This window comes from Oncorhynchus nerka, linkage group LG20 (assembly GCF_034236695.1).
Source record: "Oncorhynchus nerka isolate Pitt River linkage group LG20, Oner_Uvic_2.0, whole genome shotgun sequence".
NCBI classification, from domain to species: Eukaryota; Metazoa; Chordata; class Actinopteri; order Salmoniformes; family Salmonidae; genus Oncorhynchus; species Oncorhynchus nerka.
The window spans coordinates 80,738,178-80,796,641 of record NC_088415.1 but is presented as its reverse complement, the minus strand read 5'-3'; the positions used below and the strand labels follow the sequence as shown (position 1 = coordinate 80,796,641).

Sequence of the window (58,464 nt, the reverse complement as noted above, 5' to 3'; positions counted from 1 at the left end):
CTGGTAAAATAGTCTCACTAGGCCTAGGATACCTAAAGTAGTGGATTCAATTCACTTTGTACTCTTTATCCAATGATTACTGCGTAGGATAATCCTTTGGAATGGAAATAGGCCATCAGTACATGAGAAGCCTGTGTGTGGCTGGCATGTACTGACAAAATAAAACTGTTGTTGTCATCAAAGACATTTGATGAAGAGGTTATAGAAAATAAAATAGGGATTTGGCTACATGTAAATGTATTCTAATAGGCCTACCCGAAATCGTTTTCTTTATAATCAGTTGCAGAATGATTAGGCACTGGATTTGTCCAGTTCTTTTACGTGTTAATAAAACTAAGTAAAAGGACAATAATTATCTATTACTAAGCACCCAACTTAGTAATAGGCTATCATCACACATGGATGAATTACCTATTTGACTTTGAAAGAATTCCCCTGACATTTCAATTGAACCAAACAGGATAATAACACACTATCACAAATTAATTTAAAAGTGACAGAAAATACATGGTATTAATGACAGGACAAAAAAACATCATGACAAGGTCAATCATTTACCTGGAAAGATCTTGGTGATATCTTATTTAGATGCAATTCACCACAGTTGAAGAAAGAAACTCACCTTCCGTGTCGACTTAAATTGACCAGGCACAACGACCCACAGCTAAACCTGCGCTCTGTGGCACAAACTTGAGTTTAGTGGACTAAAATCCAGTATCAGAAACTTCCTTTCACCATAGAGTGGAGTTTTTATCGGCTAGCTTGAGCGCATCCTCTGACCCGACTGACTAGCTGTCGGAAACATTTGTCATAAAAAGTAAAGTAACTTTCTCCTGTGTTGTTGTTCTCCGTTTTATTCTGTACTGTTATGGTTTGACGGCAGGACGGTGATCTGCTCCCAGTGAGCGAACAGGCGGTCTCTCAATATTCATGATTGGTCCGTTAATCCCTTCAGAAATCAGACGGATTAGACAAACATGGAAATACAAAATGCGTGTTTTCATTTCACCCTGGCTGACTGAAGCTGTCCGTTGCATAAGTGGATGCAATAGCAGGCTGTCACTGTTTGGCTGAGGGGAGAAGCTGGGTAGATGTAGCCTATCAGCTACCACCCTAAAATGAACGGAGCTTTGGATGAAATAACTGACAGGTCCCTGAGATTGTTTAAAAATGTTTTGGTGATGGAGATATGGGGCAACGTGCCATATCCCCAGCAATGTCACAACTGGATGTGACAATGCTGCTCTACCCTTTTCCTGTGCACTGGCATTCTCTCACCAACAGGGGGTGCGCTCGCTCCTTGCTCAACTCCAAAGTTAGCTAACCGTTGCAAAAACGTTGTGCAACGGAAACCTTTTTACCGTGTCCTCTAGGAACCAAACAGAAGCAAACAGAGCAAACGACGAGGGACCTACCTGAATGTGTCCAATTGAAACTCTCGATATAGTTGCAAAACGTTAGGAGAAAATGGTTTCCGTTTGCAACAGACAAAACGTTTTGCAACAGAATCAGAGTAATGCACCCCAGTTAACACCCTCGAACTGGTCTCAAACTTCGGCAGCAGCCAAGCTGCACAGTCGACATGGCTACCGATTTAATAACGCAATATTTTCCTAAAGACAGATAAATCTTCCAAGTGTTTTGGAATGAGTGAGTAACTTGTGCATGTAATCGAAAAATGTTATGAACAGTTAACAAAGGCATATTTAATTAACTAGCTATTTATTTTGGACGCCTAGTTTCTGAGCCAGCCTAGCGTACTAATGCCAGCTAGCATTAGCGTCCCAGACGGTTCGCTAAGTACGTAGCAGTACGTTAGCTGCAATTGATTTGCCTACATTCTGCAACCTGGTTTAGCGATTTGATTGCCACACCATTAGTAGCTAACGTTAGCTAGTTAAATAATTGATGTTAAGTAGACGTCTAAAAAACGAGCTAAATACCAAAACTAAAGAGCTAGTTAGATACATAATATTAGATGTTGCCACATGCAATTCTGGTTGGTTAGCTTGAACGATTCCCTTACAGCTAGTCATTTGTTGTGCTTGTAACTAATGTAGCTAACTAGCTAGTTATATAATTAACTAGCTTTAAGTACATTCGTAAGTTTGATGCATTTGTTGTTTCCATGTCAGTCATGAAACCATCTAACCTTAACTAGCTAACTGCTAACATAACATCCCATCGCTAACGTTGTTTACCTAGTAACTTAGCCAGTTGTCTAACGTTAGCCAGCTAAAGTAACGTTAATTGACGCTCGAATTTAACGCCAGATGTGTAGCTACTTGCCAGGTAACTAGCCGTTATGTGATGATAATGTAACGTTGCGTGTTCAACTAGCTAATTGTTATTTAAAATAAAAAACAATATATATTGATGTAGTTATATCCTGCATGATCAACTTGTTAGCTAAAACCGTTAGCTAGATCATTCTGCGCAGCATAGCTAGCTAACGTTAAGTTACCTCAAGCACAAACAGTAGTAACTAGCTACGCCTCCTCTTTGTCTACTACTTGCCAGGCCATAGGCTAACAACGCCAGTCGTTGTTTTGTTCGGTTATTTGGCCATGGGTTGCCAGCCATTTATTATTTATCTGAAGACAGAATTTCCTGGCTCTTTGAAAACGATTGAACCATCTAGAACATATGTAATCAGATAGTTGGTTAAAGCCGACACTGGATGGTGATCATGCTAACTAACGTTATTCAGCTTGCCGGTGGATTGTCTTTTTAGCTAACCGTTTTGAATTTGTAAGGGCGTTGAACTCATTCGCCTGGTGCAGCTAACCAGCATATCTTATTTACTATAGACGTACATTTTTAAGTTAGCTATCATATTGTGTCTGGTATTATTTTAATAATATAAATATATATATATTAGTAAAGACCCTGGGTTTATAATAGGTCAACGTTACTGTCAGTTAACTAATTGGCTATCGAACGAACATAACACTGACTGGCCAAGGGTTTTTATCTAACGTTATTTTATTGTTGTATCTAAATGTAACATTGCTTGCTTGACCTGTGCCAAGAAGATAAATTAGATCCACTATCAGCTCCTGTAGCTTGGGATGTTTTTATTATGTGGCCTGTAGGTATGTCATTTGTTGCCAGCCATAAATGTAAACAATGTTGGTTTGGGTCATCTGGGGTGTAATCATTAGTCCAAAGTTCAAACAGTTAGAGTTTCTATTGGACAAATTCAGGTGGGTCCCTCCCCGTTTGTTTCTGTTTGCTTCCTAGTGAATACACCCCTGATGTATCAAGGTAATTGGCTCAGCTAATGTCATTGTGCATGAGTCAGTGTGTCAGTATTATCCACAGGCTATTAACCCACTATGATTGTATTCCTTCTCTCTTTCAGCATTTGTCACGTGACATGATGCGCATCCACGATGTGTAACAACATTTGAAGAACAATTAAGTTCGGAAGAAAAATCTTGATTCCAGTGGAATCTTCCATATTTTTTTCTTTGTAAAAAAAACTGTCCAGTGATGCCTGTGCAAGCCCCACAATGGACGGAGTTCCTGCTGTGTCCCATCTGCACGCAGACGTTCGAGGAGACGGTGCGGCGGCCCATCTCGCTGGGCTGTGGCCACACCGTCTGCAAGATGTGCCTGAACAAGCTCCACCGCAAGGCCTGCCCCTTCGACCAGACAGCCATCGCCACCGACATCGAGCAGCTGCCGGTAAACACAGCCCTACTGCAGCTTGTGGGGGGACAGGTGAGTCTTGAGACCCGGTGGAGGGGAGTGGCTCAATCCATTTAGAATATGTTCTTTACCCACCAGTGTTTTGGTTTTAGATAGGGTGTCAGGGTCTCTAGGGTTAGGGATACAGGATGGTGGATAACAACAGAGCACAAATGGGATGCTACCCTTCTAGGCAAAGTTGCAAAGAAAAAGCCATATCTCAGACTGGTCAATAAAAAGAACAGACAGTGGACAGAGGAACTCTGCATAAAAGGCCAGCATCCCGGAGTCGCCCCTTTACTGTTGACGTTGAGACTGGTGTTTTGCGGGTACTATTTAATGTCAGTTGCCAGTTGAGGACTTGTGAGGCAATCTAATGTACTTGTCCTCTTGCTCAGTTGTGCACCGGGGCCTCCAACTCCTCTTTCTATTCTGGTTAGAGCCAGTTTGTGCAGTTCTGTGAAGGGAGTAGTACACAGTGTTATGAGATCTTCAGTTTCTTGGCAATTTCTCGCATGGAATAGCCTTCATTTCTCAGAACAAGAACAGACTGATGAGTTTCAGAAGAAAGTTCTTTGTTTCGGGCCATTTTGAGGCTATAATCGAACCCACAAATGCTGATGCTCCAGCTACTCAACTAGTATAAAGAAGGCCCGTTTTATTGCTTCTTTAAAGAGCACAACCGTTTTCAGCTGTGCTAACATAATTGCAAAAGGGTTTTCTAATGAGCAATTAGCCTTTTAAAATGATAAACTTTGATTAGCTAACACAACGTGCCATCGGAACACAGGAGTGATGGTTGCTGATAATTGGCCTCTGTACACCTATGTACATATTCCATAAAAATCAGCAACAAGTCATTTGCAACATTAACAATGTCTACACTGTATTTCTGATCAATTTGATGTTATTTTAATGGACAAACACTGGGCTTTTCTTTAAAAAACAAGGACATTTCTAAGTGACGCCAAACTTTTGAAAGATATTGTGTGTGTGTGTATATATATATATATATTAGTACCAGTGGGGGACACCTACTCATTTCAGGGTTTTTCTTTATTTTTTACTATTTTCTACAGTGTAGAAAAATAGTGAAGGCTTCAAAACTATGAAATAACGCATGGAATCATGTAGTAACCAAAAAAGTGTTAAACAGTAGCCACCCTTTGCCTCGATGACAGCTTTGCACATTCTGGGCATTCTCTCAACCAGCTTCATGAGGAATACTTTTCCAACAGTTTTGAAGGAGTTCCCACATATGCTGATCACTTGTTGGCTGCTTTTCCTTGGTCTAACTCATCCCCAACCATCTCAATCGGGGTGAGGTCAGGTGATTGTGAAGGCCAGGTCATCTGATGCAGCACTCCACCACTCTCCTTCTTGGTCAAATAGCCCTTACACAGCCTGTAGGTGTGTTGGGTTATTGTCCTGTTATTGTCCTGTTGAAAAACAAATGATAGTCCAACTCAGCGCAAACCAGATGGGGTGGCGTATCGCTGCAGAATGCTGTGGTAGCCGTGCTGGTGAAGTGTGCCTTGAATTCTAAATAAATCACTGACGGTGTCACCAGAAAAGCACACCCACACCACCTCCTCCATGCTTCACGGTGGGAACCACACATCATCCGTTCACCTACTCTGTGTCTCACAAAGACACGGCGGTTTGAACCAAAAATCTCAAAATTGGACTCGTCAGACCAGTCAAATGTCCATTGCTTGTGTTTTTTGGCCCAAACAAGTCCTTTAGTAGTAGTTCCTTTGCAGCAATTCAACTATGAATGCCTGATTCACACATTGATGTTGAGATGTGTCTGTTACTTGAACTCTGAAGCATTTATTTGGGTTGTAATTTCTGAGGCTTTTAACTCGAATGAACTTATCTTCTGCAGCAGAGGTAACTCTGGGTCTTCCTTTCCTGTGGCGTTCTTCATGAAAGCCAGTTTCATCATAGCGCTTGATCGGTCTTGCACCTGCACTTTCAAAGTTATTGAAATTTCCGGATTGACTGACCTTCAGGCCGTTTCTCTTTGCTTTTTTGAGCTGTTCTTGCCACAATATGGACTTGGTCTTTTACCAAATAGGGCTATCTTCTGTATCTCACCCCTACCATGTCACAACACAACTGATTGGCTCAAATGCATTAAGAAGGAAAGAAGATCCACAAATGATCTTATAACAAGGCACACCTGTTAATTGAAATGCATTCCAGGTGACTACCTCATGGAGCTGGTTGAAGAATGCCAAGTGTGCAAAGCTGTCATCAAGGCAAAGGGTGGCTACTTTGGAGAATCTCAAATATAAAATATATTTTGATTTAACACTTTTTTGGTTACTTCATGATTCCGTATGTGTTATTTCATAGTTTTGATGTCTTCACTATTATATTACAATGTAGAAAATAGTTTAAAAAAATAAAGAATAAGCCTTGGAATGAGAGGTGTGTACAAACTTTATAGTGTGTGTGTATACATACATACATACATACATACATACATACATACATACATACATACATACATACATACAGTTGAAGTCGGAAGTTTACATACACCTTAGCCAAATACATTTAAACTCAGTTTTTCACAATTCCAGTTCGGATCACCACTTTATTTTAAGAATGTGAAATGTCAGAATAATAGTAGAGAATGATTTATATCCGCTTTTATTTATTTCATCACATTCCCAGTGGGTCAGAAGTTTACATACCCTCAATTAGTATTTGGTAGCATTGCCTTTAAATGGTTTAACTTGGGTCAAACGTTTTGGGTAGCCTTCCACAAGCTTCCCACAATAAGTTGGGGGAATTTTGGCCCATTCCTCCTGACAGAGCTGGAGTAACTGAGTCAGGTTTCTAGGCCTCCTTGCTCACACACACTTTTTCAGTTCTGCCTACAGATTTTCTTTAGGCCACTCCAATACCATCACTTTGTTGTCCTTGAGCCATTTTGCCACAACTTTGGAAGTATGCTTGGGGTCATTGTCCATTTGGAAGACCCATTTGCGACTAAGCTTTAACTTCCTGACTGATGTCTTGAGATGTTGCTTCAATATATCCACATAATTTTCCTCCCTCATGATGCCATCTATATTATGAAGTGCACCAGTCCGTCCTGTAGCAAAGCACCCCCACAACATGATGCTGCCACCCCCGTTCTTCACGGTTGGGATGGTGTTCTTCGGCTTGTAAGCCTCCCTCTTTTTCCTCCAAACATAAGGATGGTCATTATGGCCAAACAGTTCTATTTTTGTTTCATCAGACCAGAGGACATTTCTCCAAAAAGTACGATCTTTGTCCCCATGTGCAGTTGCAAACCGTAGTCTGGCTTTTTTTATGGCGGTTTTGGAGCAGTGGCTTCTTCCTTGCTGAGGCCTTTCAGGTTATGTTGATATAGGACTCGTTTTACTGTGGATATAGATACTTTTGTATCTGTTTCCTCCAGCATCTTCACAAAGTCCTTTGCTGCTGTTCTGGGATTGATTTGCACTTTTTGCACCATGGTACGTTCATCTCTAGGAGACAGAACGCGTCTCCTTCCTGAGCGGTATGACGGCTGCTTGGTCCCATGGTGTTTATACTTGCGTACTATTGTTTGTACAGATGAACGTGGTACCTTCAGGCGTTTGGAAATTGCTCCCAAGCATGAACCAGACTTGTGGAGATCATCATTTTTTTTCTGAGGTCTTGGTTGATTTTCTTTTGATTTTACCATTATGTCAAGCAAAGAGGCACTGAGTTTGAAGGTAGGCCTTGAAATACATCCACAGGTACACTTCCAATTGACTCAAATGATGTCAATTAGCCAATGAGATGCGTCTAAAGCCGTTACATAATTTTCTGGAATTTTCCAAGCTGTTTAAACATACAGTCAACTTAGTGTATGTAAACTTCTGACCCACTGGAATTGTGATACAGTGAATTATAAGTGAAATAATCTGTCTGTAAACAATAGTTGGAAAAAATGATTGTGTCAAGCACAAAGTAGATGTCCTAACCGACTTGCCAAAACTAAAGATTGTTAACATGCTATGTATTCTTTATTGGATGGGTTTTGTTGGCGTCATCATGACACGGTAGTCAAACAGTAATGGGATCGATAACTTTGTTGTGAGAGGACATTGCCCAGAAAGATTTGGCGTGGAATTTGATGTAACGTTTATTTGTGAAGCTGGCAGGTGCTCTGCTAAGACAGTCTACTGACTTTTTCCCTCTTTAAAAAGTGAGAAGCTGTGATGATGAAATTTGATTAGACTTGACCAGTTTCAACACGTAGCCAGCCAAGTACACTTGGGCGGTGTATGGCATATACCTTGTGCCTGCGGGGGGAATTCTGTGCTACGCCACTGCTTATAACTAAGTTAACTATCTAAAATGTGCCAAATAAATTGTCAGCTCAGGGCTCCAGCTATGCGTTTGGTTTGCTAACTTGCTAGCTAGGGCGCCAGCTTGCAAGATCAAGCTTCTTGGTTACATCAGAGACATGCAATCCCCTCTTGGATCAAGATCCCTGCTCCCTAAATTGTTTTTGTGTGTAAAACAACTTTAAAAAAAATATGTTTGGAATGAAATAGCGCTCCAAGCTGCTGGTAATCCTGTATACCCCGGTATGGTACAGGAACAGTATGAAAATCTGGGTACTACTCAACCCTAGTGTCATAACGGTATTATAGCTGTGAGGTGGGCAAGGTCAAATGTTCTCTGCTCAGTGAGTGTTAGCCTGATGACTCACACCAAGTTATTATTCTTCTGCTCCTCTGTCGTTTGCTACATCATTTAGTCTGAGACTGCCATCATTGAAGTCGTTTGTTGTGACGAGGGCTATTGTACAAAGCAATCAGCGATTTGTATTGTCTCTAAGCAGTCTGAGTATCAAAGCCAATGACAGATATTCAAACCACTGCTTTACCCAAGTGTTCTGGCTCTGGCCCAACCCATCGGCTTCCTGGACCAATCAGATAGCTCCGGATGTGTTCACATTTGGTGAAGGGTCAGGGAGGTACTCGGATCCAGACTCATTTTGGAGAAAAACGTTTGCGGGCGTTGCGTAGCAGTTGGCCGGAGCATGGGGTCTGGTAAGCCAGGCAAAATGTCTGTGCCCATTGAATTACAATTATTCAAATTGGGTTGTGTTCCTTATGCACCCAACAAAATAAAATGAACTGAAACAGGTGGGACTACCTGGACTTGCCTACCCCAGACCATCTTATTCCCATTCAGAGCAATCTATGGGTGGGTGGACTAGTGGCTATATTGGGTGTGCTGTTTGGAATGTTTGTATAATTGATGGTTATCACACCACACCTCAGAATTCTCCACCTTTTTCTAAGTTCTACATATGATGCAACACTTTTATTGAGCAACCATACTGTGTGGGAGGCCTGTGACACTGCTGTGGATGTTAGTGCTATGGCCATTTTAATGCCATGTCACTGCAGATAGTGAATTTAGGGACTGCGCGCTCAACGCTCCAACACATAGCTATTGATTATTAAGTAACCTAATTATATTATAAACTAATAATAAAGTTATTTGTTCAATCATTTTACTGTAAATTAACCCAGTGACACGTTTACCAGCTCATCATGCTATTACAGGTGATGGGTGTTTTAATTTCCTATATTAATATACCATTATGCCTCTGTGTCCTACCTCCAGGTTCCCAAGGTTCAGCCGGTGGCCCTGATCACCAGCCCAGAGGACTCGCAGCACTATGAGGAGGCTAGGCAGTGTGTAGAGGAGCTGGCCCTCTACCTCAAACCCCTCAGCAACAACAGAGGTAACATAAACACCACACAAAAATGAACTAACTCTGACTTTTGACAATGATGACAATGCCACTCTCAATGGTGTGTGTCTGTCTCCCCCCAGGGGTGGGTCTAAGCAGCACAGCCCAGAGCATGCTGAGTCGGCCCATGCAGAGGAAGCTGGTGACCCTGGTCCACTGTCAGCTGGTGGAGGAGGAGGGCCGTGTGCGGGCCATGAGGGCAGCCAGGTCTCTGGGGGAGCGCACGGTCACAGAGCTCATCCTACAACACCAGAATCCCCAGCAATTGTCATCCAATTTGTGGGCCGCCGTCCGGGCCCGGGGATGCCAGTTCTTGGGCCCAGGTAAGATGAGAGGAAGTTACACACACGCACCCGCCCTGACTATACCAGCGTTTCTCAAACCTCTCCTCGGAGAACCCCAACTGTTCCATTTGATCTATTCCATAGCTATCAGACCTGATTCAACTAGTGATCTAATCCTCAAGCCCTTGACTAGTTGAATCACTGCTAGTTCAGATCTACAACAAAATTGTGAGATGTTTGGGGGTCCACAAGGTGAGTTTCGAGAAATGCTGTCTTATACAATGACATTTACTAGTGTAAGTGTTTGTATATGTTGTCTAACTTGCATAACTGTCTGAATTGATGTGTGTATTTGTGGTCTAATAATCCACCTGCTTCCTTCTTCCTCCCAGCCATGCAGGAGGAGGCTCTGAAGCTGGTGCTGCTGGCTCTGGAGGATGGCTTGGCCCTGTCCAGGAAGGTTCTGGTGCTGTTTGTGGTCCAGAGGTTAGAGCCACGCTTCCCCCAGGCCTCCAAGACCAGCATAGGCCACGTGGTGCAGCTCCTCTACAGGGCTTCCTGCTTCAAGGTAGGTCTGACTACCTGCATGACATACAGAAACGCAGACCTGGGTCTGGGTCGTGTTCACTTGGCACCAAACAGGAAACCAGACGGAAACTAGGAGCTACTAACTGAACTTGCCCAACAAGAAATACAAATGTCTGTTTTCCATTGCTCAGCGTTTTTAAATGCTTCGTTGTGCCCCAGGGAACATGACCCAGCAAAGGCCTTGTGGTTCCCAAACATTTTTGTGCCATGACCTCCCAAAATCTTTCTGGACCAGCTGCAACCAACAACCTGATCCTGACCCACCATTTAGAGAAACGGTACCTTAATGTACCCCTCCCTCTCTCCATGGCTGCATAGGTGACCAAGCGCGACGAGGACTCGTCCCTGATGCAGCTGAAAGAGGAGTTCAGGACGTATGAGGCACTGCGGCGCGAACACGACTCCCAGATTGTGCAGATCGCCATGGAGGGTGGCCTCCGCATCGCTCCCGACCAGTGGTCCTCCCTGCTCTATGGGGACCAGTCCCACAAGTCCCACATGCAGTCCATCATCGACAAGGTGTGTGTTACTGGTCCTAGGAGTTGTTGTCATGTACGTCAGGGTTCCCCAATTGGCGTCCCACCGGTCATTTTGCCCCCCAGGTTTTCTGAGCCAAAAAATGAAATATTTTCCTAAGTTTTCCCACAGATAATAGAGAGATATATGTGATCGTATACAAATGTAAGCAATGTTTGAAATGATGATGTTTTAGTCAAATGTTAAATCTGTTTGGGCTTCTTGCGGTCAATTTGCAGTCTACAAATGAGTTTTAATTATGTTCCAGCCCCGTGACCATCCGCTCAAGAAATAAATCTGCCCGCCCTGAATCTAGCTGATGATCCCTGATGTACGTCGTATTGTTAATTACACAGGAGGCTGCTGAGGGGAGAACAGCTCATAATAATGGCTGGATCGGTGCAAATGGAATGGCACCAAACACCTGGAAACCTTGTGTTTGACGTATTTGATACCATTCCACTGATTCCTCTCCAGTCATTACCACGCGCCCGTTCTCCCCAATTAAGGTGTCACCAACCTCCTGTGTGGTTCAGTATCAACAAGGTGTGTGTGTGTCCGTCACTTATTTCGACACACATTCACAAAAATCCCACGTTAACTCATGTATACATCTGCTTATCAGTTTGAATTTGTCTGTATGACACACATGAAACCACATAAGAGACATTGTACTGAGCTTCCACTAAAGGAGCAGCACTCTGATGTCAGGGGGTTAGTCCTTGCTTCACAATCGAAAACATGTTATTTCAACCAATGCTAATAGGATCGAGGAGAACAGAAATGATCACAAAGTGATAGAAGATCCAGGTTCAGGCACTCAGGATTTAAGTTAACCTTTTCACATCCTGTCCCTCCAGTTGCAAACGCCAGCGTCGTTTGCCCAGAGCGTTCAGGAGCTGACCATCGCCTTGCAGAGGACGGGCGACCCCGCCAACCTTAATCAACTCCGACCACATCTGGAACTACTGGCCAACATCGACCCTAGCCCCGGTGAGAGAGACGGACACGCACACTCAACACTTACATTCTTATTCTACCTTCAATAATGAATACAATTGAAAATAGAATTCAGACCAGACATACTGGGGTTGAATTCCATTCCCTCGTGTTGCCACCTCCCTCAACCTCTCTTTTTCTCTTGTCCCCATTATGGAACTGATAGGGCTAAAATGGATGAAAGCAGTACCAGGAACTATTGCTTTCCCCTTTTCAGCCCCATCAGATCAGTGAAGGGCAGGCAATGCAGGCAGAGGGGAGAGGGAGCTTTCTCTAAATTTCTGGAATGAAATGCTGCCCAGTACTTTCCACTAGTTAAGTGGTCAAGAATCAATCAATCAGTGTAGAACAGGTTGGGTGTGTTTGTTATAGCTGCGCTCACGTGGATGTGGTCAAGGAGAAGTTAACAGACTGATTCAAATAGGCATGACTCACTGGTCCTAAAGACTCATCTCACCCATGGATTTTGACCTATATGTCGTTTACAATCTTTCAGTATTGGACCATTTCATTTAAGCACTTTTGTTTAAAGGTTTAATGCGGCCATTTTCAATATCAAATCATTTCTGGGTAACAATTAAGTACCTTACTGTGGTTGTTTTAAATTATAATAGTAAAAAAAATATATATTCTTAGCAAAGATACATTTTTCTAGCAAGAATTTTGCTAGCACTGTCTGGGAGTGGTCTACGTGGGGACGGGAATTGAGAATGACATGTTATTGGCAGAGAGGTTTTGGAACTCTCTTTCTTATTGGTCTATTAAATAATTTACTGCCTGGTGATGTCACTCGGCAGGCCTAGACACCATGCCTCCAAACCACTCTTACACTAAAAGGGCATTATCATTTTTCACAGTGTTATTATTGTGTGTGTGTGTGTGTGTGTGTGTGTGTGTGTGTGTGTGTGTGACACACACACAATAATAACACTGTGTGACACACACACACACACACACAGTACCTGTCAAAAGTTTTGACACACCTACTCATTCAAGGGTTTTGCTTTATTTTTACTATTTTCTACATTGTATAATAACAGTGAAGACATCAAAACTATGAAATAACACACATGGAATCATGTAGTAACCACAAAAAGTGTTAAACAAATCTAAATATATTTTGTATTTGAGATTCTTCAAAGTAGCCACCCTTTGCCTTGATGACAACTTTGCACACGCTTGGCATTCTCTCAACCAGCTTCACCTGGAATGTTTTTCCAAAAGTCTTGAAGGAGTTTCCACATATGCTGAGCACTTGTTGGCTGCTTTTCCGTCACTCTGCGGCCCAACTCATCCCAACCATCTCAATTGGGTTGAGGTTGAGTGATTGTGGAGGCCAGGTCATCTGATACAGCACTCCATCACTCTCCTTCTTGGTCAAATAGCCCGTATGAAGCCTGGAGGTGTTGGGTCATTGTCCTGTTTAAAAACAAATGATAGTCCCACTAAGCCCAAACCAGATGGGATGGTGTATCGCTGCAGGTTGCTGTGGTAGCTATGCTGGTTAAGTGTGCCTTGAATTCTAAATAAATCACAGACCGTGTCACCAGCAAAGCACCTCCTCCTGATTTCCACCGGTCTAATGTCCATTGCTCATGTTTCTTGGCCCAAGCAAGTCTCTTCTTATTGGTGTCCTTTAGTAGTGGTTTCTTTGCAGCAGCTCGACCTCTGAACAGTTGATGTTAAGATTTGTCTGTTACTTGAACTATGTAAAGAATTTATTTGGGCTCTAATTTCTGAGGCTGATAACTCTACTGAACTTATCCTCTGCAACAGGGGTAACTCTGGGTCTTCCTTTCCTGTGGTGGTCCTCATGAGAGCCAGTTTCATCATAGCGCTTGATGGCTTTTGAGATGGCACTTTCAAAGTTCTTAACATTTTCCGTATTGACTGTCTTAAAGTAATGATGGACTGTCATTTCTCTTTGCTTATTTATGCTGTTCTTTCCATAATATGGACTTGGTCTTTTACCAAATAGGGCAATATTCTGTATACCACCCCTACCTTGTCACAACACAACTGATTGGCTAAAACGTATTGAAAAGGAAAGAAATTGACTACCTAATGAAGCTGGTTGAGAGAATGCCAAGAGTGTGTAAAGCTGTCATCAAGGCAAAGGGTGGCTAATATATTTTGATTTGTTTAACCCTTTTTTGGTTACTACATGATTCTGTGTTATTTCATAGTTTTGATGTCTTCACTATTATTCTACAATGTAGAAAATAGTGAAATATTAAGAAAAACCTTGAAATGAGTAGGTGTGTCAACTTTTGACAAGTACTGTATATAACCGTACTGTAAATAAAAGAAAATCCAGTTTTTGACTGGACTGGGCCTTTAAGAGCCCTTTAAGCAATAGCCTATGTATGAAAGAGAGGGACTATTTGTTTGGTTTGGTACTTTGCGTGAAATGTCTTTTCAATCATTTAGATTGTGAAGTTATTGTTATCGCTGACAACAGTCCCAGATGTCCAAGTCATCAGCATCACTATTAGAATGTGTCTTATACTCCTTCATGTCAATTATTTACTCGTATCTCCCCTACCCTCTGGCTCTCTAGACGCCCCCCCTCCCACGTGGGAGCAGCTGGAGAAGGGTCTGGTGGCGGTGAAGACGGTGGTCCATGGCCTGGTGGACTTCATCCAGAACCACAGCAAGAAGGGAGCCGACCCACAACAGGTCCGTCTCTCACTCTGACTCATTGTCACTGATCCAGGCCTGTATTCATACTGCGTCCTATTGTCCATGTAACCGTATTAATTATGATCTAAATAAAAGGCTAAACTGATCCTGGATCAGCACCCCTACTTTGAGACGTTTTATGAATACTGTTCCAGATATTTGGAATGTTGAACTTAAAAAATGCCACTATTATTCTATTGGATCTGTTTTTCTGTCTCTCTAGCCTCCCCAGCACAGTAAATACAAGACGTACATGTGTCGGGACATGAAGCAGAAGGGGGGCTGTCCCCGAGGAGCCAGCTGTACCTTCGCCCACTCTCAGGACGAGCTGGAGAAGTAAGTCCCCCCTCCATCTTCAGAAATATATATTATATATATATATACACTACCGTTCAAAAGTTTGGGGTCACTTAGAAATGTCCTTGTCTTTGAAAGAAAAGCACATTGTTTGTCCATTAAAATAACATAAAATGTATCAGAAATACAGTGTAGACATTGTTAATGTTGCAAATGACTATCGTTGCTGGAAATGGCTGATTCTTATGGAATATCTGCATAGGTGTACAGAGGCCCATTATCAGCAACCATCACTCCTGTGTTCCAATAGTACGTTGTGTTAGCTAATCCAAGTTTATCATTTTAAAGGGCTAATTGCTCATTAGAAAACCCTTTTGCAATTATGTTAGTACAACTGAAAACTGTCGTGCTCATTAAAGAAGCAATCCAACTGGCCTTCTTTAGACTAGTTGAGTATCTGGAGCATCAGCATTTGCGGGTTCGATTACAGGCTCAAAATGGCCAGAAACAAAGAACTTTCTTCTGAAACTCCTCAGTCTATTCTTGTTCTGAGAAATGAAGGCTATTCCATGCGAGAAATTGCCAAGAAACTGAAGATCTCGTACAAACGCTGTGTACTACTCCCTTCACAGAACTGTGCAAACTGGCTCTAACCAGAATAGAAAGAGAAGTGGGAGGCCCCGGTGAATTTTTTTGCAAAAATGTGTTTACATCCTGGCATTTCTCCTTTGCAAAGATAATCCATCCACCTGACAGGTGTGGAATATCAAGAAGCTGATTAAATGGCATGGTCATTACACAGGTGCAACTTGTGCTGGGGACAATAAAAAGCCACTCTAAAATGTGCAGTTCTGTCACACAACATAATGCCACAGATGTCTCAAGTTGAGGGAGCGTGAGATTGGCATGCTGACTGGAGGAATGTTCTACAGAGCTGTTGCTAGAGAATTGAATGTTAATTTCTCTACCATAAGCCACCTCCAACGTTGTTTTAGAGAATTTGGCAAGACATCCAACCAGACCACGGTGTAACCATACCAACCCAGGACCTCCACATCCTGCTTCTTCACCTGCGGGGTCGTCTGAGGAGGTGGAGGGGGGATGCTGAGGAATATTTCTGTCTGTAATAAAGCCCTTTTGTGGGGGAAAACTAATTCTGATTGGCTGGGCCTAGCGCCCCAGTAGGTGGGCCTATGCCCTCCCAGTCATGGGAAATCCATAGATTAGGGCCTAAGTCATTTATTTCAATGACTGATTTCCTTCTATGAAATGTAACTCTAAAATATTTGAAGTTGTTCAATGTTGCATTTATATTTTTGTTCAGTATAAATTATTTTATAATATAAATATCCACATCTCACAACCAGCACTCTTTGAATTGAAATACAGTCTCAGTCATGAACACTCTTACTGACACTTGTGGCTGCTTTGTGTGATGTATTGTTGTCTCTACCTTCTTGCCCTTTGTGCTGTTGTCTGTGCCCAATAATGTTTGTACCATGTTTTGTGCTGGTTCCATGTTGTGTTGTTGCCATCTTAGGTCTCTCTTTATGTAGTGTTGTCTGTCTCTCTTGTTGTCGTGTGTGTTTTGTCCTATTTATATTGTATTTAAAAAATAATTTAACAATAATCCCAGGCCCCCGTTCCCGCAGGGGACCTTTTGCCTTTTGGTAGGCCATCATTGAAAATAAGAATTTGTTCTTAACTGACTTGCCTAGTTAAGTGAAGGTTAAATAAAAAATGGCACAAACTCTGCTCTCTCTCCCATTTGCATCAATGTACCCAAATCGTATTTTGCTCAGATAACCTCGTTCTTAGTTTGTCTCTGAAGTTATTACTTAGTAGGCCACTGTTTTAAAACTTATTCCGTTGGTGTAGATTCAACTATTTTTAATCTACAGTAGGATGACTTTTCTGTTTTTATAGCCACTATATAACTACTGTGTTTTATGTTTATAGCAGGCCACCCAGGTCACAAGGATAACTGTGTTTTATGTTTATAGCAGGCCACCCAGGTCACAAGGATAACTGTGTTTTATGTTTATAGCAGGCCACCCAGGTCACAAGGATAACTGTGTTTTATGTTTATAGCAGGCCACCCAGGTCACAAGGATAACTGTATTTTATGTTTATAGCAGGCCACCCAGGTCACAAGGATAACTGTGTTTTATGTTTATAGCAGGTCACAAGGATAACTGTGTTTTATGTTTATAGCAGGCCACCCAGGTCACAAGGATAACTGTATTTTATGTTTATAGCAGGTCACAAGGATAACTGTATTTTATGTTTATAGCAGGCCACCCAGGTCACAAGGAATACTGTATTTTATGTTTATAGCAGGCCACCCAGTTCACAAGGATAACTGTATTTTATGTTTATAGCAGGCCACCCAGGTCACAAGGATAACTGTATTTTATGTTTATAGCAGGCCACGCAGGTCACAAGGATAACTGTATTTTATGTTTATAGCAGGTCACAAGGATAACTGTATTTTATGTTTATAGCAGGTCACAAGGATAACTGTATTTTATGTTTATAGCAGGCCACAAGGATAACTGTATTTTATGTTTATAGCAGGCCACAAGGATAACTGTATTTTATGTTTATAGCAGGCCACAAGGATAACTGTATTTTATGTTTATAGCAGGCCACAAGGATAACTGTATTTTATGTTTATAGCAGGTCACAAGGATAACTGTATTTTATGTTTATAGCAGGTCACAAGGATAACTGTATTTTATGTTTATAGCAGGTCACAAGGATAACTGTATTTTATGTTTATAGCAGGCCACCCAGGTCACAAGGAATACTGTATTTTATGTTTATAGCAGGCCACCCAGTTCACAAGGATAACTGTATTTTATGTTTATAGCAGGCCACCCAGGTCACAAGGATAACTGTATTTTATGTTTATAGCAGGCCACGCAGGTCACAAGGATAACTGTATTTTATGTTTATAGCAGGTCACAAGGATAACTGTATTTTATGTTTATAGCAGGTCACAAGGATAACTGTATTTTATGTTTATAGCAGGCCACAAGGATAACTGTTTTTTATGTTTATAGCAGGCCACCCAGGTCACAAGGATAACTGTATTTTATGTTTATAGCAGGCCACAAGGATAACTGTATTTTATGTTCGTAGGTACCGTAAGATGAACAAGCGTTTGGCGGCTCGCCTCCCTGGCTCATCCAGCCTGCTGTCGGATGACTGTCTCCCTCTGGACATGGGGGTGACCCGGAAAACCTCGCCCCTTACCAACGGCTCAGCTGTACACCCCATGCCCCAGCTCATCACCCGCGGCACGGACGCCGTGACCTATGACCTGTTGTGCAAGCCCAAGATGGACGGCGGGAGCAGCAGCTCCCCGGGATCGCCCCCTGACTCGTAAGTGGGTTTGTTTTAGCTATAAAATCTGGCACTTTTCTTTTTACATTGATGCAAAAACTTATTGCAGCATTATTCAGAGCTCTGTTTTTCTTCCTTCAGTCTGGATTCAGGGCCCACACAAGGGTTCCTTCACCCTCCCCTTGCCATGAGTCATCCTAGGGGGTCAGGCGACCCCATGCCCAAACAGATGCCCGTAGGTGTGATGCCCCAGGGGCCTCAGATGTACCCCCAGCAGCTGCCTGACATGTACTACTCCGACTCACGCCCACTGCCCTCCGCCTCCCAGTACGAGCCTTCGCAGTACCCCAAGGTGAGGCTGAACGTTGATGAAAACTTTTATGTTGTTCAAATGTTTGTTTGTTTTCTGTAATGCACTTCATTTATTTTATTTGATGGCAAACATTTTCTGTTTTATTATTTCCCAGCAACTGATTTCAGCTCTGTCAATAGAAAATGTGTTTTAATCCTATGATTTTGCTGAATTACCAATATGAACCTAAAACGTGTAAAGAAAATCAACATGTCAATGTGTCCCCCTCTGTCCTCCAGGATACCCCTACCAGCAGTCCCCCCAGTACTCCTCCCAGCGCTACATCCGAAACCTCCCTACCCCCAGCGAGCCCGTTGGACCCCCCTACCAGGACCCCTATCCCGGCTATGGCCCTCCCGAGCGCCCTTACCCAGCTCCCCACTCCGGCACCCCCTACTCCTACCTTCCCCACTATGACACCCGGGGCCGCCACGGCCCTTACCCTGGCCCCCAGCCATACCCCTCGCAGAGGGACGACATGGTCCGGATGAGCCCTGCTCCCCTGGACATGCCCCCTAACCACCACTACCAACAGGAGCAGGCGGCCAGGGAGAGGTACCCCCCAGAGGGGTACTACCCAACTGGGGCCCAGCCTCAATCCATGAGGTCCAATGTCCGGGTGAGTTTGGTTTCTCCACAATCTGTCATATTTCTCTGTGTACGTCCGTGGTCAGCAACCCAGGTATATAGACATTTGGTTCAGGCCAACAGTATAACCCTATTCAACCTGTGTAAAGTCTTGATGAGCAGTTGAATCAGGGTGTGTTAGCACTGGGAAACAGCTAGCGCACCCTGTAACCCTCCAGGGTGGAGGCTGGTGACCGTTGGTGAACATATACACTGACTGACTACTATGTAGTTATTGTCTTGTGAGCTGCAGCTTCCTTGAGATTTACACTTGTCTCTTTAGTTGACCAGAAGTCAGATATATTTAATCGTTTTAATGATAGTATGCATTTTTATATGCGTGGTACTAATCATAAAGATGCAGGTAGTTTAGTGTCATTATGGAAATACTGAGTATTACACCCCTCAACACCCACTACGCCCCATATTCCCCTCAACACGCCTGATAAACTGCGTCCTGTGGTGTGTTATTTAGGAGCAGTACAGACGCTCCTCCCAGCCCAGCCTGGACTACCTGCACCATCGCCGCAAGGAGCTGATGGCCCAACTAGAAGAGCGGAAGGTCATCTCCCCACCACCCTTCGCTGCCTCCCCCACCCTTCCCCATGCCTTTCCTAGTGACTACCCCCCAGAGGTAAGACCAACACACACAACTTGGGTCACTCAGGGTCAACACATTAAAACAGGGGTTCTCAAAGTGGGTTCTCTTTCAGTCGAATCGGTTCGACATCTCACTATGGGACGGTGTTTAAACCAACTAACTTGAGGTAGAACTCACGGCTGGGTTATCTTCTATGGGAGAATGTGAAAGGGGTGGTGCTTCAATGCTGGGTAACACACTGAAGAAACAGCACCGTTCGTGCTAGCCAAACAAACCAAATGGCAGTTTAGCCCAGAGGTTGCTAGCTAAAACACGGTGGGCACTGACAAAAAGCTAGAGACCCTGGGTAGAAGTAGCAAAGATTTGTGGGAACCTGCTATTGTGTGTAGGCCAGGCAACAGGTGTACTGTAGCTAGCTGACGACAAAAGGCACTGCTAACAAACGGAGGTAACTTCACTCGATAAACTATAGCTGATGTTAGCAGAATTCCTGAAAATACTAAATAAGACACTCAATGCTCCATCGTGGGCTGGTAACCCACACCGAGAGGAACAGTGACGTTGAGAAAGCTGCTTAACGGGCTAGTAACCAGACAGTAACCAAATAGACGTATGAAGTGGTTTAGAATGAGGAAACCAGAGCAGTGCAGAGTGTTATATAGACACGCAGGGTGTACACCCACGAACCTCTGATTGGCCTGTTGGGAATGATTTGATTAAGGCTTCAACCAATGACCCACAAAAGAGGACGTCGCACAGTGAGGTGTCTTTATTTCCTTCAGAGAACCGGGGTTACATAACGTAACGCGGCAAGATCTGAAAAATATACTATATCACTAACAACATATTAAGTGACATTTGGCCAAGAAATCCGTGGAATGTGATTAAAGTGTGTAATACAATGTAATATTATGAATCAACAATCTATGTTCCTAACCCTGGGCAACATGGGCCTGGGAGGCTACCAGGGATATTGATATCCACAGTACTCCAACAATTATCACTTTTTCCACTCTAACCTATTTTACCAAAAACTATTTTACATAAATACACTGTAATTTAAGCTTTAAAGTTGCAACAACAAAAAATATCTTAATGAAAACATTTATAGAATTTTTGGAAATGATCTTGAATTGCAACATTTTCTCTGATGCCAAGAGGCCTTTTTAAATGTTCTATCCCAGGCTCTGTCAATAGACTTGGTTTGTCCAGCCATGAACTGCAAACGTCATAGTACAACTCCTTGTAGACTATTTTTATTGTACTCGAGTTGTGTTCTGATTATGAGAGATCCCTGATAAATTTGCTATCACAAAATGGGTCCCCAGCCCAAAAAGTTTGAGAACCCCTACATTAAGGAGTCAGAACTCTGTGTGGTACAGACCAAAAACAAACTGTTACTGTTGACAAGTGTAAGCCTTCCAAACTCCCAACTGGGAGGATTAATGTCATGACATTATCTAATTGGGAAGTGAAACTATAACTTTATAACATTTACAAAACAGGGCTTTTGATGCTGTTTTAGCCATGACACTAATTTATCTAGCGAGGACCCTGTTTCACAAATTATATACTATTTTATATTATTCTGCCCTGTATGACACTTTTCTAAAATGCCTTTTAGCACGTTCAAGTTATGTTTCCAAGTTAGCGTTTCTGTACAGTGTTGTGAGCGTTGCTGTACAGTGTTGTTAGCGTTGCTGTACAGTGTTGTGAGCGTTGCTGTACAGTGTTGTGAGCGTTGCTGTACAGTGTTGTTAGCGTTGCTGTACAGTGTTGTGAGCGTTGCTGTACAGTGTTGTGAGCGTTGCTGTACAGTGTTGTGAGCGTTGCTGTACAGTGTTGTGAGCGTTGCTGTACAGTGTTGTTAGCGTTGCTGTACAGTGTTGTTAGCGTTGCTGTACAGTGTTGTTAGCGTTGCTGTACAGTGTTGTGAGCGTTGCTGTACAGTGTTGTGAGCGTTGCTGTACAGTGTTGTGAGCGTTGCTGTACAGTGTTGTGAGCGTTGCTGTACAGTGTTGTGAGCGTTGCTGTACAGTGTTGTGAGCGTTGCTGTACAGTGTTGTGAGCGTTGCTGTACAGTGTTGTGAGCGTTGCTGTACAGTGTTGTTAGCGTTGCTGTACAGTGTTGTTAGCGTTGCTGCACAGTGTTGTTAGCGTTGCTGCACAGTGTTGTTAGCGTTGCTGTACAGTGTTGTGAGCGTTGCTGCACAGTGTTGTTAGCGTTGCTGCACAGTGTTGTTAGCGTTGCTGTACAGTGTTGTGAGCGTTGCTGTACAGTGTTGTTAGCGTTGCTGTACAGTGTTGTGAGCGTTGCTGTACAGTGTTGTGAGCGTTGCTGTACAGTGTTGTGAGCGTTGCTGTACAGTGTTGTGAGCGTTGCTGTACAGTGTTGTGAGCGTTGCTGTACAGTGTTGTGAGCGTTGCTGTACAGTGTTGTGAGCGTTGCTGTACAGTGTTGTGAGCGTTGCTGTACAGTGTTGTTAGCGTTGCTGTACAGTGTTGTGAGCGTTGCTGTACAGTGTTGTGAGCGTTGCTGTACAGTATTGTGAGAGTTGCTGCACAGTGTTGTTAGCATGAGTAACTTACTAACACACCTGTGTCTGCCTCCATAGTATGGGGAGGAAAGCTCCAAAGCCTTTGGGAAGTGCAGGGAGCCGGACTACGCCGGCCAGTATTCTCCCTGGTCCTGTGACACTATCGGCTCCTATATTGTCACCAAGGACGCCAAGCCCAAAGACATCATGACGCCCGGCGCCATGGAGATGATGGTGAGTGACAGCTGGAATAGTGGCGGTGCGTCTTAGTGAGTTTCTGAAAGTATTACTGGCTCAGTTATCACAGGAACAATGTTGAACATGTGCTTGATTAGGAGGATTTTAGCTTTCATTCGGCCCTTCTACCATCCCTTTTTCTTCTCATTCTTTCTCTCTTCCTGTCATCTCTCTTTTTTCCTCCTTCACCTTCTTCCCACCCCCCCTCTCTCCCCTATTCGTTTTTCTGATTCACTCTGCGTGAGAGCATCTGTTAAATGGCTAGTTGTTCTGTCCATTTTGTCATTATTGTATTTCACTCTGGATGAATGTCTGCTAAATGCCCCCCCCACAATCTCACCCACACATCCATACCTTTTTATTTTTCTCCCCCATCTATCTGTAGAATGACTGTTAAATTATTGTTAAATTGAGGGCATGCTACTCTTACTGACTAAATTAGAGGCCTGCTAAATGACACTTCTAAATTCTGCCCCTCTAGAATGTGGATGGTAAAGGTCTACGGGGGGAGCCCTCCATGGAGGCCCAGGCCAGGCAGGGGGCGGAGGTCAAAGACGACGACCCCATCATCCCCTTCGGCCCCCAGCCCACCGTGTCGCGCTTCGGGGCCATCTCACGCACCTCCAAGACAGGCTACCAGACGACAGGCCCCGTGCAGGCCATGGCCTCCGCCCAGGGACCCAAGCACATGGCCGGTAGGGAGACCAATCAACTTACTTACAACTTTACTTTGATCAATCTGTCACTTTAGTAAATGAGCATATTGGACAAATGAATATGACCAAGTCGAAACCGCGTGTTTAAGACATACGATTTAACTTGTCGTTGTCCGCCCACAGCGGAGTTCTCCTATGGGCACCACGGAGGCTGGGGCGGCGCCTCCTACCCCTCCCACCAGACTGGCTCCTCCTCTCAGGGACACTTCAGTGAAAAGTACGACCAAACACTCATCACTGCATCCATCCATCTATTAATGCATAATGTATCAGTAACTGATGGCTTGGGTCTCTTCTCCTCTCTCCCAGGCTGTATATGCCAGCTCAGGACAGAGAGCATCTGAAGATTGAGCTCCAACAGGTCAACCAGCAGATCACCCAACAGACCCAGACCCACGGCATGGAGGTGGGTTTTCTCACACACACACACAGATATGGGACAAACACAACTTTTTGAATTGAAAACAATTTAGGCAAAAACTTTTTTGGTGTGGGGGCAACCAAGCGTGTGACTAATGGTAGAGAAGGGGTTATTCGTTGGGAAAAGACTGACCTGATTAACCCTGAACTCCCTCTTCCCCATCCTCAGAGGGAGGTCAGTGCCCTGGCGGCCCAGCCCTCCCAACCATGTCAGAACCAGGGCCAGCAGGGGAAGTGGCCCGGTCCAGTGGGGGTTTCCAGCAATGCTGCCTTGGTGTCTAGCGAGCAGCTCAGTATGGAGCTGCACAAGGTTGAGAGGGAGATTGGCAAGAGGACCCGCCGGATGGACATGGTGCGGGAGAGATGGAGGGGAGAACTGTAGTTTGTCTGCCTGTTACAAAGGGAATTATTCTGCTCTGCTCACAGCGCCCTATAGCAGTGGTTCTCAATCCTGGTCCTGGGGAGCCCAAAGGGTGCACATTTTGGTTTTTGCCCCAGCACTACTCACCTGACTCAACTCATCATCTGGCTTTGATTTGAATCAGGTGTGTAGTACTGGCGGGCGGACAGGCGAAGGGCGGGCGGGCACGTACAAACAGGCGTACGGGCGGGAGGGCACGGACAAATGGGCGGGAGGGCACGGACAAACGGGCGGGCGGGCACGGACAAACAGGCGTACGGGCGGGAGGGCACGGACAAATGGGCGGGAGGGCACGGACAAATGGGCGGGAGGGCACGGACAAATGGGCGGGAGGGCACGGACAAATGGGCGGGAGGGCACGGACAAATGGGCGGGAGGGCACGGACAAATGGGCGGGAGGGCACGGACAAATGGGCGGGAGGGCACGGACAAATGGGCGGGAGGGCACGGACAAATGGGCGGGAGGGCACGGACAAATGGGCGGGAGGGCACGGACAAATGGGCGGGAGGGCACGGACAAATGGGCGGGAGGGCACGGACAAATGGGCGGGAGGGCACGGACAAACGGGCGGGAGGGCGGGCGTGGACAAACGGGCGGGCAGGCAGGGCGGGCAGGCGTGCCACTGTGAGCTGACAGTGTATTGATATGGTCTCTACAGGACAGTCAGGTGGCTCATGAAGTCCAGTACAAGATGAAGGCTGCACAGAATGGCCAGCAGGACCACAAGACCCAGCTGGAGGAGATTGCTCTGGCCCTCGGGTGAGTGGACACATGCACACACCTCAGCAGGACAGCACGTCATTGTACATGGAATGATCTTATGATCGTAACCCTCTCTCTGTTGCACTCTCTCCTCGCCCTCGCTCTCTATCTTCTCTCTCTCTCTCCTCGCTCTCTTTTCTCTCTCCTCGCTCTCTTTTCTCTCTCCTCGCTCTCTTTTCTCTCTCCTCGCTCTCTTTTCGCTCTCCTCGCTCTCTTTTCGCTCTCCTCCCTCTCTTTTCGCTCTCCTCGCTCTCTTTTCGCTCTCCTCGCTCTCTTTTCTCTCTCCTCGCTCTCTTTTCGCTCTCCTCGCTCTCTTTTCGCTCTCCTCGCTCTCTTTTCTCTCTCCTCGCTCTCTTTTCTCTCTCCTCGCTCTCTTTTCTCTCTCCTCGCTCTCTTTTCTCTCTCCTCGCTCTTTTCTCTCTCCTCGCTCTCTTTTCTCTCTCCTCGCTCTCTTTTCTCTCTCCTCGCTCTTTTCTCTCTCCTCGCTCTCTTTTCGCTCTCCTCGCTCTCTTTTCGCTCTCCTCGCTCTCTTTTCGCTCTCTTTCCTCGCCCTCTCTCCTCTCTTCCTCGCCCTCTCTTTCCTCGCTTTCGCCCTCTCTTTCCTCGCTCTCTTTCCTCGCTCTCGCTCTCTCTCCGCTTGCTCTCTCTCGGTGTGTGTAGTGAGGTATCTAATGGCTCCAGCGGTCTAGGTCAGGACGGTGGTGTGGGCGGAGCCATGTTGTCACTGACCAATAAAGCATCTTCGCTCAGCCTGTGTTCTGAGCCAGGGCCCGGGGTCTCAGAGCTGCAGAAGAATGGTATGGTCCATTCCTGCTCCTAGACCACACACACCTACTCAGACACTGTGGTGTAAAACATACAGACAGAAGATGAGCAGTATCTGCTGTGATAGGAGTTTTTCTTTCTTTTTTTGTTCTGTGAATGAGCTTTTTTTTTTTTTTACTTTCATTGCCTGGAAACCAGGGCAACATTTATTTTTTTGTTTTTCTTTTCTCTAACTGGGACTATAAAACAAGCCTCTCAAAGTAACGGAAAAGCAGATGATGATGATGATAATTGTTCAGAGGGCTATCCCCCTACATAGACATCACATATCAAGACCCATTGTAGATCGATCGGTGGAGTATTTCTCAATTCTCCCCCTCTGTATCTTTGTTCCCATTACGAGGCACATTAAGGGTAAGCAGCTTGCAGGGACTTTAAGACCCCAAATACTAAATCAACTTATGCTCATATGTACTACATAACGGTATCATAAGTCTTGGTGTTTACGACAGTTATGTCAGCGGTCGTACGCATCACATAAGTATCTGTTATAATCCATTATAGCCTGATATGACAGTTGTTGATAGTTTCCGATACCTTTGACAGCTTACGAAGGCAATTATAACCAACATTTAGTCAGTGTAGTAACTCTTCCGTTCACGTTCAGTAATATAAGTGTTGTAACCGCTAGGGTTCAGGAATACACCACCCCCAGAATCGTAAAACATGGTCGACCAGATGAGGGAGGCCAGGGAAAGGGAGAGTGAAAATGTTAAGCCAACCTTCAGAACCAAACGAGACTAGGCCGCTTCAAGCCACATGAGACCTCATGAGAAGTCTGATTTTATTAGTGCATTTTATGAATACATCATATCTGTTTCATACTTGAAAAGCAGTATATTATTAACCAAAGCATTCTGTTTTAAAGATTGCAAAATGAATCTTTTTGATAATGAGCTTTCCTCATGTTTTCTATAAGGGAACCTACTTTGTGCTTCTCGTGGGATGTGGTGTGACTTGCTGCTGGCCGTGGAAATGTCTGTTGTACTGAGGGGCTGGAATTCAATCAAACCTGCAGTGTGTAAAATGCACTCTCAAGGGAGTAATAAGTGTTAACACAGTTCTAGAAAACATGCATTTTCACATTGTAGGAACATTTTCCTCGGTGCAAGATGAATTGATGTGTGAATGGAATCATATGGGGTGATAGTTCTTATCTTCCTCAGAACTCCTCATCTGGTAATCAGAAGACCTCCCCATTGGGATTATCTTGTCATTGGTTCTCTTTAACTTCTATGAAGTTACTTTCCCTTGTTTTTTTTCTCTCGCTCACATAAATCGCAGTTAAGGGGCTGTAACCTACCTGAACGCTGGTCCGTTATTGGAGGGGAAGTGAGAAATTGATTAATATGCAAAAAATAATTCTCATCTTTCTCTTAATACATGTAGAAAGTGGCTGTAGTCTGCCAAACAATAATTTCAATGGTTTGTGCGTCTCAATCATCAATGAAAGAAAAGCAAATTGTCTTTAAAAAAAAATAATTTTGTAATCTTACGAGCTTACTTTAAAAAATTCCTTCTATTCCATTGGTTTTAACCACATACTATTACTTCATTTTAGAACAAGTCAGGATCGAGACACATATTATTCAGTGTATTAGTGGATTCAAGACCAGAATCTTGGGCGAGGTTTAAAGCAAGCAGCCAGATAGCCTTGCCCCTCAAAAGCCTCTGCCCAAAGTCTTCCTAACCTTCAACCTTGAAAACTTTTAGTGCAAACTTTCATGATATTCTTCACAATATAGTTTTTTAGTATTATTATCATCATTATCATTACGTTATTTTTGCTTTCCCTGTCATGGAAATTGTTGGTGCCTGTTAAGGAGCGCTCTGCCTTTTGTAAACAATCCTCATGATTGGCCATCGAACACTCAAATGGTTAAGGATAGAGGTGACGATCAGGGTTCATAGTTTGGGGGGAGGTTCAGCATTTTGTCTGGGTTTAAGGTGTGTGGGGGGGGGGGCAATAGAAATGAAGGTTGGGGAAAGGATTTTTGTTTTTCTCCAACCACACTTCAAGCATCAGGCTGCTCTTTAATACATTTTATTGTTTAGGTTAACAACTCACTTCTACATATGAGTATGTATACATACATTAATATACTAAGCACTATTAACGTGCCACCTCTTATTCTACTCGCTCAGCATTTATATGAAATGATCTCTACTTAGAATCAGCTAAATGTTATTTTTTCCCTGTCCACTGGTTGCCAACACAGACTTTATCCTTACCCAGTTGAAGGACTTCTGTGCGCATTGATGTGTATTTACTTAATCTTTTTGTGTTCAAACAAATAAGTTCTATATTGAAATATGCTTCCAAAAGAAGACTCATTTTAATGATGAAAATTGAAGTTTTTTGTTGTGTGTGCTAGGTTGTATTGTAGAAAAGGTACACTATGGATTTTTTTCAAAGTGAAGTGTGCTGTACTGGGTGACCGTGTGGAAATATTAGAAATGTGATGTTGTTTTTTTAAGAGGTGAGCCGGGTAAGCCTTTAATTTATTCAAAGGCTTGCTTCTCAAGGAATACTCCTCGTCCATCCACGCCAACAGTAAGATCATTCGGAAGCACACTAATCAAATGAAAAGAGATTTGAATTGGCATGCATGTTTTTTCTCTTCACCTGTCAGTCACCTTTTGTCATATTTATAACAAAACTTGTTTCTGCTGGGAAAATGTCTTTGACTAGTTGGGTTTGTAGTTGTTTTTGTTCCTGTCGTTGTCGAGTGAAAAATCACTGACTTCCAAGTCTTACGGTGATCTACGTATCGCCTCACAAGGCAAAGCATCATGTTGTCCAGGGAAACTGTCAAATGCAGCATCGCTCTCATCCACACACAGTTTGTCTTTGCTTCAGAATAGTCATGAAAATTAGCTTGCCCACATTTGTTATTTCTGCTTAAGGAAATACTATCAAGGTCCCTCCAGCCAAGACCATTAAAGAGTGAGTTCACTCCAAATTTTGTCCAATGTTTTGTCCAATGTTTTCAGATCTCAACAGTGGTCTAATGTTGACATGAGGCTAGCCTCTTTTTGAATTCAAGAGTGAAATACTTAAACACTCGTCTCTAACATGTAGGCTCAGCATGCCCAAACAGTCCCATTACAAGTCAGAATATTGAACAAACTCCATTTCAACTTACTTTACTTGTTGTCTGTTGATTTTGTCCCTATGTTGGACACAATCTGATGCAAAATATCCACAGGGAAGTGTTATCAGCCCGACCTTCAGTACACAGGTCTGTATATCTGTTTGTATTGCTGGTTTTATTTTCCAATACTGATGCAATTCGCACGTTAGACACTTGCACAATATGGCCAAACCGAACAGACAGAACGACAAATACTTCCAGCCGATTGCACGTTCGGTCGACTTAGGCTATTGTTTTACATATTGTGTATCACATGCAATGCGTCAAGAAATTGACAATACAAGCGTCAGAATGTACCAGCGCCGCAAAAGGGCAGGTAAACAACACTTTCCTGTGGATACCGTATCTCCACCACCTACCACCAAAAGGACCAAACAGGGAAGTAAATATAATTTTCTTATGGACTATTGCGTCTCTTTTAGGGGGGCTTGGTCAAACTGAAAATCCATCGAGTAACCATGGCAACAGTTTAACATTTAGGCAAACATGAGCTCACATAACATGCCATCTGTTGTGTAGATCCAGCCCTAAGCCTCAATCCCAAAACCAATGGCAAAGATGGGCATTCTAATTCAGTGCCTATTGTTTTCTACTCATTGGGTTTAGGCATATAGCTGAATAAACACTAGATGGGGTGGGATGTAAACTCAAATCAACATTAAACTACTTGAGGTCTAAAATGTGCAACAAACTTTGATTTGAGTGAGCTGTCCCTTTAAATTCCATACCCGAGGAGAAGTAACAAGGATGTGGTTTCTGGGAAGAGCAATGATCATGTTCATGTCAGTCGCCTGCTTTCATTTGTTTCTGAGTTAAACTGCTGCCTACCCCTTCTTCACACAGCCAACTCTCCCCAGAATCACAATAGTGTTACTGCTGTTTTGGGCTCACATTTTAATTTCATTTTTTTATTTTTTTGAAAAACACAATGGCTTTTTTATATAATTACTTCCTTGTAATATATCTCTTAAATTAAGGTACAGGTTTGATTTCAGCAAGAAAAAAAACGTTTTTATATGTATATTATACTCCATTAAGGAATGTTTAGAATTATCTTCCTCCAATGTGGATGTAGACATTATTACGCCATTTTATGACTTTGTAAGAGAATTCACTGTGTGAAAATTGGTTTGCATTTTTGTATAATACAATCTGCTTTATTATTTTTGTTTGATATGAGAGTTAGGTCAAACTGGAAGTTTGAAGAGAGAAATTAACCTGTGAATTTCAGAAATAAAATAAAAATAACTTATGTACAACAGTGATTCTATGCTGAGGGAGAAGGATTAAATGATATTGCTAACTCTGCTATTTGCGTCTTGTTTTACTTTGCGTGGCAAAATGAGTGAACATCTTTCAGGGCAAGTATTAACCCGCATAACTCCACATTGTCTCTTTTTGGAAATGCCAGTCAGCCCTGCATCTTTACCCAACACAAACTGTGGAGGACAGCTGAACACTGCCCAACACAGCTCAATGGATAACTGAAGCACCAACTCTGACTCAGACCTCTAGACCCAGTCTGCTGTAGGCATTAATATTTTCCCAAAAATCTACCAAGTTTCAATACCGGGAATCATTCATATTTATCCACAGAGTCCTGGGAAATACCTAATTTAATTGCCTATTAAAAAGCATTTATAGCCAACGGTGGCTATGCCAGGGTTCTCCTAAAATAAGATTATTGCTGCAGCTACTATGTAAAGATTTCACAGCAAATTAAACTTATTTTTAGTCATGATACAGTAACTTTGATCGCCAGTGATGTTGTGAATTGCGAAACAGAACGTTGATAAATTCCGAGCTTTATCATGTTCCTCAATTAATGCCGTGATTTTCAGCAGTAGGCCTATGCTATTTCAGGACGCAGAGATGCTCTGATACCGCAGGATCAGGCTGCCAGAGAGAAACTGTCCGCTTATACAGAAGGCACGACAAGCGTGAAAGGAGGCTGGGCTCAAGGGCCCATACGCGTTAATCGAAGGAAGAATGATTACTGGGTAACTGTTGACATGAACCAAATTGGAACTGTGAGTACTACCATGAGTACAGTTAATGTACTGCCACGAATATATGTACCGTTCGAACTACAACTGATGAACAAAAACAAGGAAGTAAATCGATGTGTTATTCTGTTAACCACCGCTACCTCAGCTGATCGTAGTTTTCGTCGGAGTAATCCTCTCAATGTTCACTGTTTGTTTTATTGTTCACATTAATACTTGTGTTATCTAATTTGTGTTCTTCCTTTTTTTTAAATGCAGGAGTTCGTTTTCAATTCACTCAATATCGTTAGTCTGAATGCTAGGGGTTTGAGAAATCCTACAAAAAGGAAAGCTTTATTTTTATACTGTAAAAGCAGTAACGCAGATTTTGTCCTTCAGGAAACTCATTCGGGTGAAAGTGATTAGAAATTTTAGAAAGCCCAATGGGGACATATGGCCTATTTCAGTCATGGATCAAATCATTCTGCTGGTGTTTTGACACTTATTCACACGTTTAAAGGTGACATTCTAGAATCCACATCTTCACAAGACGGCAGATGGGTCATGGTAAATGTTAAACTTGACAATGCTATTTTCATCATCTGTAATGTATACGGACATAAAACATGCGCCTAATAAGACCCTTGTACCCAATTTACCAAGAAAGTACAGGATTTAAGCAACATACTCAGAGGCCTTTGTAATTATTTCAGGGGATTTTAATGAAACACCTGATGCATCTGCTGATCGTTTTGCTCCTAGAACGAGTCAAAACCCTCAAAATAGTAACATTATCATTACATTATGCAAGGATCTCTGTGTTGAGGATACCTGGCGTTATTTCAATCCGGATGCTAAGGGTTATACCTGAATCAACAAAACTACGTAATGTAAATCTAGAATAGATGTATTCCTCATTTCCCCTTTGTTGTTACAATTTGTTATAAATGTAGATCATCAGTTGGCTCCCTTTTCTGATCATCACTTGATTTCCCTGAATTTACAAGCTACTAAAAAATCTAAAGGTTCTCGAGGATATTGGAAATTAAACAACACACTTCTTGTGTGGAATTCTATAGACAGTTTTGGGAGTTACTAGAAGACCTGATTTTCAATATGTTTCAAGATTGCATTAAAAATGGGGAAATGGTCTCCACTATGAAACGGGGCCTTTTTTCAATGATTCCGAAGCCCGATAAAGACCCTTCTCTCATTGACAATTTGGAGACCAATTACTTTATTAAATGTTGATTACAAATTGATTGCTCTCGTTTATGCCAAAATATTAAAGAAAGGAATAGATACCATTATAAATGACACTCAAACCGGATTTATGAAGGGCCATCACATAAGCTCTAACATTATTTTAGTCTTGGACCTTGTAAATTATTCAGAAGCAATTGACTCAGATGCGGTTGTCCTATATAAAGCCTTTGACACAATTGAACATTAATTTCTCTTTAGGTCTCTTAAACTTTTTGGATTTGGTAAAAAATGTATTAAAGTAATTTGAATGTTTTACAAAGATATAAATAGTTCTGTGCTACTAAACCCGAATACTTCCAAAAGATTCCGTTTCAACAGAAGTGTACGACAGGGATGCGCAATTTCGCCATTTTTATTCATTTTGGTTGTGGAACTTCTATCTCTAGATATTCTGAATAATGCACATGTGTATAGTTTAACCATTTTTAACAAAGAAATCAAAATCTCCCAACTGGCTGATGATTCTACTCTTAAGAGACAAGACCAGGTCGCCCATGCCCTTAATACTATAACTGCATTTTCTATTGCAACAGGATTAATGTTGAATGTTTCTAAATGTGAATCTTGTGTTTATTTGACTCTAATGATAAAGAAATGGAAAATATTTCTGTAAAGGGCTGTGTTAAATATTTAGGAATACATCTGTCAAAAAACCACTTAGTCAGACAATATTTGAATTTCTCTCCTAAAATTAAGAGAACTAAAAATATATTTAATAATTGGCTACAAAGAAATCTTTCTATACTTGGGAGCGTACTTCTGTCCAAAGCAGAGGGACTGTCTCGTTTTGTGTACCCCTCATTATCGTTATGTGGTAAATCCAGCTACTTGTAAAGAGATCTATAAGACCTTTCTTGACTTCATCTGGAAAATTAAGTCTCACAAACTAAATAAATCTGTCCTTTTTAACAAAAGAGCTGAAGGCGGTCTAGAAGTGTTGGATTTTGTTGACATAAATAACACTTTCAAGATAAACTGGTTGAAAAAATGTTTGATCAATACTGATTTAATATGGTATTTCATTCCAAATAATGTGTTCAATAACTTTTGTTATTGACGAAATACTTATTTTCCACCATAATTTGCAAATTAATTCATAAAAAATCCTACAATGTGATTTTCTGGATTTTTTTCCTCATTTTGTCTGTCATAGTTGAAGCGTACCTATGATGAGAATTACAGGCCTCTCATCTTTTTAAGTGGGAGAACTTGCACAATTGGTGGCTGACTAAGTACTTTTTTGCCCCACTGTATGTAAACTAACACATGCGCAGATTACCTCGGGGGAAGAGGCGTCCTGGGAGTTGGAACCTTTAAAAAAAGTGAAAACAACCAAACTGCAAAGAATTCCAGTACAGCACAACTGATATTTCTGGTTCCTCCCCATTGTTAAAGTGAAAGACAGACAATGTATTGCATTAATGGCAGTCGGGTAAGTTGGCCTGCTCTGCGAATTATTTTACTGATAATGACCAAAATACAAAGTATTCCTGTACTGATCTTTTTGATTCCTCCCCTGTGTGTGTGAAAAGCAGTTAAAATCTGGCACTTCTGTGTATAAATAGCTAATTTACATCTTTGGGCAGCCCAAAAAAAATGGTGTGATCTTCCTGTCCGGGTTGGCGCCCCCCCTTGGGTTGTGCCGTGGCGGAGATCTTTGTGGGCTATACTCGTGTCTCCTGACCCCTCCTGTTTCAGCCTCCAGTATTTATGCTGCAGTAGTTTATGTGTCGTGGGGCTAGGGTCAGTCTGTTATATCTGGAGTACTTCTCCTGTCTTATTCGGTGTCCCGTGTGAATTTGAGTATGCTCTCTCTAATTCTCTCTTTCTCTCTTTCTTTCTCTCTCTCGGAGGACCTGAGCCCTAGGACCATGCCTCAGGACTACCTGGCATGATGACTCCTTGCTGTCCCCAGTCCACCTGGCCGTGCTGCTGCTCCAGTTTCAACTGTTCTGCCTGCGGCTATGGAACCCTGACCTGTTCACCGGACATGCTATCTGTCCCAGACCTGCTGTTTTCAACTCTCTAGAGACAGCAGGAGCGGTAGAGATACTCTTAATGATCGGCTATGAAAAGCCAACTGATATTTACTCCTGAGGTGCTGACTTGTTTTACCCTCGACAACTACAGTGATTATTATTATTTGACCATGCTGGTCATTTATGAACATTTTAACATCTTGGCCATGTTCTGTTATAATCTCACCCAGCACAGCCAGAAGAGGACTGGCCACCCCTCATAGCCTGGTTCCTCTCTAGGTTTCTTCCTAGGTTTTGGCCTTTCTAGGGAGTTTTTCCTAGCCACCGTGCTTCTACACCTGCACTGCTTGCTGTTTGGGGTTTCAGGCTGGGTTTCTGTACAGCACTTTGAGATATCAGCTGATGTAAATTTGATTTGATTTTGATTTGATTTGACATTACTTCACCTCCCCCACAGTGCGAGGAAGCGCTATGCTGAAGGATATCTGCTGGCGATGGAGTCGTCGTTCATGTGTTTGATCCTCTGCTCCAGCCAGGTCTTCTGGCTGTCCAGCTTCTTCTCTTGCTCCTCCAGCTCACACAGCTAGGCCTTCAGGACCTCTACCTGCTCCACCACCTCCGCTGTCTGGCAGCCCAAGTTCTCCCCTCTGGGACATGATGGAAGGGGTTTGAATGGGAGTGTGTGTGCATAGGGCATTCGGATGTGTTGCATGGAAATGAACACCATCCAGTGACTTCATTAAGCCTGATGACAACAGGCAGCCGCTTGACTCACCTCCACTGAATGATGTTCTTGGTTTTCTTCTCGATGAGCCCCATTCCCTCCAGCACGTTGGTGATGTCATAGATCCTCCCCTTCTGTCTCACTGCCAATCTGTCTGCAGCCTGTCAATGGACACGACAGACTAGACGATACTGACAGACACCTGAATCGACCTTTTAATGGACTTTACTGAGAAAACTAATCTAGATGAAAACTGAACAGTCGCAATACATTGGAGGGAAAATAAGAAAAACCATGTAAACACAATGAAGCTGTTTTGGCCTGCAGAGGTTCCCCCTCCCCTCGGTCTCTACCCTGTCCCCCAGCCCTTTGACACACCACATCTCTGACCACAGGATGGCGCCACTGCAGAGGCACAATGAGGATCTTACACCCTCCTCCACCCCACCAGACATACACATGGGTAAGGACTACTAGGCCATTCACTCAGAGTTCACTGTCATTTGTAATAATGACTGTGATATTCTACAAGTGAATGGTGGTGGTATCTTAGCGTGTAGTAATCTAAGGAATGAAGGGACTTTTTTAAAAGAGGGTAAGATGATCGTTGTTATCGTATCTAAAATCAATGAGTGGTTGACAGAATTGGAACAATGTCAAGTCTGCAGCATTTCTCTATGCTCATAGTTGTCAGGCTACTGTTAACTCCTTTTGTCCCTCTTCCACTGCGACACAGCAGTTGTTAGTCGGCATTGCAACGGTTGTCCAGCACTAGCAAGGGGTTCTGGGAGGACACTCAGGCCAGGAGCTCCAGTCCATGCTTGAAATGGAGATTAAGGAGGAGAGAGAGGGTGAGGGAGGGAGGGAGGTTAAAGGGGAGAGGAAGTTCTGAAGCTCAATACAGGAGACCAGCTGAAGGAGGAGAGAGAATGTGAAGGATGGATTAGGGTTTGAGGGGGAGAAGGGGAAGTTGGCTGCCTGCTGAAGCTCAATACAGGAGACCAGCTGAAGGAGGAGAGAGTGGGTTCAATGGGGGAGGGGAAGTGGGCAGCCTGCTGAAATGAACCGACATCTGAGACCAAATGAAGGAGGCGGTGGAGGGTTGGAGGATGAGGATGGGCGTCTGGAACTTGGAGGGAGGCCAACTCTTGGGTTTGGGAGGGAGCTGAGGGCTGTCCATGTAGTAAAACAGGGTTACTCCCTGTGTGGTGTTCTTACAGAGAGATGTTTTCTGTGTCCTTTAGGTGTGGCTGACCTAATAGATGAGCTGATGTCATATGATGGTAAGCATTAGAGCTGAGAGTCTAAAGATAAGTAAGTGTGCCCTATCCCACTGGACAAGAGCAATACCTATGTAAGAAGTCTGTTTATTGACTACAGCTCAGCATTCAACACCATACTATCCTCCAAGCTCATCATTAAGCTTGAGGCCCTGGGTTTCAACCCCGACCTGTACAATTGGGTTCTGGACTTCCCGAAGGGCCGCCCCCAGGTGGTAAAGCTAGGAAACAACATCTCCACTTCGCTGATCCTCAACACTGGGACCCCACAAGGGTGTGCTCAGCCTCCTCCTGTACTCCCTGTTCACCCATGACTACGTGGCTATGCACGCCTCCAACTCGATCATCAAGTTTGCAGACGACACAACAGTAGTAGGCTTGATCACCAACAACAACAAGACAGCCTATAGGGAGGAAGTGAGGGCACTCGGAGTGTGGTGTCAGGAAAATAACCTCTCACTCAACATCAACAAAGCAAAGGAGATGATCATGGACTCCAGAGGGAGCAGCAGAGGGAGCACCCACCTATCCACATCAATGGGACAGCAATGGAGAAGGTGGAACGCTTTAAGTTCCTCGGCGTACACATCACGGACAAACTGAAATGGTCCACCCACACAGGCAGTGTGGTGAAGAAGGCGCAACAGCTCCTCTTCAACCTCAGGAGGCTGAAGAAATTTGGCTTGTCACCTAAAACCCTCACAAACTTTTACAGATGCACAATTGATAGCATCCTATCGGGCTGTACGGCAACTGCACCGCCCACAACCACAGGGCTCTCCAGAGGGTGGTGCGGTCTGCACAACACATCCCTGGGGGCAAACTACCTGCCCTCCAGGACTCCTACACCACCCGATGTCACAGGAAGGCCAAAAATATCATCAAGGACAACAACCACCGAGCCACTGCCTGTTCACTACGCTACCATCCAGAAGGTGAGGTCAGTACAAGTGCATCAAAGCTGGGACCGCGAGACTGAAAAATAGCTTCTATCTCAAGGCCATCAGACTGTTAAACATCACTAACACAGAGAGGCTGCTGCCTACATACAGACTTGAAATCGTTGGCCACTTTTCTTTTTTTTTAAAAGTGCCATTAATAAAGTACTAGTGTTAACTAGTCACTTTATTAATGGCACTTTAATAATGATGTTTACATATCTTGCATTACTCATCCCATATGTATATAATGTATTTTATACCATCTAATGGATTTTGCCTATGCCGCTCGGTCATTGCTCATCCATATATTTATATGTACATATTCTTATTCTATCCCTTTACTTAGATTTGTGTGTATTAGGCAGTTGTGGAATTGTTAGGTTACTTGTTGATATTGCTGCACTGTCAGAACTAGAAGCACAAGCATTTTGCTACACTTAATAACATCTGCTAACCATATGTATGTGACCAATACATTTGATTTGATTTGATTAGAGCTGAGAGTCTAAATATCATATGATGGTATGCATTAGAGCTGAGAGTCTAAAGATAATATGATGGTATGCATTAGAGCTGAGAGTCTAAATATCATATGATGGTATGCATTAGAGCTGAGAGTCTAAAGATAATATGATGATAAGCATTAGAGCTGAGAGTCTAAAGATAATATGATGGTATGCATTAGAGCTGAGAGTCTAAAGATAATATGATGATAAGCATTAGAGCTGAGAGTCTAAAGATAATATGATGATAAGCATTAGAGCTGAGAGTCTAAAGATAATATGATGGTATGCATTAGAGCTGAGAGTCTAAATATCATATGATGGTATGCATTAGAGCTGAGAGTCTAAAGATAATATGATGATAAGCATTAGAGCTGAGAGCCTAAATATCATATCAAGCTGTTCTCAATATTGTCTCTCCAAAGACCCCCAATATGAATATTTTTGTGTTAGTGTTCCCTCTGCTGTGGCTGTCTCCCAATGCAGGGGTGGACTACAACTTCAACCTGGACGACAATGAAGGAGTCTGTGATCTGTTTGACGTCCAGATCCTAAATTATTGATAATTGTTTGTGCAATCAGCAGGGTGTTTCTTTACTTTTCCCTAACTTAGTGGAGGTTCTTCTCAGTTCATAGTGCACTGCCTATTCTGAAGAGAATGGTTGCACTCCTAGTCATATCTCGTTGGTATCAACCCTGAACACGTGACATGTCCTCAACCCCTAGATATTAGCCAGCTATTATGGCATATTCTTCCCATCCACCAGTCCTCTCTAGCTATGACTCTGCCAGCCATTTCTATCTGTCCAAATGTGAATGATGAAGAATGTAGAAGCTGAATGCATCTGCCATAGGATGATGATTTGATCTGCTGTAAGACAATTATTGGTCTGAATTGTCATAGACCAAAATGGAGTGCCTTCTATTAAAACCAGGAGTCACAATGCTCAAATGGGGGCCGTGAGTGAAGTTTATCATTCATGTGAGGGGAATACATCAAGTGCACAGACCGTAATATTTGATGGTCAGGTGAAGGAAAACTCTGTTACATTCTAGAGGAAGATGGACAGATATACAGTTAGTGCCTGAGTGGAAGCCCCTATGTTGTGCAGTGCATCTTATGGGGTTGTTGTTGGCTAACCAGCCTTCCATTGCACTTCTTTTGGTGCATCTTTGCATTGTCTTTTTGGATGACTGAAGTGGTTTCCACAACTGAATCAAATTGCATTGATGCCAGTGTTTTCTATTTCTTTAGATACATTTGCTATTTAACACTACTAATAGTCATATGTGATAATAGTGTTCAGTATGGATACGGACACAGTTAGAGATGATTGTTGATACAGTGTGACTGTATCTAGACCAGGATGTCTGTAGTTACGTCTGGTAGCATTGATGCTCACTGAGGCAATGTCTTCCTCCAACATGCAATGTGAAATGTCTTTCTACACTCGATTATTACTCAGTTTCTTATTGAACTGGAGGCCCAACTCGGTATGGATTTGACTTTTTTTGTTTTGCTACGTAAAAAAGGTGACATAGACAATATTTTTGTATTTAGTTATTTCCCTTATTTACAGTGCCTTCAGAAAGTATTCATACCCCTTGTTTGGGGGTTTGGGTTGGGTTATTAAAGTTCAGTTGGCCCGCCTGTGTGTGTGTGGGCTTGTTTGCTGTTTTTGGTTCAGGAGTGTCCTTTTCATTTATGTCTGCTTACAGCGTGTATACCGGTGTTGTACATTTAGTGTTTTACGCCTGTGTTCGGCGTTACCCTCTTTTTGTTTGCTGTTGGTCCGGAATAAATGGTGCCTGACTCCACACCCATCACTCTTCTAAGCCTGACACCTGAAAGGTGAATTTGCCTTCCAGTGTCTGTTTTCTTCTAGGATTTTGCACATGCTTTTAACCTTTATTCCATTTATTTTTATCCTAAAAACTCCCTTGCCGATGACAAAAGCATACCCATAACATGATGCAGCCACCACCTTTCCTGAAAATATGAAGAGTGTTACTTGTAGATATGATGTGTGGGATTTGCCCCAAACATAACACTTTGTATACATGACAACCAGTTAATTTATTTGCCACATTTTCTTGCAGAATTACTTAAATGTCAGGAATTGTGAAAACTGAGTTTAAAGGTATTTGGCTAAGGTGTATGTAAACTTCAACTGTGTCACAATTCCTGACGTTTAATCCTTGTAAAGATTCCCTGTCGTAGGTCAGTTAGGATCACCACTTTATCTTAAGAATGTGAAATGTCAGAATAATAGTAGAGAGAATGATTTATTTCAGCTTTTAATTCTATCATCACATCCTCAGTGGGTCAGAAGTTTACATACACTCAATTAGTATTTTGTAGCATTGCCTTTAAGTTGTTTAACTTGGGTCAAGCGTTTCGGGTAGCCTTCCACAAGCTTCCCACAATGAGTTGGGTGAATTTTGGCCCATTCCTCCTGACAGAGAAGGTGTAACTGAGTCAGGTGTGTAGGCCGCCTTGCTCGCACATGCTTTTTCAGTTCTGCCCACAAATGTTCTATAGGATTGAGGTCAGGGCTTTGTAATGGTCACTCCAATACCTTGATTTTGTTGTCCTTTGAAAGTATGCAACTTTGGAAGTGTGCTTGGGGTCATTGTCCATTTGGAAGATCCATTTGCGACCAAGCTTTAATTTCCTGACTGATGTCTTGAGATGTTACTTCAATATATCCACATAATTTTCCTCCCTCATGAGGCCATCTATTTTGTGAAGTGCACCAGTCCCTCCTGCAGCAAAGCACCCCCACAACATGATGCTGCCACCCCCGTGCTTCACGGCTGGGATGGTGTTCTTCGGCTTGCAAGCCACCCCCTTTTTCTTTGTCCCCATGTGCAGTTGCAAACCGTAGTCTTGCTTTCTTATGGCGGTTTTGGAGCAGTGACTTCTTCTTTGCTGAGCGGCCTTTCAGGTTATGTTGATATAGATCTCGTTTTACTGTGGATATAGATACTTTTGTACCTGTTTCCTCCAGCATCTTCACAAGGTCCTTTGCTGTTGTTCTGGGATTGATTTGCACTTTTCGCACCAAAGTACGTACATCTCTAGGAGACAGAACGCGTCTCCTTCCTGAACGGTATGATGGCTGCGTAGTCCCATGGTGTTTGTACTTGCGTACTATTGTTTGTACAGATGAACGTGGTACCTTCAGGCGTTTGGAAATTGCTCCCAAGGATGAACCAGACTTGTGGAGGTCTACAAATCTTTTTTGAGGTCTTGGTTGATTTCTTTTGATTTTCCCATGATGTCAAGCAAAGAGGGACTGAGTTTGGAGGTAGGCCTTGAAATACATCCCCAGGTACAATTGATTCAAATGATGTCAATTTGTAAAATAATTATATTATTAATCGATTGACTATGACTTTTCAAATCACCCAGTATTGCTATCTGCTATCTACTGGCCAAATCTGTCTCTCTCTCCACCTTCATCCTCTGTATCTGTCTCTCTCTCCACCTTCATCCTCTGTCTCTCTCTCTCTCTCTCTCCCATCCTCTGTCTCTCTCTCTCTCTCCCCTCATTCTCTGTCTTTCTACCCCCCCCCCCTCATCCTCTGTCTCTCTCTCTCTCTCTCTCTCCCCCTCATCCTCCGTCTCTCTCTCTCCCTCCCCTTCATCCTCTCTCTCTCTCTCTCTCTTTCCCCCTCTCTCTCTGTCTCTGTCAACCTCTCTCCCCCTTACTCTCTTAGCCCCCCTCCCTCTCTCTCTCTCTCTCTCTCTCTCTCAAAAAGTAACACCCTCCTTGTTATGTGCTATGAGTCTGAGATCCCAAAAGGAGGATCCGGAGCAGTAGGTGACCATTAGCTTACTGCAGGAGAGGAGACAAGCAAAGGAGGTAAGGCTTATTTATTTTTGAAGGATTGGCTGATTTGTGGAAAAAGTGTTCCTGGCAGTGACATTGTGAAGCTGGTTAGTGGTTAATATGTTCCTTAGCAAGCCAAAGCATCTGTCTACAGATTAATATATTGTTGAATGTGGTGAGAGCGGTACATTTTGCGATACAGTATAAAGTAAGAAAGACAGCTTGTCCAGGGCATAATATGTTGTTTCCAAATGCAAAGTTTAAATTCAGGTGAACGTGTAGGCTTTATTTTTTTTCTCAGGGGGCTGTCTTTGCATAGGCTTTCTTTCTTTTTAGTGTCAGTCATTATTGGTCTAGCACCGGTGAGAAAGTTTGGGATGGGCATTACACTCACATACCCTACTGAATGAAACCGATATTACAGGTTTCCTATGACATTTCTGTTTCTATTTATTTTAACTCCCCCTATAGTGTGCTGTATATGCATGTGAATATCCATGAGACCCAGGAGTTGAACCCCACCTTTCTGCCTGTATGAGTAACTAGGTAGATTCCATTCACACAATTTACTGCCCCCAATGTTATCACCAACCTTACGAGGTCAAAGACTCAACAAAAAGAGATGGGATGGATTGCACTAATGGAATTCAAATAGCATCTCCATCTGGACCTGTGGAATGTGTGTGTGTGTGCGTGTGTGCCTGCGTGTGTGTGTACTGGCTCAGAGACCACATAGCGATCATGTTTTTGATCAAAGCGGAGGGAAACGCAGGGAGATAGGAAAGTGCCTGTGGCTCAACACTCTGTCTCTGGTCTTCATATGCTCACTCTCTGCTTGTTGTAATTCTTGTTATTTTATGCCTTAAATTTGATTTTACTCTGTCTGTTTTGCTGTGAAGTCCATTTACATTTAAATACACTTTCAATAAAAGGTGCAATTGAAAAAAGTGCACTATTTAGTCCAGTTAACTAAAAGCGTTGGATCTTATTTGACCAGGTACTGTCGCAGCAAAATAATCTTGCTTAGTCCATATTGTTGCTTGATCTGTGGTTAGGCTACATTCAGTGGTTGTCTTGGGCAGGAATATTAGATCAAAAGTAGATCAGTCCAAGTCAAGCACTGGCTACATGAAAGGTGCAATAATGTTAATACAACTGTGTGTTAGTGTGGCCTTTTGTGAATTTCTTTAAATCATGAAGCTCATCGACATTTGCAGGAACATTTTCAGCAGGAAAAAAATGATCACAATAAGATCCTACACCTGTGGGAAAAGCATTTCAGTAATCAGAAAGGATCTAACACGAAATCACTAGTAGATTCATGCTCGACTCTGTAGCTCAAAACCACATTTTGTTTCTACACCAACCCTTGGGTGTGACACCAACTGTGGATAACAATGACCTGGGGACATTGAGGTTTTTACATTCCTTCTATTTTACTTTCACTTTCAATCAAGTTTGATTCAATTTGAATTTGCTGCACAGACTACTGACTCTCAGTACACCATCCTAATCCTCCTGCTCTGTCCTACAGATACAGATATCCCTCCACCATGGATCTGGTCGAGGACTACGATTACTATGACAACCTAACCCTGAACTACAGCTATGAGGACTACCACACTGTGTGTGAGAAGGCTGACGTGCGCTCCTTCGCTGGACTCTTCCTCCCTGTGATGTACTCAGTCTGTGTGGCAGTTGGGCTAGCCGGGAACTCCCTGGTGCTATCTGTCTACGCCTACCATAAACGTCTGAGGAGGACCATGATGGACGCCTTCCTAGTCCACCTGGCCGTAGCCGACCTCCTCCTCCTCCTAACCCTGCCCTTTTGGGCTGCAGACGCGGCGCGGGGCTGGGAGCTGGGCCTGCCTCTCTGTAAGCTAGTCTCTGCCTGCTACACCATCAACTTCACCTGCTGCATGCTGCTGCTTGCCTGTGTTAGCATGGACCGCTACCTAGCATCTATTAGAGCGGAGGGAAGGAACCAGGGAAGGTTAGGCAGGGTCTTCACCCGGGCTCACTATGGAAAGTTCTGCCTGGGGGTGTGGGCTGTGGCTTTCCTCCTGGGTCTTCCAGACCTGCTGTTCTCCACGGTGAGCAAGACCTCCGGGAGAAGGGTCTGTTTGGCTGTCTACCCGCCCAGTCTGGCCCAGGAGGTCAAGGCCTGCCTAGAGATGGTAGAGGTGCTGTTGGGATTCCTGGTGCCGCTCCTGGTGATGGCGTGGTGTTACTTTAACGTTGGGCGTGCATTGGGGCGACTCCCAGTGGAGAGTAGGGGGAGGAGGCTGAGCGCTATCCGGGTGTTACTGGTCGTGGTGGGGGTGTTCGTGGTCACCCAGCTGCCCTACAACGCTGTGAAGATATGCCGGGCGATGGACTCTACCTACACGCTGGTGACCCACTGCGGTGTGAGTAAGGCCCTGGACCGGGCGGCGCAGGTCACTGAGAGCCTGGCTCTGACCCACTGCTGTCTCAACCCACTACTCTACGCCTTCCTAGGGTCCTCCTTTAGAAAACATGTACTGAAAGCAGCCAAGGCATTTGGAGGAAGGACAAGGAGAAGGGAAGAGCAAGCTGTGGAGATGTCCTTCAACAACTCTCATGCCGCCTCACAGGAGACGAGTGCCTTCTCCATATGAGAGAGAGACAGATAGAGGGAGTGAGGGGGGCAGAAAGTGTCTCACCTTGTTATCATAAGATTTGATCACTTGATCACTTGTTTTGCAATTATTTGTTAAATATCTGCTGCTATGGAACTATTGAGTCATATCAGGGGAAGCCAGCCTGGTCCCAATCTGCAATGACCCCTGGGAAAGCGAGGTGTTTACATTCCTTCCTTTTTATAGCAGAACAGCAAGATACCAGATGTTACAGTGAAGTTCATTTCCACGCTTGTCAGTGGGGCCAGTTGTAATCTTATGATATAAAAAAATGACATTAGAAGTTGGATGGCACTGCTCTTTTTGTGAAACATTTCAAATGAAGCATCTCAGATATTTTACAATGAGTCTCTGCTCAAGAGAGGTTACTTGTACCAATTGAAAACAGCTGCATATCCTGTGTGTGTGAGGGGGGCTGTGGTAAAGTAAAGAAGTGATGCCAAGTCAGGAAGGCCCTGTGGGCATCCTTGATGTGGGAAGAGCTGTGTTTTTTGGCTTGAATTCCTACTTACATCTGAAACCCACATTTATCCATTATCCCTTCATCAGGAAACAACAACTACAGCCATCCAAACAGACAATCACAGTAACCCCTGGTAACCTTTCCAAACAGGGTGCGGTTAAGAACTATTTTCAGAACAGGAGTACTCTATTGGTGTGTATTTGCTAAAATACTATTCCTGGGATCAGAGGCATCTCTAAAGAACAATGTCAATCCCACACACAGTCTCAAAGTTAAGGATGACACCGCCACCATAATACCATCATCCAAAGACACAGGGATATTGTCTGTAATATTCAGTTCGTACCATACCATGTTTCATTTGCTTTGGGAGTGTAGTCAGGAAAAAAATCTGAATATTCTTTCCTCTGCTAAAGACCGGTTAGCCTTTCAAAACTGAGACATATGCCCTGTCTGTTTATCACATGAATGTTTGTCATCGGTCAAAGCTCTTAGCCAAAACACTCTGATTTCTGTGGACAAAATGTTGACTCAACTCTTTCCGTCCTAAAGAATTCAAGTTACCACCTCAGAAATTCACCCTTTGCGTGTGAGCAGGAAGATTTAATCAGAAAATCAGAAAGAACACAGTTATCAGAGTGTTGATGTTTTGGTTGCAATCTGGTAGCCTGGCTGATGTGCAGACCCATCAAGTCCAGGACGTAGAGAGGCTGGTATTAGCAAGACTAGCAATCTGGCACCATCTGATCTTGTTGTTGAAATTCCCTGTTTTCACATGTGGACACCTTTGATCTTTCTACAAAGAAACACCATTCTTACTCAGAAATGTTATAGTAAGCAAGGCCAGATCAATGATATCATCACTCAAATGTTTATTACGGTAATATTTCTGTTATTGACAGGTAATGAAATATCCAACATAATTGTTTCACTGCATATAAACTAATTTCAACAGTACATGACTAGTAGCCTACAGTGACTGAATGTGTTTAATATAAAACTTTGGTCCAACAAAATGTGCAAATAAACAATAAAACAAAATTCTTATTTGATGAGGACAATAATGAGGCAGATCACATCAGCACACTCATAACCCAGTTGAATACCAAAAGCACTCACAAACTTCTACAGATGCACAATCGAGAGCATCCTGGCGGGCTGTATCACCGCCTGGTACGGCAACTGCTCCGCCCACAGCCGTAAGGCTCTCCAGAGGGTAGTGAGGTCTGCACAACGCATCACCGGGGGCAAACTACCTGCCCTCCAGGACACCTACACCACCCGATGTTACAGGAAGGCCATAAAGATAATCAAGGACAACAACCACCCGAGCCACTGCCTGTTCACCCCGCTATCATCCAGAAGGCGAGGTCAGTACAGGTGCATCAAAGCTGGGACAGAGAGACTGAAAAACAGCTACTATCTCAAGGCCATCAGACTGTTAAACAGCATCCACTAACACTGAGTGGCCGCTGCCAACACACTGACTCAACTCCAGCCACTTTAATAATGGGAATTGATGGGAAATGATGTAAAATATATCACTAGCCACTTTAAACAATGTTACCTAATATAATGTTTACATACCCTACATTATTCATCTCATATGAATATGTATATACTGTACTCTATATCATCTACTGCATCCTTATGTAAAACATGTATCACTAGCCACTTTAACTATGCCACTGTTTACATACTCATCTCATATGTATATACTGTACTCGATGCCATCTACTGTATCTTGCCTATGCTGCTCTGTACCATCACTCATTCATATATCTTTATGTACATATTCTTATCCCCTTACACTGTGCATAAGACAGTAGTTTTGGAATTGTTAGTTAGATTACTTGTTGGTTATTACTGCATTGTCGGAACTAGAAGCACAAGCATTTCGCTACACTCGCATTAACATCTGCTAACCATGTGTATGTGACAAATACATTTGATTTGATTTGAATAAGAATTTATTTTAATTTAAGTTCAATCATTATGTATATATGTATATTTATTCAAATATAACTATACAATGCCTTCAGAAACTATTCACAACCCTTTACTTTTTCCACATTTTGTTATATTACAGCCTGAATTTAAAATGTATTAAATTTAGATTTTGTGTCACTGATCTACACACAATACCTCATAACGTGAAAGTGGAATTTTGTTAGAACATTTTTTTAAATGTATAAAAATTGTAAAGCTAAAATATCTTCAGTTTATAAGTATTTAACCCATTCATGGCAAGCCTAAATAAGTTCAGGAGTAAAAATGTGCTTAACAAATCGCATAATTAGTTGCATGGACTCATTCTGTTTTTACATTTTTGAATGACTACCCCCTCTCTGTACCCCACAAATAGTCAACCTCACAAAGATGGGCACCGATTGGTAGATATGTAAAGATTAAAAAAGTACACCCGGGAATATCCGTTTGAGCATGGTGAAGCTATTTATTACACTTTGGATGGTGTAACAACACACCCAGTCACTACATAGATACAGGTGTCCTTCTTAACTCAGTTGCCGGAAAGGAAGGAAACAGCTCTGGGAATTCACCCATGAGGGCAATGGTGATTTTAAAACAGTTACAGAGTTTAATGGTAGTGACATGAGAAAACTGAGGATGGATCAACAACATTGTATTTACTCCACAATACTAACCTAATTGACAGAGTGAAAAGAAGGAAGCCTGTACAGAATAAAAATATTCCAAAACATGCATCCTGTTTTCAACAAGGCACTAGTAAAAATTCCCTGTCTTAGGTCAGTTAGAATCAGCACTTTATTTTAAGAATGTTAAATGTCAGAATAATAGTAGAGAGAATTATTTATTTCAGCTTTTATTTCTTTCATCACATTCCCAGTTGGTTAGAAGTTTACATATACTGAATTAGTATTTGGTAGCATTGCTTTATTGTTTAACTTGGGTCAAACATTTCAGGTAGCCTTCCACAAGCTTCCCACAATAATTTGGGTGAATTTTGGCCCATTCCTCCTAACAGAGCTGGTGTAACTGAGTCAGGTTATTAGGCCTCCTTGCTCTCACATGCTATTTCAGTTCTGCCCACAAATTTTCTATGGGATTGAGGTCAGGGCTTTGTGATGGCCTCTCCAATACCTTGACTTTGTTGTCCTTAAGCCATTTCACCACAACTTTGGAAGTATGCTTGGGGTCATTGTCCATTTGGAAGACCCATTTGCGACCAAGCTTTAATTTCCTGACTGATGTACTGGGATGCTGCTTCAATATATCCACATAATTTTTCTCCCTCACGATGCCATCTATTTTGTGAAGTGCACCAGTCCCTCCTGCAGCAAAGCACCCGCACAACATGATGCTGCCACCCCCGTGCTTCACGGTGGGGATGGTGTTCTTCGGCTTGCAAGCCTCCCGTTTTTCCTCCAAAAAGTACGATCTTTGTCCCCATGTGTAGTTGAAAACCGTAGTCTGGCTTTTTTTGTGGAGGTTTTGGAGCAGTGGCTTCTTCCTTGCTGAGTGGCCTTTCAGGTTATGTCGATATAGGACTCGTTTTACTGTTAGATACTATAGATACTTTTGTACCTGTTTCCTCCAGCATCTTCACAAGGTCCTTTGCTGTTGTTCTGGGATTGATTTGCACTTTTCGCACCAAAGTACATTCATCTCTAGGAGACAGAACTCGTCTCCTTCCTGAGCGGTATGACGGCCATGGTGTTTATACTTGCGTACTATTGTTTGTACAGATGAACGTGGTACCTTCAGGCGTTTGGAAATTGCTCCCAAGGATGAACCAGACTTGTGGAGGTCTACAATTTTTTTTCTGAGGTCTTGGCTGATTTTCTTTTGATTTCCCACGATCTCAAGCAAAGTGGCACTGAGTTTGAAGGTAGGCCTTGAAATACATTGTCACGTTCTGACCTTAGTTCTTTTGTTATGTCTTTGTTTTAGTATGGTCAGGGCGTGAGTTGGGTGGGTTGTCTATGTTCGTTTTTCTATGTTGTGTTTTGTGTTTGGCCTGGTATGGTTCTCAATCAGAGGCAGGTGTCGTTAGTTGTCTCTGATTGAGAACCATACTTAGGCAGCCTGTTTTCACCCTTGAGTTGTGGGTAATTGTTTTCTGTTGAGTGTTTGTAGTCTGCACCAGACAGAACTGTTTCGGTTTCGTTCGTTCACTTTGTTGTTTTTGTTCAGTGTTCTATTACTTTATAAAAAATATGGACACTTACCACGCTGCGCATTGGTCCTCACCTTCTTCCAACGGCCGTTACTTACATCCACAGGTACACCTCCAATTGACTGAAATGATGTCAATTAGCCGATCAGAAGCTTCTAAAGCCATGACATAATTTTCTGGAATTTTCCAAGCTGTTTAAAGGCACAGTCAACATAGTGTATGTAAACTTCTGACCCACTGGAATTGTGATACATTGAGTTATAAGTGAAATAATCTGTCTGTAAACAATTGTTGGAAAAGTTACTTGTGTCATGCACAAATTAGATGTCTTAACCAACTTGCAAAAACTATAGTTTGTTAAAAATACATTTTTGGAGTGGTTGAAAAACGTGTTTTAATGACTCCAGCCTAAGTGTATGTAAACTTCCAACTTCAACTGCATATAGATATAAACATTTACCCAAAAAATATATGGCAGATTGGAAATGATGCAGACAATTACATTGATGGAAGCAACAATGTAGCCACAATATAAAAGCTGATCCACCCCCTGAAATAAAAAAAATCTATCAACACAACTACTTTGTTAATTCATAGAGTACAGTATCCTCCTCACTACCATAACTGTGTCTAAAAATCATATGGCGCTTACAGTCTTGTAATTATTGTTACAAAAGCAATGTTAAGCAAAGTCGTAACTTTGTGTACTGCCACAAACTCTCTCAACATCATCTGTCATGTAATTGAACAGACAGATTGGAAAAGGCCTGGAAAGATATTACAGCATGAGCTCATTCAAAACGTAATTTAATAAATGAAGCGGTGACAGCGAAAACACAATCAGATGTTAGTGCAGTGAAAAACTAGAGAAATAACAAACACATATTGCATTACAACAGACCAAGGTGTGGTTGTAATATGGAAGTGATGAATGAATGTGTATGTGTGAATCTGACAGGGATGTCAAATCTTTCACACTAAGTTGTAGGCTCCACAAGTGAAAGTTTGTGAACATTTTCACAAGTCTTTGTCTTATTTGGAGAAAACAGCATTTTATAGCCAGCAGCAGACCACCCTGCATCTCACTGCTGGATGGCCTCTGAAGCTACGCGGGGCCGGTCCTGGTCAGTCCCTGGATGGGACACTTTTCCCTCTGGTCTAAGGAGATCCAATGGCATTGAAGGAGATACTTGCCCTGCATAGGGTGCTGTCTTTTGGACTCTCTGTGGTCTTTAAAAGTCCCTGATTCCCAATTGACATATATCACTCCTCACCTCTCCATGATAGCTGATATGTGGTGAACGTTCAGGCACAAAATGGTTGCCGTGCATCACCCAAGTGTGTGCTACACATTGGCGATGGAAGATATGAGTTTCCCCCTTTACTACACTGAACAAAAATATGAACGCAAAAATGTTGGTCCCATGTTTCATGAGCCGAAATAAAAGATCCCAGAAGTGTTCCGTATTCACAAAAAGCGTATTTCTCTCAAATGTTGTGCACAAATTTGTTTACATCCCTGTTAGTGATCATTTCTCCTTTGCCAAGATAATCCAAGATAAGGCCACTTTAAAATGTGCCGTTTTGTCACACAACACAATACCAAAGATGTCTCAAGTTTTGAGGGAGAGCGCAATTGTCATGCTGACTGCAAGAATGTTCACTAGAGCTGTTGCCAGAGAATTGTATATTAATTTCTCTACCATAAGCCGCCTCCAACGTCATTTTAGAGAATTTGACAGTACGGCCTCACAACCGCAGACCACGTGTAACCACACAAGCCCAGGACCTCCATATCCGGCTTCTTCACCTGCGGGATTGTCTGAGACCAGCCACCCGGACAGCTGTGGGTTTGCACAACCAAAGAATTTCTGAAAAAAACCGGTGATAAACCGTCTCAGGAAAGATGATCTGCGTGCTCATCGTTCTCACAAGAGTCTTGACATGACTGCAGTTCGGCGTCATAACCGACTTCTGAGGACAATTGTTCACCTTCCATGACCACTGGCACACTAGAGAAGTGTGCTCTTCACGGATGAATCCCAGTTTCAACTGTCCCGGGCAGATGGCATGTATGAAGTTGTGTGGGTAAGAGGTTTGCTGGAGTGCCCCATGGTGGTGGTGGGGTTATGGAATGGGCAGGCATAAGCAACGGATAACGAACACAACTGCACTTCATCAATGGCAATTTGAATGCACAGAGCCACCGTGACGAGATCCTGAGGCCCATTGTTGTGCCATTCATCCGCCACCATCACCTCATGTTTCAGCATGATAATGCATGGCCCCACGTCGCAAGGATCTGTAAACAATTCTTGGAAGCTGAAAATGTCTCAGTTCTTCCATGGCCTGCATACTTACCAGACATGTCACCCATTGAGCACCCGCTCTCTTAACTCGGGTTGCTGTGGAGGTGTAATATCATCCTTCAGAAGTGACATCAAAGAACAACTCCCTGGACGCAGGCCACCCATCCCTTTAGGAAGTATCCGTCTGGGACACCCCCCCCCCCTCTCTCTCTCTCTTTCTGTGTTTCTCTCTCTTCCTCTGTATCCGTCTGGGACACCCCCCCCTCTCTCTCTCTCCCTCTGTATCCATCTGGGACACTCCCTCTCCCTGGGACACTCCCCTCCCCTCTCTCTGTGTTTTTCTCTCTCCCTCTGTATCTGTCTGGGACACTCCCCTCTCCCTGGGACACTCCCCTCTCTCTCTCTGTGTTTCTCTCTCTCCCTCTGTATCTGTCTGGGACACTCCCTTTCTCTCTCTCTCTCTCTCTCTCTCTGTGTTTCTCTCTCTCCCTCTGTATCCATCTGGGACACCCCCTCTCTCTCTCTCTCTCTGTTTCTCTCTCTTCCTCTGTATCCGTCTGGGACACCCCCCTCTCTCTCTGTGTTTCTCTCTCTCCTCTGTATCCATCTGGGACACCCCCCTCTCTCTCTCTCTCTCTGTTTCTCTCTCTTCCTCTGTATCCATCTGGGACACCCCCCCCCCCTCTCTCTCTCTCTCTCTCTGTTTCTCTCTCTTCCTCTGTATCCGTCTGGGACACCCCCCCTCTCTCTCTCCTCTGTATCCATCTGGGACACTCCCTCTCCCTGGGACACTCCCCTCTCTCTCTCTGTGTTTCTCTCTCTCTCTCTGTATCTGTCTGGGACACACCCCTTTCTCTCTCTCTCTCTCTGTGTTTCTCTCTCTCCTCTGTATCCATCTGGGACCCCCCCCCCCCTCTCTGTTTCTCTCTCCCTCTGTATCCATCTGGGACACTCCCCTCTCCCTGGGACACTCCCCCTCTCTCTCTCTGTGTTTCTCTCTCTCCCTCTGTATCCGTCTGGGAATCCCCCCTCCCCCTCTCTCTCTATCTCTTTCTATCTCTCTCTGTGTTTCTCTCTCTCCCTCTGTATCCATCTGGGACACTCCCCCCTCCTCCTCTCTCTCTCTCTCTCTCTCTCCCTCTGTATCCATCTGGGACACTCCCCTCTCTCTCGCTCTCTCCCTCTGTATCCATCTGGGACACTCCTCTCTCTCGTAGGAGTGCATGCTGGGAGTGAGTCATCAAGCAGGGGTGATTGTGAGAGCGAATGGAATTTCTTTTTCACTCTATCGGGTTTTTGTATGTATATATATATATATTGATTAGTTTAGTTTTTTTAAGGGTATCTTGTTTAAACTATCATTAAGCACACGTATAGGGGTGGTGGGATCTTTGAGGTTGGTTTTTCGCGAGGGCACAACCAGCGGGTGGGGCTGGTTGCTATGGCCACTCGTGGAAATGGAGAGTTTGAAAAACTTCGGAGGCATGGAGTAAAGATTCCTGCTGCGACAGGGTGTTCAGTGGAAGAATGTAGCTTGGCTGTGGGTGCTATCATTGGGTATGCTAGCATCAAATCAGCCTCAAGGATGAATAGCGCTGTAGTGATATTCTTAGATTCAATTGAAAAGGTGAATAAAATAGTTGAGAGGGGTGTTGTGTTAAGGGAGACACAGACGCCGGTATTTCCGCTTATGAATCCGGCGAAGAAAGTCATGCTTTCTAACGTGCCACCATTTGTTAGAGATGAAGTGTTAGAGCGAGAGTTATCTCGCCATGGTCAAATAGTATCTACAATAAAGAAGGTTCCTTTTGGATGCAAATCTCCGTTGTTGAAACATGTCGTGTCTCATAGGAGTCAAGTGCATATGATTTAAAAAAAGGAAGGAGATGAACTGAATTTAGCGTTTAGCTTTAAGATTGATGGATTTGATTATGTCTTCTATGCATCTACTGAATCAATGAAATGCTTTGGATGTGGAAGAGAGGGGCATTTGGTGTGTAGTTGTCCCGAAAATGAGCGCGCTGAGCCTGGTAGTAGTTTTAGTGTGAGTGCAACTAACGCACCACCGCGAAGGGATGAACATAATAAGGGTACAGGAGAAGAGAGAAGGTGGGCAGATGTGGTTGGAAAAGCAGGAGAGGAAGGCAGTGTGGATACGGGGGCAATTGTGGTAGATCAGAACAAAGAGGGAGGGGAAACAGTAGGTGAGATTGCGACTGCCGTCGCTGAGGGTGGTGCTGGAAAATGAAATTGGAAGTCAAGAGGAGATTGAAATAATGGAAAAGGAAGCGGATGTTTTCAAAATACAGAGGAGTAAAAGGAATAATTTAAGGGGTGGTGAAGGGTCTAATTCTAAGAGAAAGGTAGAGTTTGATAAATCAATTGAAGATGAACAGGGTGTAGAGATGGTGGAGTATTCTTCTGGGGAGGATAGTGAGAGTGAGTCATCTGACACGTCGCAGTCATCTGACACGCCTCAAAAAGTGGGGGTGTGGTTATCTTGTTCTCAAAAGGGTTTTTGCCGTTGTCATATGAGGTTGAAGAGGTAGTTGAGGGGAGGTTATTAAAAGTTAGAGCAAGGTATGAAAACATCTCTATGTGTCTGATAAATGTATATGCCCCAGTGGTGACAGTTGAGAGGGTATGTTTTTTAGAGACACTATCAAATACCATTGAGAAATGTAACAAAGAAGATTATTTGTTTATTGCTGGGGATTTTAATTGCACAGTTAGTGATTTAGATAGAAATCACCAAGAACCTCATATAGCCTCAAGGATGTTTTTAAAATGCCTCATTGTAACAAATGAATTGTGTGATATTTGGCGGAGTCAACATGGAGGAACAAGGCAGTACACCTGGGCGCATGTGAGAGAGAACATCATCTCTATGGCCAGGTTAGATAGGTTTTATGTTTTTGAGCATCAATCTCAGGTCTGTAAATCAAGTGTGATAACTCCAGTGGGATTTTCTGATCATTGTTTAATAACAGAGGTGGTGTTCATTAACGATGTAAAACCCAAAAGCGCATACTGGCATTTTAATATAACTGTATTGAGTGATGCTCACTTCAGGAACTGTTTTCAGTTTTTTTTGGGAGAGGTGGAGATCTCAAAAGGCCAGTTTTGTATCCATTCAACAGTGGTGGGATATAGGGGAAATCCAGATTCAACAATTTTGTAATCAATACACGAGGAATGTCACCAAAGATATCACCAGATCAATGAAAGCCCTAGAGATTGAAATAGTGGAACTCATGACGTTGGTTGAGACCACAGGAGATCGAGGCCATACTCAGGCCCTCGAGGAGAAAAACTGCATTGGCAGACTTGTTGGGTATCAGAGCACAGGGGGCACTGGTGAGAAGTACATTTCAGGGAATATCTGAAATGGATGCCTCATCCAAAATTTTCTTTGGTTTAGAGAAAAAGAATGGACAAAGAAAAATTATTCATTGTCTCAAATCAGCTGTTGGACAAGAGCTCACTAGCCCTAGTGAAATTAGAAAGAGGGCAGTAGAGTTCTATGCTGAGCTCTACAAGTGTGAGTACAAAGAGGACAAAACAGTGACACAGCAGTTCTTTGATGGGCTCCCAGAGGTGGCTGCAGAAGCTCAGTTTGAGCTTGAGCAACCATTGTCTTTGCAGGATTTATACACTGCATTAAAAGGCATGGAAAATGGAAGGGCACCAGGCATTGATGGGCTTCCCGTTGACTTTTTTAAGTCTTTTTGGGCTATGTTGGGAGAGGATTGGTTAGAAGTAATGATAGTTTAACCGGAGGGTTACTACCAATAAGCTGCAGAAGGGCTGTCCTCACCCTACTGCCCAAAAAGGGTGACCCGAGGGAGGTGAAGAACTGGAGGCCGGTGGCTTTATTGTGCACTGATTATAAGATATTGTCAAAAGCTTTGTCCAACAGGCTGAGGGAGGTAATGGGGCAAATCATACATACGGATCAGTCCTACTGTGTTCCTGGCAGGCAGATAGGGGATAACATTTCTCCGCTAATAAGCGTAGTGAGAGCCGCTAATAAGCGTAGGACTAAGAGTCTTAGGTATTGTCGCGGTCAGAGAGTATGGCTCTCCACTCGTAACCTTCCCCTTATGACAGCTTCTCGCAAATTGACCCCGCGGTTCATTGGTCCGTTCCGTATTTCTCAGGTCGTTAATCCTGTCGCAGTGCGACTTCTTCTTCCGCGACATCTTCGTCGCGTCCACCCGGTCTTCCATGTCTCCTGTGTCAAGCCTTTTCTTCGCGCCCCCGTTCGTCTCCCCCCCGTCCTTGTCGAGGGCGCACCTATCTACAGGGTCCGGAAGATTATGGACATGCGTCCTCGGGGCCGTGGTCATCAGTACCTAGTGGATTGGGAGGGGTACGGTCCTGAGGAAAGGAGTTGGGTTCCATCTCGGGACGTGCTGGACCGTTCGCTGATCGATGATTTCCTCCGTTGCCGCCAGGTTTCCTCCTCGAGTGCGCCAGGAGACGCTCGGTGAGTGGGGGGGTACTGTCATGTATTGTCATGTTATGTCTTGTCCCTGTGCTTTCTCTTCTCTTCGTTTCCCCCTGCTGGTCGTATTAGGTTACTTTCTCTCTCTCTATCTCTCTCTCTATCGTTCCGTTCCTGCTCCCAGCTGTTCCTCATTCTCCTAACGACCTCGTTTACTCTCTCACACCTGTCCCCTCTTTTGCCCTCTGATTAAGTCTCTATTTCTCTCTCTGTTTCTGCTTCTGTCCTTGTCGGATTCTTGTTTGCTTTGCCCTTGTCCCGTCCTGTCGTAATCTGCCTCTTCATCAGATGCTGCGTGTGAGCAGGTGTCTCTGTCCTCTACGGCCCGCGCCTACCCGGAGGGACCAGCAGTCTGTTGCCGCTAGCCCTGCTATTCTCCTCTACTACTAGAAGGGGGACTCTCCTGTAAAGATAGAGGATTTATGTTTTCCCTGTTTGGACATCTCCTGTAAAGATTGAGGATTTATGTTTTCCCTGTTTGGACATTAAAAGACTCTGTTTCTGTTAAATCGCTTTTGGGTCCTCACTCACCTGCATAACACTCTCTCTCTCTCTCTCTCTCTCTCTCTCTCTCTCTCTCTCTCTGTGTGTTTCTCTCTCCCTCTGTATCTGTCTGGGACTCTCCCCTCCTGTCTCTTCGCTCTGAGCTGCACAACCAGTGGCTTCATGTCCACCTGATGTCCAAGTGATACCAGTAGAATCTATCAGGTCTCAAAGCCATCTCTGCTACACTACCTGCTGTGTGTTTATTGATGTGGAAATAGTGTTATGTGGTAATATTTTTCTGACATGAGGTGGAGGTCCGGGGAGGATGTAGTTGAGCCTCCCTATACCAATGTGCACACTCTCACTCAATGATGTGTTGTGTAACCTAATTTTAACCCAGGTTGAAGCCCAAGACTGATTCTCAGCTGTGGTTCTCCAGAGCGTACCACATGTTAAAGTATAGGGCAGAAACCTAGTAGAATCTAGAGGAAAGTCATACCATGACTTGGTTGGTTTGCAAGGCTGCTGTCCGAGGGCCGTGGTGGAGAGCAGACAGACCTGCAGACACAGGAGACCCAGCAGCCACACAGCCTGCTCCATGCTGATGCACTGGAACCTGGCTACACACTCAAACCTCTTTATACTCACACAGATGGAGTGAGGGAACACTACATAATGCCAACGACACACACACACAATCTGTATGGGATCAATAGGGAGGAGGGCTGGACCGTATTATGGAAAGAGGATTTAGGAGGACCCCATGTTACAATAAACTCTTAGTGGTATACTTGCTTATTGTAACAGCTTGTCAGACAAGAGGGAGTTGATCTTGACTTCCCAGGCTGTTGGTTTGGTCTTTGTCAGTGTGTGATATACAGATCCTACCATGACTACTACTAATGATAATAGTAAGACAGTAATAACAACAACCCATTTTCTTTGGAAATAACTTTTATACTGTTTTGAAGTCTAAAATCAGACAGAGAAATAATATGCCAACACAGATATTATAATAATGATAAGCCAGCAGAAAGGGGTGAGTATGTGATTGTCTTCAGGAGCCACTGGCCGCCAAGTTGGAGTCGTGGCTCCAAAGTGCGTGCAACACCATTTTGAAGCATATTCTTGCATTTGTTCTTGGCTTTCTTCTGCCTCTCCTGCCTCTGCTGCCTCTGCTGCCTCTTAGTCCTGGTGAAGAGAACAATCAGAGACGGAAACAAGCTAAGTGGTTCTCAAGACATTTTTTGAATCTGTCAGGTGACCAAGCCATCTCCCAATTCACTTAGCCTCTGCTTACTAACGAACTCGTTGATTTTTCATGTTTGTGTTTGGTGGTCTCTTACCCAACAGAGTGGTCTAGGCATGCACACTAGACAAGCTTCCTGAATTGGAGTGAAGCATTTGTGGCATTTTCTTTGCGATGTTTAGCTTGACTTTCACCTCCTTCTTAGTTCTTAAACTCTGAGGTCAGAGGAGAGAAGGGTCAGAGGTGGAAATAAGAACACTGGTTCTTATTAAATGTGTTATTTTCTTTGTTTCCTCCAGAAATGGAGGAGGATAAGGTCTAGGATGTTGGAATGGTGGTGTGTCCCTGTTGAGAGTGATTACATATTGTTATTCCACAAGAGGAGACTAGACTCATGGCTCCTACGGGGGAGCGACACATTTCCAGATTCTTCCTGTGTCTTAATCCATGAACTCCGAGGCTAGAGGAGAGAAGCATCAGAGAGTGGAAATCATTTCTAATAACGAACACAAAAGACAGGACCTCTTTGAGTGCTGCATTTTGGATTTGACAAAATCGGTAAGAAAAAGTGATTGGAAGTGTTTTATATAGGCATACATGTATACTATATTGGGTCGTAGACTAGATGCAAGCAGGGGTTTGTGATTGCATGTTGTTATACTATATGAGGAGAAGAGAATGTCCATTTAATGTCCTTTATATCTGTCAGGTCACCAAGCCATTTCTCAGACTTTGTTTACTGAGGACCTCTTTGGTTCTTCATGTTTGTGTTTGGCCGTCTCTTACCCTGTTGGGTCCCGGAAGACACATCTTGATTCCCATGGGTCCCATGGGTCCCATGGGTCCCATGGCTCCACTACGAGAGCGACATATTTCACTGTTTCTCTTGCATTCACTCCTTACTTCCTCCTGTGAATTCTGAGGTCAGAGGGCAGAGGGTAGAAACAAGAACAGTTGTTCTTATCAAATTTGTTTTCTGAACACAAAGTTGTGGGTTAATTGTTTCTCACCTGCGGTGGTGGTGGTGGTCGTGGTATGACTGGAGAGGAGCCTTCCTGTTGAGATTACATAGTGTCATACTTAGCTAGAGTAGTCTTAGATAGCTATCTTGTGCTGATGAATAATGCACATTGGTTTTGGTAGGGGGAGGGCAGCACCACGTAACCATGGAAATTGCTTTGACAACACCGTGATGTAACTTCTCTGGCACCGGAACTGTTTCCTCAGATAAGATAAGGAGTTGATATTATCTTTAACACACACAACAACCATAT

At 43.5% G+C, this 58,464-nt stretch overlaps 2 protein-coding genes across 2 annotated transcripts; both read left to right on the top strand.

The window, feature by feature from the left end:
* Positions 1–1,560: 1,560 nt before the first annotated feature.
* On the top strand, positions 1,561–30,151 carry LOC115103213 (roquin-1-like). The gene is made up of 20 exons (XM_065005844.1): positions 1,561–1,650; positions 3,365–3,726; positions 9,346–9,466; positions 9,559–9,798; positions 10,152–10,327; positions 10,666–10,866; positions 11,724–11,856; positions 14,423–14,541; positions 14,768–14,880; positions 17,986–18,228; positions 18,331–18,540; positions 18,779–19,160; positions 19,644–19,802; positions 22,385–22,540; positions 23,025–23,238; positions 23,383–23,476; positions 23,569–23,665; positions 23,849–24,031; positions 24,760–24,860; positions 25,524–30,151. The coding sequence occupies exons 2-20, from the start codon at positions 3,496–3,498 to the stop codon at positions 25,681–25,683; spliced, it is 3,333 nt and encodes a 1,110-aa protein (XP_064861916.1). The 5' UTR covers positions 1,561–1,650; positions 3,365–3,495; the 3' UTR covers positions 25,684–30,151.
* Positions 30,152–41,204: 11,053 nt separating this feature from the next.
* On the top strand, positions 41,205–44,020 carry LOC115101811 (atypical chemokine receptor 4-like). Its single transcript, XM_029621285.2, has 2 exons — positions 41,205–41,390; positions 42,892–44,020. Exon 2 carries the CDS (start codon positions 42,911–42,913, stop codon positions 43,994–43,996), a length of 1,086 nt encoding a protein of 361 aa, XP_029477145.2. The 5' UTR covers positions 41,205–41,390; positions 42,892–42,910; the 3' UTR covers positions 43,997–44,020.
* The last annotated feature ends 14,444 nt before the right edge of the window (positions 44,021–58,464 follow it).

Excerpts from the sequence above, each read along its gene's own strand:
- LOC115103213 (XM_065005844.1), top strand. The coding sequence starts at position 3,496 with ATGCCTGTGCAAGCCCCACAATGGACGGAGTTCCTGCTGTGTCCCATC. Across the intron at positions 10,328-10,665 it reads ACAGGGCTTCCTGCTTCAAG|GTGACCAAGCGCGACGAGGA; the intron begins GTAGGTCTGACT and ends ATGGCTGCATAG. Across the intron at positions 23,477-23,568 it reads CAGGGACACTTCAGTGAAAA|GCTGTATATGCCAGCTCAGG; the intron begins GTACGACCAAAC and ends CCTCTCTCCCAG.
- LOC115101811 (XM_029621285.2), top strand. The coding sequence starts at position 42,911 with ATGGATCTGGTCGAGGACTACGATTACTATGACAACCTAACCCTGAAC.